General features: G+C 42.9%; 2 protein-coding genes across 4 annotated transcripts; both read left to right on the forward strand.

Moving 5' to 3' along the window:
* Positions 1–47,713: 47,713 nt before the first annotated feature.
* LOC127340866 (uncharacterized) lies at positions 47,714–50,292 on the forward strand. Of its 2 annotated transcripts, none has more exons than XR_011754705.1 (5): positions 47,714–47,962; positions 48,059–48,387; positions 48,477–48,678; positions 49,276–49,554; positions 49,973–50,292. XR_011754705.1 is itself a non-coding variant. In XM_051366620.2 (5 exons), exons 2-4 carry the CDS (start codon positions 48,175–48,177, stop codon positions 49,390–49,392), a joined length of 537 nt encoding a protein of 178 aa, XP_051222580.1. In that variant the 5' UTR covers positions 47,714–47,962; positions 48,059–48,174; the 3' UTR covers positions 49,393–49,554; positions 49,973–50,292. The 2 variants fall into 2 exon arrangements, 1 of the variants encoding a protein (XP_051222580.1); XM_051366620.2 differs by having other exon boundaries at positions 48,059–48,392.
* A 2,696-nt stretch (positions 50,293–52,988) lies between these two features.
* LOC127340863 (uncharacterized) lies at positions 52,989–55,236 on the forward strand. Of its 2 annotated transcripts, none has more exons than XM_051366614.2 (3): positions 52,989–53,098; positions 53,180–53,430; positions 54,092–55,236. In XM_051366614.2, exon 3 carries the CDS (start codon positions 54,139–54,141, stop codon positions 54,970–54,972), a length of 834 nt encoding a protein of 277 aa, XP_051222574.1. In that variant the 5' UTR covers positions 52,989–53,098; positions 53,180–53,430; positions 54,092–54,138; the 3' UTR covers positions 54,973–55,236. The 2 variants fall into 2 exon arrangements, with proteins under 2 accessions (XP_051222574.1, XP_071683024.1); XM_071826923.1 differs by having other exon boundaries at positions 53,007–53,098; positions 53,169–53,430.
* The last annotated feature ends 16,853 nt before the right edge of the window (positions 55,237–72,089 follow it).

Below are 72,089 nucleotides of genomic sequence, written 5' to 3' on the forward strand. Positions count from 1 at the left end.
TACTAGATTTGGATTTCTGCGCAGAAACAGATTTCTATCTGTCACGAATCTGGGCTGTTTTCTCTGTAGAAAAATCAGAAAAATATGCCAATTTACGTGCGTGTTCCTCAGATATGTACGCAACTTTCATTAGTTTTGAGTTTTCTGATCTGAGCAACGGAAGTATTTATTAAAAATTCGTCTTTACGGACTGTTCTATTTTGACAGATTCTGCCTTTTATTTCGCATTGCTTCTTTCGCTGTGTTGGGTGGATTTCTTTGTTCCATTACCTTCCAGTAGCTTTGAGCAATGTCCAGAAGTGTTAAGAATGATTGTGTCACCTCTGAACATGGGAGTTTTTGATTATGTACTAACCCCTCTAATGAAGTTTATGAGAAGTTTGGTGTGAAGGAAGTTTTCAAGGGTCAAGAGAGGAGGATGATATACTATGATCAAAAAGAGTGAAAGCTCTAAGCTTGGGGATGCCCCGGTGGTTCACCCCTGCATATTTCAAGAAGACTCAAGCATCTAAGCTTGGGGATGCCCAAGGCATCCCCTTCTTCATCGACAAATTATCAAGTTCCTTCTCTTGAAACTATATTTTTATTCGGTCACATCTTATGTGCTTTACTTGGAGCGTCTGTGTGCTTTTGTTTTTGTTTGTGTTTGAATAAATTGGATTACATCATGCTTGTGTGGGAGAGAGACATGCTCCGCTGGTTCGTATGAACACATGTGTTCTTAGCTTTTAGTATTCATGGCGAAGTTTCTTCTTCGTTAAATTGTTATATGGTTGGAATTGGAAAATGATACATGTAGTAATTGCTATAAATGTCTTGGGTAATGTGATACTTGGCAATTGTTGTGCTCATGTTTAAGCTCTTGCATCATATACTTTGCACCCATTAATGAAGAAATACATAGAGCATGCTAAAATTTGGTTTGCATATTTGGTTTCTCTAAGGTCTAGATAATTTCTAGTAGTGAGTTTGAACAACAAGGAAGACGGTGTAGAGTCTTATAATGTTTACAATATGTCTTTTATGTGAGTTTTGCTGCACCGGTTCATCCTTGTGTTTGTTTCAAATAAGCCTTGCTAGCCTAAACCTTGTATCGAGAGGGAATACCTCTCATGCATCCAAAATACTTGAGCCAACCACTATGCCATTTGTGTCCACCATACCTACCTACTACATGGTATTTTCCGCCATTCCAAAGTAAATTGCTTGAGTGCTACCTTTAAAATTCCATCATTCACCTTTGCAATATATAGCTCATGGGACAAATAGCTTAAAAACTATTGTGGTATTGAATATGTACTTATGCACTTTATCTCTTATTAAGTTGCTTGTTGTGCGATAACAATGTTTCTGGGGACGCCATCAACTATTCTTTGTTGAATTTCATGTGAGTTGCTATGCATGTTCGTCTTGTCTGAAGTAAGAGCGATCTACCACCTTATGGTTAAGCATGCATATTGTTAGAGAAGAACATTGGGCCGCTAACTAAATCCATGATCCATGGTGGAAGTTTCAGTTCTGGACATATATCCTCAATCTCATATGAGAAAATTATTAATTGTTGTTACATGCTTATGCATAAAAGAGGAGTCCATTATCTGTTATCTATGTTGTCCCGGTATGGATGTCTAAGTTGAGAATAATCAATAGCGAGAAATCCAATGCGAGCTTTCTCCTTAGACCTTTGTACATGCGGCATAGAGGTACCCCTTTGTGACACTTGGTTAAAACATGTGCATTGTGATGATCCGGTAGTCCAAGCTAATTAGGACAAGGTGCGGGCACTATTAGTATACTATGCATGAGGCTTGCAACTTGTAAGATATAATTTACATGATACATATGCTTTATTACTACCGTTGACAAAATTGTTTCATGTTTTCAAAATCAAAGCTCTAGCACAAATATAGCAATCGATGCTTTTCCTCTATGGAGGACCATTCTTTTACTTTTATTGTTGAGTCAGTTCACCTATTTCTCTCCACCTCAAGAAGCAAACACTTGTGTGAACTGTGCATTGATTCCTACATACTTGCATATTGCACTTATTATATTACTCTATGATGACAATATCCATGAGATATACATGTTACAAGTTGAAAGCAACCGCTGAAACTTAATCTTCCTTTGTGTTGCTTCAATGCTTTTACTTTGAATTATTGCTTTATGAGTTAACTCTTATGCAAGACTTATTGATGCTTGTCTTGAAGTGCTATTCATGAAAAGTCTTTGCTATATGATTCACTTGTTTACTCATGTCATATACATTGTTTTGATCGCTGCATTCACTACATATGCTTTACAAATAGTATGATCAAGGTTATGATGGCATGTCACTCCAGAAATTATCTTTGTTATCGTTTTACCTGCTCGGGACGAGCAGAACTAAGCTTGGGGATGCTGATACGTCTCCGACGTATCGATAATTTCTTATGTTCCATGCCACATTATTGATGATTTCTACATGTTTTATGCATACTTTATGTCATTATTATGCGTTTTCCGGAACTAACCTATTGACGAGATGCCGAAGGGCCAGTTCTGTTTCGCTGTTTTTGGTTTCGTAAATCCTAGTAACGAAATATTCTCGGAATCGGACGAAATCAACGCCCAGGTTCCTATTTTGCCCGGAAGCATCCAGAACACACGAGAAGGACCAGAGGGGGGGCACTGGGCCCCCAGACCATAGGCCGGCGCGGCCCAGGCCCTGGCCGCGCCGCCCTATAGTGTCGGCGCCCCTTCGACCTTCTGACGCCGCCTCTTCGCCTATATATTCGTCCCTGACCTAAAAACATCGAGACGTTCGACGAAACCCACAGAAACCTTCCAGAGCCGCCGCCATCGCGAAGCCAAGATCTGGGGGACAGGAGTCTCTGTTCCGGCACGCCGCCGGAACGGGGAAGTGCCCCCGGAAGGCTTCTCCATCGACACCGCTGCCATCTCCACCGCCATCTTCATCACCGCTGCTGCTCCCATGAGGAGGGAGTAGTTCTCCATCGAGGCTCGGGGCTGTACCGGTAGCTGTGTGGTTCATCTCTCTCCTATGTACTTCAATACAATAATCTCATGAGCTGCCTTACATGATTGAGATTCATATGATGATGCTTGTAATCTAGATGTCGTTATGCTAGTCAAGTGAATTTTACTTATGTGATCTCCGGAGACTCCTTGTCCCACGTGTGTAAAGGTGACAGTGTGTGCACCGTGTGGGTCTCTTAGGCTATATTTCACAGAATACTTATTCACTGTTATGAATGGCATAGTGAAGTGCTTATTTATATCTCTTTATGATTGCAATGTATTTTGTATCACAATTTATCTATGTGCTACTCTAGTGATGTTATTAAAGTAGTTTTATTCCTCCTGCACGGTGTAATGGTGACAGTGTGTGCATCCGTGTTAGTACTTGGCGTAGACTATGATTATGATCTCTTGTAGATTATGAAGTTAACTATTGCTATGATGGTATTGATGTGATCTATTCCTCCTACATAGTATGAAGGTGACAGTGTGCATGCTATGCTAGTACTTGGTTTAGTCGAATTGATCTTTCATGCACTCTAAGGTTATTTAAATATGAACATTGAATTGTGGAGCTTGTTAACACCGGCATTGAGGGTTCGTGTAATCCTACGCAATGTGTTCATCATCCAACAAGAGTGTAGAGTATGCATTTATCTATTCTGTTATGTGATCAATGTTGAGAGTGTCCACTAGTGAAAGTCTAATCCCTAGGCCTTGTTCCTAAATACTGCTATCGCTGCTTGTTTTACTGTTTCTTGCGTTATCATCGCTGCAATACTACCACCATCAACTACACGCCAGCAAGCTATTTTCTGGCACCGTTGCTACTACTTATTTATACCACCTGTATTTCACTATCTCTTCGCCGAACTAGTGCACCTATTAGGTGTGTTGGGGACACAAGAGACTTCTTGCTTTGTGGTTGCAGGGTTGCATGAGAGGGATATCTTTGACCTCTTCCTCCCTGAGTTCGATAAACCTTGGGTGATCCACTTAAGGGAAACTTGCTGCTGTTCTACAAACCTCTGCTCTTGGAGGCCCAACACTGTCTACAGGAAAAGGAGGAGGCGTAGACATCATTGGGAGGCACTACCGGTTGAGATTGCGGTACTACCGCCATGTATAGAGTCGCCAATGTTGCTTGTTAGTGTCCATTTTGATCTCTAATTTCTCGGCTTGTGCACTTATCCCCTATTCCCTCCCAAACCTCTGTTGTTCACAGGTGCACCAAAGACCCGTGGTGGAAAAGTCAGGCCATCCTATCGTCGTCATCGCGATGATGAGCAAGAGGAGATCATGCCGACAAGGACCACCAAGAGACAGAGAGATGCAGCAGCAGGGGCAAGGGGACCTCAACAGTCAATGCTCGATGTGAAGAAACGCCAATTCTTGGAGGTGCGGGGAGCCAATCCTTATTTGCTCCCAAGAAATGCTCGCCAATGCCCCAATGCCTACTTTCATCATATAAGTCAAGAGAAGATCTACTACGAGGTCTATGGGGCCAAAGAGTTCAAGTGCTGCCCCCAATACTCCATAAGCATGGATAAGATCCGCTCTGACCTCGACTACTTTGGAGAAGCTTTGGAGATTTGTGAAGAACAAGGTCTCATTCCTATCATGACGTTCTCTCATGATTTCTCCCGGGAGGTGATTTGCCAATTCTATGCCACCGTGGTATTTCTTGAGGATGAAGGAGGCTATCGCTCTTTGAAGTGGATGACCAAGGAGCATGTGATGGAGGCCTCATGGCAAGATTTTGCTCGATGCCTTGGTTATGAGATCCCCGAGAACGACTCCAACTACTTCCGCATTCATCTCCAAGCCAAGCCCATGGCCAAGGAGAAGATGGCCGACCTCTACATTCGAGGGAGGATGTTGTGTGGGAGCACCAAGGGGCTCCTGCCGGTCTATGATATCATGAACCGCATCTACCGCAGCACCATCAACCCCAAGCATACCAACCACGACGAGGTGCATGGATTCCTTGTGAATCTCCTTGTGCGCACTCATCAGCTGAGGGGCCGCGGCAAGCAACTGGACATCATGGACTACATGTGGCATGAGATGCGTGACTGTGCCTTCCTCCGCAAGATTCCCCAATACGCTCCCTATATCATGAGGCTCATTTGTCTTAAGTGGGATCAAGAAGGCCGTGGAGATTGATACGCATACAGCACGCGACCGTTGGGAACCCCAAGAGGAAGGTGTGATGCGTACAGCGGCAAGTTTTCCCTCAGTAAGAAACCAAGGTTTATCGAACCAGTAGGAGCCAAGAAGCACGTTGAAGGTTGATGGCGGCGAGATGTAGTGCGGCGTAACACCAGGGATTCCGGCGCCAACGTGGAACCTGCACAACACAACCAAAGTACTTTGCCCCAACGAAACAGTGAGGTTGTCAATCTCACCGGCTTGCTGTAACAAAGGATTAGATGTATAGTGTGGATTATGATTGTTTGCAGAAAACAGTAGAACAAGTATTGCAGTAGATTGTATTCGATGTTAAGAATGGACCGGGGTCCACAGTTCACTAGAGGTGTCTCTCCTATAAGATAAATAGCATGTTGGGTGAACAAATTACAGTTGGGCAATTGACAAATAGAGAGGGCATGACAATGCACATACATGATATGATGAGTATTGTGAGATTTAATTGGGCATTACGACAAAGTACATAGACCGCTATCCAGCATGCATCTATGCCTAAAAAGTCCACCTTCAGGTTATCATCCGAACCCCTTCCAGTATTAAGTTGCAAGCAACAGACAATTGCATTAAGTATGGTGCGTAATGTAATCAATAACTACATCCTCGGACATAGCATCAATGTTTTATCCCTAGTGGCAACAGCACATCCACAACCTTAGAACTTTCTGTCACTGTCCCAGATTTAATGGAGGCATGAACCCACTATCGAGCATAAATACTCCCTCTTGGAGTTAAGAGTAAAACTTGGCCAGAGCCTCTACTAATAACGGAGAGCATGCAAGATCATAAACAACACATAGGTAATAGATTGATAATCAACATAACATAGTATTCTCTATCCATCGGATCCCAACAAACACAACATATAGCATTACAGATAGATGATCTTGATCATGTTAGGCAGCTCACAAGACCCGACAATGAAGCATAATGAGGAGAAGACGACCATCTAGCTACTGCTATGGACCCATAGTCCAGGGGTGAACTACTCACATATCACTCCGGAGGCGACCATGGCGGTGAAGAGTCCTCCGGGAGATGATTTCCCTCTCCGGCAGGGTGCCGGAGGCGATCTCCTGAATCCCCCGAGATGGGATTGGCGGCGGCGGCGTCTCTGGAAGGTTTTCCGTATCGTGGCTCTCGGTACTGGGGGTTTCGCGACGAAGGCTTTAAGTAGGCGGAGGAGATAGGTCAGGGGGCCACACGAGGGCCCCACACAATAGGCCGGCGCGGCCAAGGCCCAGGCCGCGCTGCCCTAGTGTGTCGCCAGCTCGTGGCCCCACTTCGTATCATCTTCGGTCTTCTGGAAGCTTCGTGTGAAAATAGGCCCCTGGGCGTTGATTTCGTCCAATTCCGAGAATATTTCCTTACTAGGATTTCTGAAACCAAAAACAGCAGAAAACAACAACTGGCTCTTCGGCATCTCGTTAATAGGTTAGTGCCGGAAAATGCATAAATATGACATAAAGTATGCATAAAACAGGTAGATATCATCAATAATGTGGCATGGAACATAAGAAATTATCGATACGTCGGAGACGTATCAGCATCCCCAAGCTTAGTTTCTGCTCGTCCCGAGCAGGTAAACGATAACAAAGATAATTTCTGGAGTGACATGCCATCATAACCTTGATCATACTATTGTAAGCATATGTAATGAATGCAGCGATCAAAACAATGGTAAATGACATGAGTAAACAAATGAATCATAAAGCAAAGACTTTTCATGAATAGTACTTCAAGACAAGCAACAATAAGTCTTGCATAAGAGTTAACTCATAAAGCAATAATTCAAAGTAAAGGTATTGAAGCAACACAAATGAAGATTAAGTTTCAGCGGTTGCTTTCAACTTGTAACATGTATATCTCATGGATAGTTGTCAACATAGAGTAATATAACAAGTGCAATATTCAAGTATGTAGGAATCAATGCACAGTTCACACAAGTGTTTGCTTCTTGAGGTGGAGAGAGATAGGTGAACTGACTCAACATAGAAAGTAAAAGAAAGGCCCTTCGCAGAGGGAAGCACTGATTGCCATATTTGTGCTAGAGCTTTGATTTTGAAAACAAGAAACAATTTTGTCAACGGTAGTAATAAAGCATATGTGTCATGTAAATTATATCTTACAAGTTGCAAGCCTCATGCATAGTATACTAATAGTGCCTGCACCTTGTCCTAATTAGCTCGGATTACCTGGATTATCATCGCAATGCATATGTTTTAACCAAGTGTCACAAAGGGGTACCTCTATGTCGCCTGTACAAAGGTCTAAGGAGAAAGCTCGCATCGGATTTCTCGCTATTGATTATTCTCAACTTAGACATCCATACTGGGACAACATAGACAACAGATAATGGACTCCTCTTTTATGCATAAGCATTCAACAACAATTAATTTTCTCATATGAGATTGAGGATATTTGTCCAAAACTGAAACTTCCACCATGGATCATGGCTTTAGTTAGCGGCCCAATGTTCTTCTCTAACATTATGCATGCTCTAACCATTCTAGCGGTAAATCTCCCTTACTTCAGACAAGACGGACATGCATAGCAACTAACATGATATTCAACAAAGAGTAGTTGATGGCGTCCCCAGGAACATGGTTATCGCACAACAAGCAACTTAATAAGAGATAAAGTGCATAAGTACATATTCAATATCACAATAGTTTTTAGGCTATTTGTCCCATGAGCTATATATTGCAAAGGTAGAGGAATAGAAATTTAAAGGTAGCACTCAAGCAATTTACTTTGGAATGGCGGAGAAATACCATGTAGTAGGTAGGTATGGTGGACACAAATGGCATAGTGGTTGGCTCAAGGATTTTGGATGCATGAGAAGTATTCCCTCTCGATACAAGGCGTAGGCTAGCAAGGCTATTTGAAACAAACACAAGGATGAACCGGTGCAGCAAAACTCACATAAAAGACATATTGTAAACATTATAAGACTCTACACCGTCTTCCTTGTTGTTCAAACGCAATACTAGAAATTATCTATACCTTAGAGAGACCAATTATGCAAACCAAATTTTAGCAAGCTCTATGTATTTCTTCATTAATGGGTGCAAAGTATATGATGCAAGAGCTTAAACATGAGCACAACAATTGCCAAGTATCAAATTATCCAAGACATTTTAGCAATTATTACATGTAGCATTTCCCGTTTCCAACCATATAACAATTTAACGAAGAAGATTCAACCTTCGCCATGAACACTATGAGTAAAGCCTAAGGACATATTTGTCCATATGCAACAGCGGAGCGTGTCTCTCTCCCACACAATGAATGCTAGGATCCATTTTATTCAAACAAAACAAAAACAAAAACAAACCGACGCTCCAAGCAAAGTACATAAGATGTGATGGAATAAAAATATAGTTTCACTAGAGGAACCTGATAATGTTGTCGATGAAGAAGGGGATGCCTTGGGCATCCCCAAGCTTAGACGCTTGAGTCTTCTTGAAATATGCAGGGGTGAACCACCAGGGCATCCCCAAGCTTAGAGCTTTCACTCTCCTTGATCATATTGTATCATTCTCCTCTCTTGATCCTTGAAAACTTCCTCCACACCAAACTCAAAACAACTCATTAGAGGGTTAGTGCACAATTAAAATTTACATGTTCAGAGGTGATACAATCATTCTTAACACTTCTGGACATTGCACAAAGCTACTGAAAGTTAATGGAATAGAAAAATCCATCAAGCATAGCAAAACAGGCAATGCGAAATAAAAGGCAGAATCTGTCAAAACAGAACAGTTCGTAAAGACGAATTTTATTGAGGCACCAGACTTGCTCAAATGAAAATGCCCAAATTGGATGAAAGTTGCGTACATATCTGAGGATCACTCACGTAAATTGGCATAATTTTCTGAGTTACCTACAGAGAATTAGTCCCAGATTCGTGACAGCAAATAAATCTGTTTCTGCGCAGTAATCCAAATCTAGTATGAACCTTACTATCAACGACTTTACTTGGCAAAACAATGCAAAAAACTAAGATAAGGAGAGGTTGCTACAGTAGTAACAACTTCCAAGACTCAAATATAAAATAAAGGTACTGTAGTAAAAACATGGGTTGTCTCCCATAAGCGCTTTTCTTTAACGTCTTTCAGCTAGGCGCAGAAAGTGTATATCCAGTATTATCAAGAGACGAAGCATCAACATCATAATTTTCACAATTAGTCCCATTGGGTATCTTAGATGCTTTCTTATCTATAGTGGTTTTAAGAGCTTTATGAATTTTAGGCCTATAATAGCTTTTTGGTTTAGGCACCTTAGAAACATACATGAACTTTTGCTCCTTACCCACATAAGCTTTCTCTCTAAACTTTATAGATGAAAAGGTTGAACCCAATGTTCCCATAGCCTCTTCAAGTTCGCTAATCCTCTGGGTTTGATTATCATGAATAGCACAAGATTCTAAGATGGCGATTCTCTCATTAATTCCACCTAGAGATTTATCATGTTTATCGGTGCTGTCAAGTAATGCTCCCAAAGTAGTATCAATACTTGGAAGGTTTTGCTCTATGGCTTCCAACTTTTTCATGACATCTTCAAGAGAGGTTTCAATTTTAACTTCATTAAAAGATGGTATTCCAAATAGACTCTCAATAATGCAACTAGCTTCTAAGGCAGGAGTACCTAGGAAGTTACCTCCCGCAAGACAATCAAGAACATACCTATTCCAGCTAGAGATACCAACATAAAAATTCCTCAGTAGGATAGTGGTGGAGTGTTTCTTAGTGCACCTATTATGGGCATCACTAATTCTATACCAAGCATCTTTTAAACATTCTCCCCCTTTTTGCTTAAACGAACGAACTTCTACTTCAGGATTACTCATTTTAGCAACGGTAAATAAAGCAAACTAGATAAAGTAAATGCAAGTAACTAATTTTTTTGTGTTTTTAATATAGCAAACAAGATAGTAAATAAAGTAAAACTAGCAACTAATTTTTGTGTGTTTTGTTTTAGTGCAGCAAACAAAGTAGTAAATAAAATAAAGCAAGACAAAAACAAAGTAAAGAGATTGGATGTGGAGACTCCCCTTGCAGCGTGTCTTGATCTCCCCGGCAACGGTGCCAGAAAACAGTCTTGATACGCGTACAGCACGCGACCGTTGGGAACCCCAAGAGGAAGGCGTGATGCGTACAGCGGCAAGTTTTCCCTCAGTAAGAAACCAAGGTTTATCGAACCAGTAGGAGCCAAGAAGCACGTTGAAGGTTGATGGCGGCGAGATGTAGTGCGGCGCAACACCAGGGATTCCAGCGCCAACGTGGAACCTGCACAACACAACCAAAGTACTTTGCCCCAACGAAACAGTGAGGTTGTCAATCTCACCGGCTTGCTGTAACAAAGGATTAGATGTATAGTGTGGATGATGATTGTTTGCAGAAAACAGTAGAACAAGTATTGCAGTAGATTGTATTCGATGTTAAGAATGGACCGGGGTCCACAGTTCACTAGAGGTGTCTCTCCGATAAGATAAATAGCATGTTGGGTGAACAAATTACAGTTGGGCAATTGACAAATAAAGAGGGCATGACCATGCACATGATATGATGAGTATTGTGAGATTTAATTGGGCATTACGACAAAGTACATAGACCGCTATCCAGCATGCATCTATGCCTAAAAAGTCCACCTTCAGGTTATCATCCGAACCCCTTCCAGTATTAAGTTGCAAGCAACAGACAATTGCATTAAGTATGGTGCGTAATGTAATCAATAACTACATCCTCGGACATAGCATCAATGTTTTATCCCTAGTGGCAACAGCACATCCACAACCTTAGAACTTTCTCATCATCGTCCCATTTAATGGAGGCATGAACCCACTATCGAGCATAAATACTCCCTCTTGGAGTTAAGAGTAAAAACTTGGCTAGAGCCTCTACTAATAACGGAGAGCATGCAAGATCATAAACAACACATAGGTAATAGATTGATAATCAACATAACATAGTATTCTCTATCCATCGGATCCCAACAAACACAACATATAGCATTACAGATAGATGATCTTGATCATGTTAGGCAGCTCACAAGACCCGACAATGAAGCATAATGAGGAGAAGACGACCATCTAGCTACTGCTATGGACCCATAGTCCAGGGGTGAACTACTCACACATCACTCCGGAGGCGACCATGGCGGTGAAGAGTCCTCCGGGAGATGATTCCCCTCTCCGGCAGGGTGCCAGAGGCGATCTCCTGAATCCCCCGAGATGGGATTGGCGGCGGCGGTGTCTCTGGAAGGCTTTTCGTATCGTGGCTCTCGGTACTGGGGGTTTCGCGACGAAGGCTTTAAGTAGGCGGAGGAGATAGGTCAGGGGGCATATCGATAATTTCTTATGTTCCATGCCACATTATTGATGATATCTACATGTTTTATGCATACTTTATGTCATATTTATGCATTTTCCGGCACTAACCTATTAACGAGATGCCGAAGAGCCAGTTGCTGTTTTCTGCTGTTTTTGGTTTCAGAAATCCTAGTAAGGAAATATTCTCGGAATTGGACGAAATCAACGCCCATGGGCCTATTTTCACACGAAGCTTCCAGAATACCGAAGGAGTCACGAAGTGGGGCCATGAGGTGGCCAGACGCTAGGGCGGCGCGGCCTGGCCCTTGGCCACGCCGGCCTAGTGTGTGGGCCCCTGTCAGGCCCCCTGACCTATCTCCTCCGCCTACTTAAAGCCTTCGTCGCGAAACCCCCAGTACCGAGAGCCACAATACGGAAAACCTTCCAGAGACGCCGCCGCCGCCAATCCCATCTCGGGGGATTCAGGAGATCGCCTCCGGCACCCTGCCGGAGAGGGGAATCATCTCCCGGAGGACTCTTCACCGCCATGGTCGCCTCCGGAGTGATGAGTGAGTAGTTCACCCCTGGACTATGGGTCCATAGCAGTAGCTAGATGGTCGTCTTCTCCTAATTGTGCTTCATTGTCGGGTCTTGTGAGCTGCCTAACATGATCAAGATCATCTATCTGTAATGCTATATGTTGTATTTGTTGGGATCCGATGGATAGAGAATACTATGTTATGTTGATTATCAATCTATTACCTATGTGTTGTTTATGATCTTGCATGCTCTCCGTTATTATTAGAGGCTCTGGCCAAGTTTTTGCTAGTAACTCCAAGAGGGAGTATTTATGCTCGATAGTGGGTTCATGCCTCCATTAAATGCAGGACGATGTGAGAAAGTTCTAAGGTTGTGGATGTGTTGTTGCCACTAGAGATAAAACATCGATGCTATGTCCGAGGATGTAGTTGTTGATTACATTACGCATCATACTTAATGCAATTGTCTGTTGTTTGCAACTTAATACTGGAAGGGGTTCGGATGATAACCTGAAGGTGGACTTTTTAGGCATAGATGCATGCTGGATAGCGGTCTATGTACTTTGTCGTAATGCCCAATTAAATCTCACAATACTCATCATATCATGTGCATGGTCATGCCCTCTTTATTTGTCAATTGCCCAACTGTAATTTGTTCACCCAACATGCTTATTCTTATGGGAGGGACGCCTCTAGTGAACTGTGGACCCCGGTCCATTCTTTTACATCGAATACAATCTACTGCAATACTTGTTCTACTGTTTTCTGCAAACAACCATCATCCACACTATACATCTAATCCTTTGTTACAGCAAGCCGGTGAGATTGACAACCTCACTGTTTCGTTGGGGCAAAGTACTTTGGTTGTGTTGTGCAGGTTCCACGTTGGCGCCGGAATCCCTGGTGTTGCGCCGCACTACATCTCGCCGCCATCAACCTTCAACGTGCTTCTTGGCTCCTACTGGTTTGATACAACTTGGTTTCTTACTGAGGGAAAACTTGCCGCTGTACGCATCACACCTTCCTCTTGGGGTTCCCAACGGACGCGTGCTGTACGCGTATCAAGCTCTTTTTCTGGCGCCGTTGCTGGGGAGATCAAGACACGCTGTAAGGGGAGTCTCCACCTCCAATCTCTTTACTTTGTTTTTGTCTTGCTTTATTTTATTTAGTACTTTGTTTGCTGCATTATATCAAAACACAAAAAAATTAGTTGCTAGTTTTACTTTACTTGCTATCTTGTTTTGCTATATTAAAAACACAAAAAAACTAGTTACTTGCATTTACTTTATCTAGTTTACTTTATTTACTATTGCTAAAATGAGTAATCCTGAAGTTGAAGTTCGTTCGTTTAAGCAACAAGGGGAGAATGTTTAAAAGATGCTTGGTATAGAATTAGTGATGCCCATAATAGGTGCACTAAGAAACACTCCACCACTATCCTACTCAGGAATTTTTATGTTGGTATCTCTAGCTGGAATAGGTATGTTCTTGATTGTCTCGCGGGTGGTAACTTCCTAGGTACTCCTGCTTTAGAAGCTAGTTGCATTATTGAGAGTCTATTTGGAATACCACCTGTTAATGAAGTTAAAATTGAAACCTATCTTGAAGATGTCATGGAAAAGTTGGAAACCATAGAGCAAAACCTTCCAAGTATTGATACTACTTTGGGAGCATTACTTGATAGCACTCATAAACTTGATAAATCTCTAGGTGGAATTAATGAGAGAATCACCATCTTAGAATCTTGTGCTATTCATGATAATCAAACCCAGAGGATTAGCGAACTTGAAGAGGCTATGGAAACATTGGGTTGATACGTCTCCAATGTATCGATAATTTCTTATGTTCCATGCCACATTATTGATGTTATCTACATGTTTTATGCACACTTTATGTCATATTCGTGCATTTTCTGGAACTAACCTATTAACAAGATGCCGAAGTGTCAGTTCCTGTTTTCTGCTGTTTTTGGTTTCAGAAATCCTAGTAACGAAATATTCTCGGAATCGGACGAAATCAACGCCCAGGTTCCTATTTTGCCCGGAAGCATCCAGAACACCCGAGAGCCGCCAGAGGGAAGCCACAGGGGCCCCACCACACCCTGGCGCGGCCAGAGGGGGGGCCGCGCCGCCCTATAGTGTGGGCCCCCCAGTCCCCCTCCGAGGCTGCCCTTCCGCCTATTTAAAGCCTCCGTCGCGAAAACCCTATTACGTTCGACGAAACCCACAGAAACCTTCCAGAGCCGCCGCCATCGCGACGCCAAGATCTGGGGGACAGGAGTCTCTGTTCCGGCACGCCGCCGGAACGGGGAAGTGCCCCCGGAAGGCTTCTCCATCGACACCGCTGCCATCTCCACCGCCATCTTCATCACCGCTGCTGCTCCCATGAGGAGGGAGTAGTTCTCCATTGAGGCTCGGGGCTGTACCGGTAGCTATGTGGTTCATCTCTCTCCTATGTGCTTCAATACAATAATCTCATGAGCTACCTTACATGATTGAGATTCATATGATGATGCTTGTAATCTAGATGTCGTTATGCTAGTCAAGTGAATTTTACTTATGTGATCTCCGGAGACTCCTTGTCCCACGTGTGTAAAGGTGACAGTGTGTGCACCGTGTTAGTACTTGGTTTATGCTATGATTATGATCTCTTGTAGATTATGAAGTTAACTATTGCTATGATAGTATTGATGTGTATTATTCCTCCTACATAGCATGAAGGTGACAGTGTGCATGCTATGTTAGTACTTGGTTTAGTCGAATTGATCTTTCATGCACTCTAAGGTTATTTAAATATGAACATTGAATTGTGGAGCTTGTTAACTCCGGCATTGAGGGTTCGTGTAATCCTACGCAATGTGTTCATCATCCAACAAGAGTGTAGAGTATGCATTTATCTATTCTGTTATGTGATCAATGTTTAGAGTGTCCACTAGTGAAAGTGTAATCCCTAGGCCTTGTTCCTAAATACTGCTATCGCTGCTTGTTTACTGTTTTACTGCGTTACTACTGCTGCAATACTACCACCATCAACTACACGTCAGCAAGCTATTTTCTGGCACCGTTGCTACTGCTCATAAATATTCATACCACCTGTATTTCACTATCTCTTCGCCGAACTAGTGCACCTATTAGGTGTGTTGGGGACACAAGAGACTTCTTGCTTTGTGGTTGCAGGGTTGCATGAGAGGGATATCTTTGACCTCTTCCTCCCTGAGTTCGATAAACCTTGGGTGATCCACTTAAGGGAAACTTGCTGCTGTTCTACAAACCTCTGCTCTTGGAGGCCCAACACTGTCTACAGGAAAAGGAGGGGGCGTAGACATCAAGCTATTTTCTGGCGCCGTTGCCGGGGAGGAAAGGTAAAAGGTACTCACACTCCGGATCTTGGCTATTAAGCTATTTTCCGACGCCGTAAGTACTCGAAGCTATTTCCTTTAGATCCTGCAATTGCATCTTTTTGTTTCTTGTTTACACTAGTTTGGCATAATGGACAAGAATGAGCTTCTTATGCTATTTCCTGATTTAAAACATGGATTGTTTGATGCGAAAATTAAAAAACCTATGGAATCTTATTTGCATGCTGGTAGTAATATTAGTATGAACGCTTTGAATACCATTGTTGATAATGATATAGAAAGTTCTAAGCTTGGGGAAGCTGGTTTTCATGATCTTTTTAGTCCCCCAAGCATTGAGGAGAAAATTTTATTTGATGATACTTTGCCTCCTATTTATGATGATTATAATGATAGTAGTCTTTTGTTGCCACCTGTTATGGAGGATAAATTTGATTACAATTACAATATGCCTCCTATATTTGATGATGAGAATAATAATGATAGCTACTTTGTTGAATTTGCTCCCACTACAACTAATAAAATTACCTATGCTTATGTTGGGAGTAGTAATAATTTTATGCATGAGACTCATGATAAGAATGCTTTATGTGATAGTTATATTATTGAGTTTGCTCATGTTGCTACTGAAAGTTATTATGAGAGAGGAAAATATGGTTGTAGAAATTTTCATGTTACTAAAACACCTCTCTATGTGCTGAAATTTTTGAAACTACACTTGTTTTATCTTCCTATGCTTGTTACTTTGCTCTTCATGAACTTGTTTATTTACAAGATTCCTATGCATAGGAAGCATGTTAGACTTAAATGTGTTTTGAATTTGCCTCTTGATGCTCTCTTTTGCATCAAATACTATTTCTTGCGAGTGCATCATTAAAACTGCTGAGCCCATCTTAATGGCTATAAAGAAAAGAACTTCTTGGGAGATAACCCATGTGTTATTTTGCTACAGTACTTTGTTTTATATTTGTGTCTTGGAAGTTGTTTACTACTGTAGCAACCTCTCCTTATCTTAGTTTTGTGTTTTGTTGTGCCAAGTGAAGCCTCTAATCGAAGGTTGATACTAGATTTGGATTTCTGCGCAGAAACAGATTTCTATCTGTCACGAATCTGGGCTGTTTTCTCTGTAGAAAAATCAGAAAAATATGCCAATTTACGTGCGTGTTCCTCAGATATGTACGCAACTTTCATTAGTTTTGAGTTTTCTGATCTGAGCAACGGAAGTATTTATTAAAAATTCGTCTTTACGGACTGTTCTGTTTTGACAGATTCTGCCTTTTATTTCGCATTGCTTCTTTCACTGTGTTGGGTGGATTTCTTTGTTCCATTACATTCCAGTAGCTTTGAGCAATGTCCAGAAGTGTTAAGAATGATTGTGTCACCTCTGAACATGTGAGTTTTTGATTATGTACTAACCCCTCTAATGAAGTTTATGAGAAGTTTGGTGTGAAGGAAGTTTTCAAGGGTCAAGAGAGGAGGATGATATACTATGATCAAGAAGAGTGAAAGCTCTAAGCTTGAGGATGCCCCGGTGGTTCACCCCTGCATATTCTAAGAAGACTCAAGCGTCTAAGCTTGGGGATGCCCAAGGCATCCCATTCTTCATCGACAACATTATCAGGTTCCTCCCCTGAAACTATATTTTTATTCCATCACATCTTATGTGCTTTACTTGGAGCGTCTGTGTGCTTTTGTTTTTGTTTTTGTTTGAATAAATGCTTGTGTGGGAGAGAGACACGCTCCGCTGGTTCATATGAACACATGTGTTCTTAGCTTTTAGTATTCATGGCGAAGTTTTTTCTTCGTTAAATTGTTATATGGTTGGAATTGGAAAATGATACATGTAGTAATTTGCTATAATGTCTTGGGTAATGTGATACTTGGCAATTGTTGTGCTCATGTTTAAGCTCTTGCATCATATGCTTTGCACCCATTAATGAAGAAATACATAGAGCATGCTAAAATTTGGTTTGCATATTTGGTCTCTCTAAGGTCTAGATAATTTCTAGTATTGAGTTTGAACAACAAGGAAGACGGTGTAGAGTCTTATAATGTTTACAATATGTCTTTTATGTGAGTTTTGCTGCACCGGTTCATCCTTGTGTTTGTTTCAAATAAGCCTTGCTAGCCTAAACCTTGTATCGAGAGGGAATACCTCTCATGCATCCAAAATACTTGAGCCAACCACTATGCCATTTGTGTCCACCATACCTACCTACTACATGGTATTTCTCCGCCATTCCAAAGTAAATTGCTTGAGTGCTACCTTTAAAATTCCATCATTCACCTTTGCAATATATAGCTCATGGGACAAATAGCTTAAAAACTATTGTGGTATTGAATATGTAATTATGCACTTTATCTCTTATTAAGTTGCTTGTTGTGCGATAACCATGTTCACTGGGGACGCCATCAACTACTCTTTGTTGAATTTCATGTGAGTTGCTATGCATGTTCGTCTTGTCTGAAGTAAGAGAGATCTACCACCTTATGGTTAAGCATGCATATTGTTAGAGAAGAACATTGGGCCGCTAACTAAAGCCATGATCCATGGTGGAAGTTTCAGTTTTGGACATATATCCTCAATCTCATATGAGAAAATTATTAATTGTTGCCACATGCTTATGCATTAAAGAGGAGTCCATTATCTGTTGTCTATGTTGTCCCGGTATGGATGTCTAAGTTGAGAATAATCAATAGCGAGAAATCCAATGCGTGCTTTCTCCTTAGACCTTTGTACAGGCGGCATAGAGGTACCCCTTTGTGACACTTGGTTAAAACATGTGCATTGCGATGATCCCGGTAGTCCAAGCTAATTAGGACAAGGTGCGGGCATTATTAGTATACTATGCATGAGGCTTGCAACTTGTAAGATATAATTTACATGATACATATGCTTTATTGCTACCGTTGACAAAATTGTTTCATGTTTTCAAAATCAAAGCTCTAGCACAAATATAGCAATCGATGCTTTCCTCTTTGAAGGACCATTCTTTTACTTTTATTGTTGAGTCAGTTCACCTATTTCTCTCCACCTCAAGAAGCAAACACTTGTGTGAACTGTGCATTGATTCCTACATACTTGCTTATTGCACTTATTATATTACTCTATGTTGACAATATCCATGAGATATACATGTTACAAGTTGAAAGCAACCGCTGAAACTTAATCTTCCTTTGTGTTGCTTCAATGCTTTTACTTTGAATTATTGCTTTATGAGTTAACTCTTATGCAAGACTTATTGATGCTTGTCTTGAAGTACTATTCATGAAAAGTCTTTGCTTTATGATTCACTTGTTTACTCATGTCATATACATTGTTTTGATCGCTGCATTCACTACATATGCTTTACAAATAGTATGATCAAGGTTATGATGGCATGTCACTCCAGAAATTATCTGTGTTATCGTTTTACCTGCTCGGGACGAGCAGAACTAAGCTTGGGGATGCTGATACGTCTCCAACGTATCGATAATTTCTTATGTTCCATGCCACATTATTGATGTTATCTACATGTTTTATGCACACTTTATGTCATATTCGTGCATTTTCTGGAACTAACCTATTAACAAGATGCCGAAGTGCCAGTTCCTGTTTTCTGCTGTTTTTGGTTTCAGAAATCCTAGTAACGAAATATTGTCGGAATCGGACGAAATCAACGCCCAGGTTCCTATTTTGCCCGGAAGCATCCAGAACACCCGAGAGCCGCCAGAGGGAAGCCCTGGGGGCCCCACACCACACCCTGGCGCGGCCAGAGGGGGGGCCGCGCCGCCCTATAGTGTGGGCCCCCCAGGCCCCCTCCGAGGCTGCCCTTCCGCCTATTTAAAGCCTCCGTCGCGAAAACCCTATTACGTTTGACGAAACCCACAGAAACCTTCCAGAGCCGCCGCCATCGCGACGCCAAGATCTGGGGGACAGGAGTCTCTGTTCCGGCACGCCGCCGGAACGGGGAAGTGCCCCCGGAAGGCTTCTCCATCGACACCGCTGCCATCTCCACCGCCATCTTCATCACCGCTGCTGCTCCCATGAGGAGGGAGTAGTTCTCCATTGAGGCTCGGGGCTGTACCGGTAGCTATGTGGTTCATCTCTCTCCTATGTGCTTCAATACAATAATCTCATGAGCTGCCTTACATGATTGAGATTCATATGATGATGCTTGTAATCTAGATGTCGTTATGCTAGTCAAGTGAATTTTACTTATGTGATCTCCGAAGACTCCTTGTCCCACGTGTGTAAAGGTGACAGTGTGTGCACCGTGTGGGTCTCTTAGGCTATATTTCACAGAATACTTATTCACTGTTATGAATGGCATAGTGAAGTGCTTATTTATATCTCTTTATGATTGCAATGTATTTTGTATCACAATTTATCTATGTGCTACTCTAGTAATGTTATTAAAGTAGTTTTATTCCTCCTGCACGGTGTAATGGTGACACACACAGCATCCGTGTTAGTACTTGGTTTATGCTATGATTATGATCTCTTGTAGATTATGAAGTTAACTATTGCTATGATAGTATTGATGTGTATTATTCCTCCTACATAGCATGAAGGTGACAGTGTGCATGCTATGCTAGTACTTGGTTTAGTCGAATTGATCTTTCATGCACTCTAAGGTTATTTAAATATGAACATTGAATTGTGGAGCTTGTTAACTCCGGCATTGAGGGTTCGTGTAATCCTACGCAATGTGTTCATCATCCAACAAGAGTGTAGAGTATGCATTTATCTATTCTGTTATGTGATCAATGTTGAGAGTGTCCACTAGTGAAAGTGTAATCCCTAGGCCTTGTTCCTAAATACTGCTATCGCTGCTTGTTTCTTGTTTCTTGCGTTACCTCGCTGCAATACTACCACCATCAACTACACGCCAGCAAGCTATTTTCTGGCACCGTTGCTACTGCTCATAAATATTCATACCACCTGTATTTCACTATCTCTTCGCCGAACTAGTGCACCTATTAGGTGTGTTGGGGACACAAGAGACTTCTTGCTTTGTGGTTGCAGGGTTGCATGAGAGGGATATCTTTGACCTCTTCCTCCCTGAGTTCGATAAACCTTGGGTGATCCACTTAAGGGAAACTTGCTGCTGTTCTACAAACCTCTGCTCTTGGAGGCCCAACACTGTCTACAGGAAAAGGAGGGGGCGTAGACATCATGGGTTCAACCTTTTCATCTATAAAGTTTAGAGAGAAAGCTTATGTGGGTAAGGAGCAAAAGTTCATGTATGTCTCTAAGGTGCCTAAACTAAAAAGCTATTATAGGCCTAAAATTGATAAAGCTCTTAAAACCACTATAGATAAGGGAGCATCTAAGATCCCCGATGGGACAAATTGCGAAAATTATGATGTTGATGCTTCGTCTCTTGATAACACTTGATACACACTTTCTGCGCCTAGCTGAAAGGCGTTAAAGAAAAGCGCTTATGGGAGACAACCAATGATTTTACTTCTGCACTTTTATTTTATATTTGAGTCTTGGAAGTTGTTACTACTGTAGCAACCTCTCCTTATCTTAGTTTTGTGCATTGTTGTGCCAAGTAAAGTCTTTGATAGTAAGGTTCATACTAGATTTGGATTACTGCGCAGAAACAGATTTCTTTGCTGTCACGAATCTGGGCCTAATTCTCTGTAGGTAACTCAGAAAATTATGCCAATTTACGTGAGTGAACCTCCGATATGTACGCAACTTTCATTCAATTTTAGCATTTTCATTTGAGCAAGTCTGGTGCCTCTTAGAAATTCGTCTTTACGAACTGTTCTGTTTTGACAGATTCTGCCTTTTATTTCGCATTGCCTGTTTTGCTATGCTTGATGGATTTTTCGATACCATTGACTTTCAGTAGCTTTGTGCAATGTCCAGAAGTATTAAGAATGATTATGTCACCTCTGAACATGTAAATTTTGATTGTGCACTAACCCTCTAATGAGTTGTTTTGAGTTTGGTGTGGAGGAAGTTTTCAAGGATGAAGAGAGGAGGATGATACAATATGATCAAGGAGAGTGAAAGCTCTAAGCTTGGGGATGCCCCGGTGGTTCACCCCTGCATATATCAAGAAGACTCAAGCGTCTAAGCTTGGGGATGCCCAAGGCATCCCCTTCTTCATCGACAACATTATTAGGTTCCTCTAGTGAAACTATATTTTTATTCCATCACATCTTATGTACTTTGCTTGGAGCGTCGGTTTGTTTTTGTTTTTGTTTTGTTTGAATAAAATGGATCCTAGCATTCATTGTGTGGGAGAGAGACACGCTCCGCTGTTGCATATGGACAAATATGTCCTTAGGCTTTACTCATAATATTCATGGCGAAGGTTGAATCTTCTTCGTTAAATTGTTATATGGTTGGAATCGGGAAATGCTACATGTAGTAATTTGAAAAATGTCTTGGATAATTTGATACTTGGCAATTGTTGTGCTCATGTTTAAGCTCTTGCATCATATACTTTGCACCTATTAATGAAGAAATACATAGAGCTTGCTAAAATTTGGTTTGCATAATTGGTCTCTCTAAGGTCTAGATAATTTCTAGTAAAGTGTTTGAACAACAAGGAAGACGGTGTAGAGTCTTATAATGTTTACAATATGTCTTTTATGTGAGCTTTGCTGCACCGGTTCATCCTTGTGTTTGTTTCAAATAACCTTGCTAGCCTAAGCCTTGTATCGAGAGGGAATACTTCTCATGCATCCAAAATCCTTGAGCCAACCACTATGCCATTTGTGTCCAACATACCTACCTACTACATGGTATTTCTCCGCCATTCCAAAGTAAATTGCTTGAGTGCTACCTTTAAAATTTCCATTCTTTATCTTTGCAATATATAGCTCATGGGACAAATAGCCTGAGAAACTATTGTGGTATTGAATATGTACTTATGCACTTTATCTCTTATTAAGTTGCTTGTTGAGCGATAACCATGTTCCTGGGGACGCCATCAACTACTCTTTGTTGAATATCATGTCAGTTGCTATGCATGTCCGTCTTGTCTGAAGTAAGGGAGATTTACCATGAGTTGAATGGTTTGAGCATGCATACTGTTAGAGAAGAACATTGGGCCGCTAACTAAAGCCATGATCCATGGTGGAAGTTTCAGTTTTGGACAAATATCCTCAATCTCATATGAGAAAATTAATAATTGTTGAATGCTTATGCATAAAAGAGGAGTCCATTATCTGTTGTCTATGTTGTCCCGGTATGGATGTCTAAGTTGAGAATAATCAAAAGCGAGAAATCCAATGCGAGCTTTCTCCTTAGACCTTTGTACAGGCGGCATAGAGGTACCCCTTTGTGACACTTGGTTAAAACATATGTATTGCAATGATAATCCAGGTAATCCGAGCTAATTAGGACAAGGTGCGGGCACTATTAGTATACTATGCATGAGGCTTGCAACTTGTAGGACATAATTTACATGATGCATATGCTTTATTACTACCATTGACAAAATTGTTTCTTGTTTTCAAAACCAAAGCTCTAGCACAAATTTAGCAATCAATGCTTCCCTCTGCGAAGGGCCTTTCTTTTACTTTTATGTTGAGTCAGTTCACCTATTTCTCTCCACCTCAAGAAGCAAACACTTGTGTGAACTGTGCATTGATTCCTACATACTTGCATATTGCACTTGTTATATTACTTTACATTGACAATATCCATGAGATATACATGATACAAGTTGAAAGCAACCGCTGAAACTTAATCTTCCTTTGTGTTGCTTCGATACTTCTACTTTGAATTATTGCTTTATGAGTTAACTCTTATGCAAGACTTATTGATGCTTGTCTTGAAAGTACTATTCATGAAAAGTCTTTGCTATATGATTCATTTGTTTACTCATGTCATTTACCATTGTTTTGGATCGCTGCATTCATTACATATGCTTACAATAGTATGATCAAGGTTATGATGGCATGTCACTCCAGAAATTATCTTTGTTATCGTTTACCTGCTCGGGACGAGTAGGAACTAAGCTTGGGGATGCTGATACGTCTCCGACGTATCGATAATTTCTTATGTTCCATGCCACATTATTGATGATATCTACATGTTTTATGCATACTTTATGTCATATTTATGCATTTTCCGGCACTAACCTATTAACGAGATGCCGAAGAGCCAGTTGCTATTTTCTGCTGTTTTTGGTTTCAGAAATCCTAGTAAGGAAATATTCTCAGAATTGGACGAAATCAACGCCCAGGGGCCTATTTTCACACGAAGCTTCCAGAATACCGAAGGAGTCACGAAGTGGGGCCACGAGGTGGCCAGACGCTACGGCGGCGCGGCCTGGCCCTTGGCCACGCCGACCTAGTGTGTGGGCCCCCTGTCAGGCCCCCTGACCTATCTCCTCCGCCTACTTAAAGCCTTCGTCGCGAAACCCCCAGTACCGAGAGCCACGATACGGAAAACCTTCCAGAGATGCCGCCGCCGCCAATCCCATCTCGGGGGATTCAGGAGATCGCCTCCGGCACCCTGCCGGAGAGGGGAATCATCTCCCGGAGGACTCTTCACCGCCATGGTCGCCTCCGGAGTGATGTGTGAGTAGTTCACCCCTGGACTATGGGTCCATAGCAGTAGCTAGATGGTCGTCTTCTCCTAATTGTGCTTCATTGTCGGGTCTTGTGAGCTGCCTAACATGATCAAGATCATCTATCTGTAATGCTATATGTTGTGTTTGTTGGGATCCGATGGATAGAGAATACTATGTTATGTTGATTATCAATCTATTACCTATGTGTTGTTTATGATCTTGCATGCTCTCCATTATTAGTAGAGGCTCTGGCCAAGTTTTTGCTAGTAACTCCAAGAGGGAGTATTTATGCTCGATAGTGGGTTCATGCCTCCATTAAATCTGGGACAGTGATAGAAAGTTCTAAGGTTGTGGATGTGTTGTTGCCACTAGGGATAAAACATCGATGCTATGTCCGAGGATGTAGTTGTTGATTACATTACGCACCATACTTAATGCAATTGTCTGTTGTTTGCAACTTAATACTGGAAGGGGTTCGGATGATAACCTGAAGGTGGACTTTTTAGGCATAGATGCATGCTGGATAGCGGTCTATGTACTTTGTCGTAATGCCCAATTAAATCTCACAATACTCATCATATCATGTGCATGGTCATGCCCTCTTTATTTGTCAATTGCCCAACTGTAATTTGTTCACCCAACATGCTTATTCTTATGGGAGAGACGCCTCTAGTGAACTGTGGACCCCGGTCCATTCTTTTACATCGAATACAATCTACTGCAATACTTGTTCTACTGTTTTCTGCAAACAATCATCATCCACACTATACATCTAATCCTTTGTTACAGCAAGCCGGTGAGATTGACAACCTCACTGTTTCGTTGGGGCAAAGTACTTTGGTTGTGTTGTGCAGGTTCCACGTTGGCGCTGGAATCCCTGGTGTTGCGCCGCACTACATCTCGCCGCCATCAACCTTCAACGTTCTTCTTGGCTCCTACTGGTTCGATAAACCTTGGTTTCTTACTGAGGGAAAACTTGCCGCTGTACGCATCACACCTTCCTCTTGGGGTTCCCAACGGACGCGTGCTGTATGCGTATAACCCCGATCTATCATTCTACCGAGAGAAAGTTCACCAATTCGTGGTAGTCCTTAGTGGATCTTGTTGTTAGGGTTACTTGGTGGAAGAGCTTCTTGGTGGAGCACTGGAAGAGCTTCTTGGTGGAGCATTGGAAGAGCTTCTAGGTGGAGCACTGGAAGAGTTCCTTTGGTGGAGCATTGGAGATGGGTTCCTATGGTGGAGCATTGGAGATGTGCAGCTATGGAGTCTAGCTTGGTGATGTACTAGCTCCATAGGGTGTTGGGAGCATCCTTGTGTGTGTGGAGCTCGCCCAACCTTGTGAAGGAATCACCGCCTCGACCGGTGCCTTAGTGGAAGAGGGAGAGCACCTCCGTGGAGCTCTCTCGAGGAAGAGGGTGAGGCCTTCCTTCGTGGTGTGGCCGCCTAGTCTCTTGTGTGAGACTAGCACCTCCTCAACGCAGACGTACCTCCTTTAGTGGAGGGAACTGCGGGAAACAAACCTCGACTCGCCTCGTGCCCCCCGGTTGTCTCGCTCCTCTCTCTTACTATCTTGTTGATTCCTTTACTTGTTGCACATGCTCTAGCTTCATTGTAGGAACACCGCTATAGCAAAAGTTATCACCTTAACCTTCCGTTGCACTAAAACTTGAAAAAGGTTAAAACTTGCCGTAGCGCCATTCACCCCCCCTCTTGTTCGCTACGATCCGTTCAGCAGGGGAGCTCTCTATTTATAGAGGAGCAAGGGTGCTGCGGGGCAGGGTTAGGGTCGACCATGGCGCGGCGATTCCGGCGAGGTAGGGAGCTAGGCGATGGCGCAGGACTGTGCTGCGGTTCCTGGCGAAGCTATTGCCGGCGACAGCGCGGTCGGGCGGCGTCTAGTTTGCTCGCATTGCTTCCGCGTCTGCCGCGGCGGTTGCGGGATTTGTTCATCGTCTCCGGCGGCGGCGGTCCAGGGTCTGCTTCCTGCGCGTGTCTGGTGGGATCGTGGTGGCGCGGCGATGCTCAAGGCGTTGAGAGAGGGGCCAGGGCGAGCGCGTGCTGGCGAGGCGGCAGGTGGCCAGATGGTGTTCGTGGCGTGCGCGTGCGTGACGCGGGCGGCATGCTGGCGATTTTGGGCGCGCGATCTCCGGCGATGCTACGGCGTCTACCTCGACAATGGCGGTGCTAGGTGGTGCTAGAGAGCGAGGTGGCGTCGTTGGGCAGCAGGGCCAGGGCAGGGGAGGAAGGGGAGAAGAGGTGGTGCGGCATGGCCGGCATGGCTTGCACATGCAAGCTATGCTTGCTCTCTCTAGGTTTCCTATGCTTGCATTATGGAGAGAGGGAACCAGGGGACAGGTTAGAGTGAGAGGGGGCAGTAGGATTAGCTAGATCACTATTTGAAATAGTGTTTCCATTTATTCCATATTTGCAATTTGCAAATTTTGCCCAAATTTGGTTGAGTTCATATTGTTGCAAAATTTGAAAATGGTGTATTTGGTTAAGTTGTAATTGACCAGAGCCAAACATGTGTGGTGGTGGAATTTTTAAAAATCAAAGAATTGCAAAATTGCAAAGTTGGAGATTGTTCCACATAATAAAAAGTCTCAACTTTACATGAGCATAGTTTGTGATCCAAGATGATTTTGGCATGGTGGTCTTTACCAAAGTTGTTCACCTTGATGTGCTCTTGGATGAGGTGCAAAGAATTGGGAAAGTTTAGTTTGAAAAATTTGAATTGCAAGGGCTCAAAGTAGGGATCAGACTATAAATGGCAGATTTGACCATTATCATATGTGATCCCATTTTGAGTTTGAATTTGATTTGTTTTGTGTTTCTTTGATTCCCAAAAGTTGTAATAAGTGTTTAGTAACATAATAAAACTAATGGTGAAGACCAAAATGGTCTAGGGTAAAGATGTGCAAAAATGGCATAACCCATACGTGAGGGTTTTAGGGTTTTGTTCTTATTTGATTTCTTTCTCTTTTTGATTTATTTGGTTTGGGATCTTCACTTGATCACATTAGGGTTTTAGGGTTTAGCACATAAACATAATAACAATCATCATGGCATATCACTCAAATGCACAAGTCCTATGCAGGGCACTATATGCAAATAAAAGTTTTTGTTGGTTTGAAATTTTGATCTCTGGAATTCTTCTAACTTTCTTTTATTGAAATTTGGGATGTTACACTTTGTCATCATATCAGCAGGATTATCATGAGTACTTATCTTGCATACCTTCCGTTTACCTTGAGCAACAATGTCGCGCACATAATGATACTTGATATCAATGTGCTTTGTCCTCTCATGGAACATTTGATCTTTAGTAAGGTATATTGCACTTTGACTGTCAGAAAACAAGTTAATGCAAGAATCATCTCCACAAAGCTCAGCATACAAACCTTTCAACCAAACAGACTCTTTGCAAGCTTCATTAATTGCTATATATTCTGCTTCGGTCGTAGATTGGGCAACAACAAATTGTAATGTTGCCTTCCAACTCACAGCACATCCACCAACAGTGAACACATAACCTGTGAGGGATCTTCTCTTATCCAAATTGGTAGCAAAATCTGAATCTACATAGCCTACGAGTCCCTCACCGGTCTTGCCAAATTTCAAGCAAGATTTGGATGTGCCACGAAGGTACATGAAAATCGACTGAACAACATTCCAATGTTCTTTACTAGGATCAGCCATGTATCGACTGACCAAACTCATAGCATATGATAAATCAGGACAATAATAAACCATGGCATACATCAAGGAACCAACAGCACTAGAATATGGAACTCGTGACATGTACTCAATATCTTCATCAGTACTAGGACATTGCAATGCTGACAATTTGAAGTGAGGAGTAATAGGTGTACTAACAAACTTTGCATCATGCATATAAAAGCGATGAAGAACTTTCTGAATATAATTTTGCTAACTAAGAAATAATACACTAGATTTTCTATCTCTTGTAATTTCCATACCTAGTATTTTCTTAGCAGCACCAAGATCCTTCATCTCAAATTCACTACTTAATTGTGCTTTCAAAGTAGTGATCTCTTTCTTGATATTGGCAGTAATCAACATATCATCAACATATAACAGCAAGTATATAGGTGATCCATTAACAAACTTGATGTAAACACAACTATCATATTGAGATCTCTTAAACTCATGTGCAAGCATAAATGAATCAAACCTTTTGTACCACTGTCTTGGAGACTGTTTTAAACCATAAAGGGACCTCTTCAACTTGCAAACAAGATCCTCCTTACCAGGCACAACAAAACCTTCAGGTTGGTCCATGCATATCTCCTCCTCAAGCTCACCATGCAGAAAAGCAGTCTTTACATCTAGCTGCTCAAGCTCAAGATCATGCATAGCCACAATTCCAACGAATGCACGAATGGAACTATGCTTCACAACCGGAGAGAATACATCATTATAATCAATACATGGAATTTGACTGAAACATTTTGCTACTAACCTTGCGTTAAACCTCGGAGGCTCATTAGGAGACAAACCTTCCTTTCTTTTAAATATCCACTTACAGCGGACAACCTTCTTTTGTTTAGACAAGGGCACAACATCCCATGTGTCATTCTTGTCAAGCGATTGCATCTCCTCTTGCATAGCAGAAATCCACTTCATGCGGTCGACGGATGCAACATCCTCAGCATATGTAGCAGGTTCTGAAGGAGATATGCCCTAGAGGCAATAATAAAGTGGTTATTATTTATATCTTTATGTTTATGATAAATGTTTATATATCATGCTATAATTGTATTAACCGAAACATTAGTACATGTGTGATATGTAGACAAACAAAGAGTCCCTAGTATGCCTCTTAACTAGCTTGTTGATTAATAGATGATTAGTTTCATAATCATGAACATTGGATGTTATTAATAACAAGGTTATGTCATTGTATGAATGATGTAATGGACACACCCAATTAAGCGTAGCATAAGATCTCGTCATTAAGTTATTTGCTATAAGCTTTCGATACATAGTTACCTAGTCCTTATGACCATGAGATCATGTAAATCACTTATACCAGAAAGGTACTTTGATTACACCAAACGCCACTGTGTAAATGGGTGGTTATAAAGGTGGGATTAAGTATCCGGAAAGTATGAGTTGAGGCATATGGATCAACAGTGGGATTTGTCCATCCCGATGACGGATAGATATACTCTGGGCCCTCTCGGTGGAATGTCGTCTAATGTCTTGCAAGCATATGAATAAGTTCATAAGAGACCACATACCACGATGCAGTAAAGAGTACTTGTCAGGAGACGAGGTTGAACAAGGTATAGAGTGATACCGAAGATCAAACCTCGGACAAGTAAAATATCGCGTGACAAAGGGAATTGGTATCGTATGTGAATGGTTCATTCGATCACTAAAGTCATCGTTGAATATGTGGGAGCCATTATGGATCTCCAGATCCCGCTATTGGTTATTGGTCGGAGTGAGTACTCAACCATGTCCGCATAGTTCACGAACCGTATGGTGACACACTTAAAGTTGGATGTTGAAATGGTAGAACTTGAATATGGAATGGAGTTCGAATATTTGTTCGGAGTCCCGGATGAGATCCCGGACATCACGAGGAGTTCCGGAATGGTCCGGAGAATAAGATTAATATATAGGATGTCATTTTATGGAATTAAAATGATGCGGAAGGTTCTATGGAAGGTTCTAGAAGGTTCTAGAAAAGTCCGAAAGAAACCACCAAGGAAGGTGGAGTCCAGGAGGGACTCCACCTCCATGGCCGGCCAACCCTAGTGGGGGAGGAGTCCCAAGTGGACTCCCCCAAGGGGGGCCGGCCACCCCCTCCATGGAAGGTGGAACTCCCACCTCTAGTGGGAGTCCTAGCTTGGGTAGGTTTCCCTATCATATGGAAGGTTTTGGGTTCGGGTCTTATTCGGAGACTTGTAGTCCAACCCTTGGGGCTTCCACCTATATAATGAGGGACAAGGGGAGGGGGCCGGCCACCTCAAGACCACAGCCTGGCCGCCCCCCTCAAGTGGCCGGCCACCCCCTCCCAAACCCTAGCCGCCCCCTCTCCTCCATAAGCTCCCGCACGCTTAGCGAAGCTCCGCCGGAGTTCTCCATCGCCACCGACACCACGCCGTCGTGCTATCGGATTCAAGAGGAGCTACTACTTCCGCTGCCCGCTGGAACGGGAGGTGGACGTCGTCTTCATCAACAATCGAACGTGTGACCGAGTACGGAGGTGCTGCCCGTTCGTGGCGCCGGAGGGATCGTGATCAAGATCTTCTACGCGCTTTTGCAAGCGGCAAGTGAACGTCTACCGCGGCAACAAGAGCCTCTTCTTGTAGGCTTTGGAATCTCTTCAAGGGTGAGACTCGATAAACCCCTCGTTGCTACCGTCTTCTAGATTGGCTTGGGTTGCGTGTTCACGGTAGGAAATTTTTTGTTTTCTATGCAACGTTATCCTACAGTGGTATCAGAGCCGTGTCTATGCATAGATGGTTGCACGAGTAGAACACAATGGTTTTGTGGGCGTTGATGCTCTTGTTATCTTTAGTTTGAGTACTTTGCATCTTTGTGGCATAGTGGGATGAAGCGGCTCGGACTAACTTTACATGACCGCGTTCATGAGACTTGTTCCTCGTTCGACATGCAACTTGTATTGCATAAGAGTTTTTGCGGGTGTCTGTCTCTCCTACTATAGTGAAGATTCAATTTACTCTTCTATTGAAAACATTAGTATCAACGTTGTGGTTCATGTTCGTAGGTAGATTAGATCTCTCTCGAAAACCCTAAACCACGTAAAATATGCAAACCAAATTAGAGACGTCTAACTTGTTTTTGCAGGGTTTGGTGATGTGATATGGCCATAATGTGATGATGAATATGTATGAGATGATCATTATTGTATTGTGGCAACCGGCAGGAGCCTTATGGTTGTCTTTAAATTTCATGTTGAGTAGTATTTCAAAGTAGTTGTAATAGTTGCTACATGGAGGACAATCATGAAGACGGCGCCATTGACCTTGACGCTACGCCAACGATGATGGAGATCATGCCCGAAGATGATGGAGATCATGTCCGTGCTTTGGAGATGAAGATCAAAGGCGCAAAGACAAAAGGGCCATATCATATCACATATGAACTGCATGTGATGTTAATCCTTTTATGCATCTTATTTTGCTTAGATCGCGACGGTAGCATTATAAGATGATCCCTCACTAAAATCTCAAGATAATAAAGTGTTCATCCTTAGTAGCACCGTTACCAAGTCTTGTCGGTTCGAAGCATCTCGTGATGATCGGGTGTGATAGAATCAACAAGTACATACAACGGGTGCAAGACAGTTTTGCACATGCGGATACTAAGGTGGCCTTGACGAGCCTAGCATGTACAGACATGGTCTCGGAACACGTGATACCGAAAGGTAGAGCATGAATCGTATGGTTGATATGATGAACACTTTGAGTGTTCGCCATTGAAATCACACCTTGTCTCGTGATGATCGGACTTAGGTGCGGTGGATTTGGTTCGTGTGATCACTAAGACAATGCGAGGGATATTGTTTTGAGTGGGAGTTCACCTAGATTTTTAATTATGTTGAATTAAAATTTGAACTCAATTTGTCATAAACTTAGTCTAAACTTTTGCAAATATATGTTGTAGAGATGGCGTCCCCAATCAATTTTAACCAGTTCCTAGAGAAAGAAAAACTTAAGAGCAACGGTAGCAACTTCACCGATCGGTTACATCATGTGAGGATCTTCCTCTCGGCGGAAATCTGCAATATGTGCTTGATGCACCGCTAGGTGACCCTCTGCAAAACCGAAACCGATGAAGTAAAAGCTGTTTACGAGACTCGGAAAACTCGGTACTCTCAAGTTCAGTGTGCCATCTGTGCGATCTGGAATCCGATCTTCAAAAACGTTTTGAGCACCACGATCCTCATGAGTTGATGAAAGAGCTGAAAGCTATTTTTGAGACTCATGCGGCCGTGGAATGCTATGAAGCATCGAAACATTTCTTCAGCTGTATGATGGAAGAAGGCAGCTCCGTTAGTGAGCACATGCTAGCCATGACCGGGCATGCGAAGAAACTCAGTGACTTGGGAATAGTGATTCCTAACAGACTGGGGATTAATCGTGTCCTTCAATCAATGCCACCAAGTTATAAGAACTTTGTGATGAACTACAATATGCAGAACATGAACAAGGAGTTACCTGAACTCTTTGGCATGCTAAAAGCTGCTGAGATTGAGATCAAGAAAGAGCACCAAGTGTTGATGGTCAACAAGACCACCAGTTTCAAGAAACAGGCAAGTCTAAGGGAAAATTCAAGAAGGGTGGCAAGAAAGCTGCCACGCCTCCTATGAAACCTAAGAACGGCCCTAAGCACGATGCCGAGTGCTATATCGCAAGGAGAAGGGACACTGGAAGCGTAATTGCTCCAAGTATCCGGCTGATCCGAAGAGCGGCCTTGTCAAGAAGAAGAAAGAAGGAATATCTGATCTACAAGTAATAGATGTTTATCTCAACGGTTCTCGTTCTAGTACACGGGTATTTGATCTTGGTTCGAGTTGCTCATATTTGTAACTCGAAACAGGAACTAAAGAATAAACGAAGACTACGAAAGATGAAGTGACGATGCGCGTTGGAAACGGATCCAAGGTCAATGTGATCGCATGATCGGCACACTTCCTCTACATCTACCTTCGGGATTAGTTTTAAGCCTAAATAATTGTTATTTTGTACCCGCGTTGAGCATGAACATTATATCTGGATCTTGTTTAATGCAAGACGGTTATTCATTCAAGTCTGAGAATAATGGTTGTTCTATTTTTATGAATAATATCTTTTATGGTCGAGCACCACAAAAGAATGGCTTATTTCTGTTAGATCTCGATAGTAGTGATACGCATATACATAACGTAGATGCTAAGCGAATTAAATTGAATGATAATTCTACTTATATGTGGCACTGTCGTCTTGGTCATATTGGAGTGAAACGCATGAAGAAGCTCCATACTGATGGATTACTTGAATCACTTGACTTTGAGTCACTTGATAGATGCGAAGCATGTCTAATGGGAAAAATGACTAAGACTCCATTTTCTGGTATGATGGAGCGAGCTACTGACTTATTGGAAATCATACATACCGATGTGTGCGGACCAATGAGCGTAGCATCGCGCGGTGGTTATCGTTATGTTCTAACCTTCACAGATGATCTGAGTAGATATGGGTATATCTATTTCATGAAACATAAATCCGAAACTTTCGAGAAGTTTAAGGAATTCCAAAGTGAAGTAGAAAATCAACGTAACAAGAAGATTAAATTTCTACGATCTGATCGTGGAGGTGAATATCTGAGTTATGAGTTTGGCATGCATTTAAAGAAATGCGGAATACTTTCACAATTGACACCGCCGGTAACACCACAACGAAACGGTGTGTCCGAACGTCGTAATCGAACTCTCTTAGATATGGTTCGTTCTATGATGTCTCTTACTGATTTGCCATTATCATTTTGGAGTTATGCATTAGAGACAGCCGCATTCACTTTAAATAGAGCATCATCAAAATCCGTAGAAACGACACCGTATGAATTATGGTTTAATAAGAAACCTAAGCTGTCATTCCTTAAAGTTTGGGGTTGCGAAGCCTATGTAAAGAAGTTACAACCGGACAAGCTAGAACCCAAAGCGGAGAAATGCGTCTTCATAGGATACCCTAAGGAAACTATAGGGTACACCTTCTATCACAGATCCGAAGGCAAAATCTTTGTTGCTAAGAACGGAACCTTTCTTGAGAAAGAATTTCTCACTAAAGAAGTGACTGGAAGAAAGGTAGAACTCGATGAGATTGATGAATCTATACTCGTTGATCAGAGTAGCGCGATGACGGAAGTTGTACTGTACCGCCTACACCAAAGAATGAGGAAGCTAATGATAATGATCATGAAACTTCGAACGAGGAAACTACTGAACCTCGTAGATCGACAAGGGAACGTGCCACTCCTGATTGGTATGATCCTTGTCTAAATGTCATGATTGTGGATAACAATGATGAGGACCCTGCGACGTATGAAGAAGCGATGATGAGCCCAGATTCCAACAAATGGCAAGAAGCCATGAAATCCGAAATGGGATCCATGTATGATAACAAAGTATGGACTTTGGTAGACTTACCTGATAGCCGAAAGGCTGTCGAGAATAAATGGATCTTCAAGAGAAAAACAGATGCTGATGGTAATATTACTGTCTATAAAGCTCGACTTGCGCAAAGGGTTTCCGACAAATTCAAGGAGTTGACTACGATGAGACTTTCTCACCTGTAGCGAAGCTAAAATCTATTAGGATTTTGTTAGCAATAGCTGCATTTTTCGATTATGAGATTTGGCAGATGGATGTCAAAACAGCGTTCCTTAATGGAGACATTGAGGAAGAGTTGTATATGGTACAACCCAAAGGTTTTGTCGATCCTAAAAATGCTGATAAAGTATGCAAACTTCAGCGTTCAATCTATGGACTGAAGCAAGCATCAAGAAGTTGGAACCGACGCTTTGATAAGGTGATCAAAGACTTCGGGTTTATACAGTGTCATGGAGAGGCCTGTATTTACAAGAAAGTGAGTGGGAGCTCTGTAGCATTCCTGATATTATATGTAGATGACATATTATTGATCGGAAATGATATAGAACTATTAAGCAGTGTAAAGGGTTATTTGAATAATAGTTTTTCAATGAAAGACCTTGGTGAAGCATCGTATATATTAGGCATCAAGATTTATAGAGATAGATCAAGACGCCTAATAGGGCTATCACAGAGTACATATCTGGACAAGATTCTAAAGAAGTTTAGAATGGACGAAAGTAAGAAAGGGTTCTTACCTATGTTACTGTGCAAGGTCTTGAGTAAGACTCAAGGACCGGCTACACAGAAGAAAGAGAAAGGATGAGTAATATCCCCTATGCCTCGGTAGTAGGATCTATCATGTATGCCATGCTATGTACTAGACCGGATATAGCACATGTCGTTAGTTTGACTAGCGAGATATCAAAGTGATCCAGGGAATGGAACACTGCATCACGGTCAAGAATATCCTGAAGTACTTGAAAAGAACTAAGGATATGTTTCTTTGTTATGGAGGTGACCAAGAGCTCGTTGTAAGTGGTTACACCGATGCAAGTTGGAACACTGATCCTGATGACTCTAAGTCACAGTCTGGGTACGTGTTTATATTGAATGGTGCTGCAGTAAGCTGGGCAAGCTCGAAGCAGTGCACGGTGGTGAAGTCTTCAACAGAATCAGAGTACATAGCGGCTTCAGAGGCTTCATCAGAAGCGGTATGGATGAAGAGGTTCATTGTAGAGCTCGGTGTGGTTCCTAGTGCATTGGACCCATTAATCATTTACTGTGATAACATGGGTGCCATCGCCAATGCACAAGAGCCAAGGTCACACAAGAGGCTGAAGCATATCAAGCTGCGTTACCACTCGATTCGCGAGTACATCGAAGATGGAGAAGTAAAGATTTGCAAAGTACACACTGATCTGAATGTAGCAGATCCGTTGACTAAAGCTCTCCCTAGGGCAAAGCATGACCAACACCAGAATGCCATGGGTGTTAGGTATATTACAATGTAATCTAGATTATTGACTCTAGTGCAAGTGGGAGACTGAAGGAGATATGCCCTAGAGGCAATAATAAAGTGGTTATTATTTATATCTTTATGTTTATGATAAATGTTTATATATCATGCTATAATTGTATTAACCGAAACATTAGTACATGTGTGATATGTAGACAAACAAAGAGTCCCTAGTATGCCTCTTAACTAGCTTGTTGATTAATAGATGATTAGTTTCATAATCATGAACATTGGATGTTATTAATAACAAGGTTATGTCATTGTATGAATGATGTAGTAGACACACCCAATTAAGCGTAGCATAAGATCTCGTCATTAAGTTATTTGCTATAAGCTTTCGATACATAGTTACCTAGTCCTTATGACCATGAGATCATGTAAATCACTTATACCGGAAAGGTACTTTGATTACACCAAACGCCACTGCATAAATGGTGGTTATAAAGGTGGGATTAAGTATCCGGAAAGTATGAGTTGAGGCATATGGATCAGCAGTGGGATTTGTCCATCCCGATGACGGATAGATATACTCTGGGCCCTCTCGGTGGAATGTCGTCTAATGTCTTGCAAGCATATGAATAAGTTCATAAGAGACCACATACCACGGTACGAGTAAAGAGTACTTGTCAGGAGACGAGGTTGAACAAGGTATAGAGTGATACCGAAGATCAAACCTCGGACAAGTAAAATATCGCGTGACAAAGGGAATTGGTATCGTATGTGAATGGTTCATTCGATCACTAAAGTCATCGTTGAATATGTGGGAGCCATTATGGATCTCCAGATCCCGCTATTGGTTATTGGTCGGAGTGAGTACTCAACCATGTCCGCATAGTTCACGAACCGTAGGGTGACACACTTAAAGTTGGATGTTGAAATGGTAGAACTTGAATATGGAATGGAGTTCGAATATTTGTTCGGAGTCCCGGATGAGATCCCGGACATCACGACGAGTTCCGGAATGGTCCGGAGAATAAGATTCATATATAGGATGTCATTTTATGGAATTAAAATGATGCGGAAGGTTCTATGGAAGGTTCTAGAAGGTTCTAGAAAAGTCCGGAAGAAACCACCAAGGAAGGTGGAGTCCTGGAGGGACTCCACCTCCATGGCCGGCCAACCCTAGTGGGGGAGGAGTCCCAAGTGGACTCCCCCAAGGGGGGCCGGCCACCCCCTCCATGGAAGGTGGAACTCCCACCTCTAGTGGGAGTCCTAGCTTGGGTAGGTTTCCCTATCATATGGAAGGTTTTGGGTTCGGGTCTTATTCGGAGACTTGTAGTCCAACCCTTGGGGCTTCCACCTATATAATGAGGGACAAGGGGAGGGGGCCGGCCACCTCAAGACCACAGCCTGGCCGCCCCCCTCAAGTGGCCGGCCACCCCCTCCCAAACCCTAGCCGCCCCCCTCTCCTCCATAAGCTCCCGCACGCTTAGCGAAGCTCCGCCGGAGTTCTCCACCGCCACCGACACCACGCCGTCGTGCTTTCGGATTCAAGAGGAGCTACTACTTCCGCTGCCCGCTGGAACGGGAGGTGGACGTCGTCTTCATCAACAACCGAACGTGTGACCGAGTACGGAGGTGCTGCCCGTTCGTGGCGCCGGAGGGATCGTGATCAAGATCTTCTACGTGCTTTTGCAAGCGGCAAGTGAACGTCTACCGCAGCAAGAAGAGCCTCCTCTTGTAGGCTTTGGAATCTCTTCAAGGGTGAGACTCGATAAACCCCTCGTTGCTACCGTCTTCTAGATTGCATCTTGGTTTGGATTGCGTGTTCACGGTAGGAATTTTTTTGTTTTCTATGCAACGTTATCCTACAGGTTCAGTATCATGCTCCACCTGTTCAGCACAACTCAAAGCATGCTGAACAAGATTACATTCTTCAATCAAACGAGGACGTGGACCTTTATTATGCCTCGGTCTATCAGCAGCAATGGAACTATTTGTTTGCTGCAAAACATGCGGTGAGTGCTGAACAACGCTACGGCCCAAGCCTCCAGCGACGGGCCTCGCTCCGCTCGTCAGAAGTTAGCCTCCCTTTAGTATATGAATTTGGATCACAATATAACAATCTGCAATGCATGATACAATGTTCAGATGGTCACCGAGAATTCCGTTTGAATACAAAACTTGACCACTGCCACACAGAAACATACATGTCAGGCAAGCAAATTGAAATGAGGCACAGACCCGTGTGAGTGTGTGGCTGTTTCCACCGTACCATTAGTTGTGTTCAATGCATTATAAAACTCAATCTGCTTAGCCTTGCCGCTGCAAACACCCAACAAAACTATGAGAACCCTGCACAAGTGATGAACTGTTGGAAACAAACAGCCACAGAAAAGCTTGAGACATTCATGTTGACTTTGGGCCATACCTTCCTGGGCGCGAAGGGGGGCAGATGCAGCAACATCAGGCATCGCTAATGTGGGCGATATGTAGCTGATCTGCTGGTGTCGACTTAGGGTCACCTTCCTCGGATCACCTTCCTCCTCCGCTCACTGTAGCCGACCCCATCTTCCAAGAGACAAATGAGAGAGAGGGGTCTTTTTTTAGCATCGGGAGGGAGAGGTAAACCTGCACGAACCCCAGCTCCGTGCTCCCGTTGCCACTTGAGGCCCAATGAAACCCGCGACTCCCTGGTGAGACTACACCGCTGAGTGGCCCTGCCCGCGCGGTCATTGTTGGCCTCCCGCTGCTTGAGCCCCAGGGCGTCACGCTCCTCACCATCCCCCGCCGCGCTTTCGCCTGGCCGCATGATGACCCACAAGTATAGGGGATCGCAGCAGTCTTCGCGGGTAGTATAACCCAATTTATTGATTCGACACAAGGGGAGACAAAGAATACTTGGAGGCCTTAACAGCGGAGTTGTCAATTCAGCTGCACCTGGAAACAGACTTGCTCGCAAGAGTTTATCAGTAGTAACAGTTTTATAGCAGTAGCAGTAGTGAAATAACAGCAGCAGAGTAACAGAGACAGCAGTAGTGATTATAGTAAACAGCAGGATTAAAATACTGTAGGCACGGGGACGGATGACGGGCGTTGCATGGATGATAGAAACTCATGTAACATTCATAGCAGGGCATTTGCAGATAATAATAAAACGGTGTCCAAGTACAAAGCAATCAATAGGCATGTGTTCCAATTATAGTCGTACGTGCTCGCAATGAGAAACTTGCACAACATCTTTTGTCCTCCCAGCCGGTGGCAGCCGGGCCTCAAGGGAATCTACTGGATATTAAGGTACTCCTTTTAATAGAGTACCGGAGCAAAGCATTAACACTCCGTGAACACATGTGATCCTCACGTCACTACCATCCCCTCCGGTTGTCCCGATTCTTGTCACTTCGGGGCCATTGGTTCCGGACAGCGACATGTGTATACAACTTGCAGGTAAGACCATAAACAATGAATATCATGATGAAACAATAACATGTTCAGATCTGAGATCATGGCACTCGGGCCCTAGTGACAAGCATTAAGCATAGCAAGTTGCAACAATATCATCAAAGTACCAATTAAGGACACTAGGCACTATGCCCTAACAATCTTATGCTATTACATGACCAATCTCATCCAATCCCTACCATCCCCTTCGGCCTACATCGGGGGAATTACTCACACATGGATGGGGGAACCATGGCTGGTTGATGGAGAGGCGTCGGTGGTGATGATGGCGATGATCTCCTCCAATTCCCCGTCCCGGCGGAGTGCCAGAACGGAGACTTCTGGCTCCCGAGACGGAGTTTCGCGATGTGGCGGCGTTCTGGAGGCTTTCTGGCGACTTCGACTTCTCTCCGTGCGTTTTTAGTTCGAAGGCAATATATAGTCCGAAGGAGGGCGTCGGAGGCCGGCCGAGGGGGCCACACCACAGAGCCGCGCGGGCCCCCCCTGGGCCGCGCCGCCTTATGGTGTGGGGCCCTCGGGCCTCCACCTGACTTGTCCTTCTGGCTCCGTCAGTATTCTGGGAAAATAGGGCCTTCTGCATAAATTCCGAGGATTTTCCTGAAAGTTGGATTTCTGCACAAAAACGAGACACTAGAGCAGTTCTGCTGAAAACAACGTTAGTCCGTGTTAGTTGCATCCAAAATACACAAATTAGAGGCAAAACAATAGCAAAAGTGTTCGGGAAAGTAGATACGTTTTGGACGTATCAACTCCCCCCAAGCTTAGCTTATTGCTTGTCCTCAAGCAATTCAGTTAACAACTGAGCGATAAAAGAACTTTCACGAACACATTTGCTCATATGATGTATATATTCTCATGCTATGGCTGACACTTAGGCAGTTCATAATGGGATGCATACAAATAAGATCATCTAACAGCTATGTCAACCATGGAGAGGTACCAACAATTAATAATAAGCATCATGAATCATGTATATAAGCAGGATTGCAATGCTCATAAGAGAGTATGATAAAGTGGTATCTCGCTTGCCCATATTTGATCGGCAAAACATAAATGCCCAGGCACCTCTGAAGTTCATAGAAAGACTAGAAGTAGTGATTGTCAAAGATAAAAGCATCAAAGTTATACCACAATCAATCATATTTTGAGACAAGCATATTATAATAAGAATGACAGTTGTGCTCTCAAGATAGTGCTCAAAGAAAGAATGGAGACACAACACAAAAGTAAAAGATTGACCCTTCGCAGAGGGAAGCAGGGATTAACATGCGCTAGAGCTTTTCATTTTTTTTAAAACAGGAGTAAAATTATTTTGAGAGGTGTTTGTTGTTGTCAACGAATGGTAATGGGTACACCAACTACCTCGCCAACCGGACTCCCAAGAGCGGCTCCCATGAATTATTTTTATGTTTATGCGGCACTCCTTCCAACCTTTCTTTCACAAACCATGGCTAACCGAATCCTTCGAGTGCCGTCCAACAATCACATACCATGGAGGAGTGTCTATTTAGGTTAATTAATTTGGGACTGGGAATCCCATTGCCAGCTCTTTTTGCAAAATTATTGGATAAGCGGATGTGCCACTAGTCCATATGAAAGTCCGTCAAAAGTAAATGACAAGGTTGAAAGTTAAACACCACATACTTCCTCATGAGCTATGAAACATAAACACAAATTGAGAAATATTTTGAAGGTTTTATAGGTAGCGCATGGGAATTTACTTGGAATGGTTTGAAATGCCATGCATAGGTATTTATGGTGGACACTTTGGAACAACTTGGTTTTCAGGTGTTTGGAAGCACGAGCAGCATTCCCGCTCAGTACAAGTGAAGGCTAACAATAGACTGGGGAGCGACAAATCAAGAGAGCAGTAACTGTCATAATCATGCTTGCAGCAAAATAAATTAACGGAAGCATAAAAGTGATACAAGAACTCTGAAGCAATATAAATCATTGAGGCTTAATTGACTTTTATTCAGTCATATGCATGCGTGAGCATGTGCCAAGTCGATATAAATGAATTATTCAGAGGAGGATACCACAATGCCGTACCTACTTATGAATAAAACAATGCAAGCAAACATCCATGACATGCTACTCATATTAATAAATTGGAGCTAAACATGAGAGATCATGAACTACTAGACTTTCTCAAATGACATATATCTCACATGAACCAACTAAGCATGCTCACATGGATGAGTATATGTACAAAAATGAAAACAAATAGAGTTCATACCAGCCTCTCACCACAATTCAATTGTCGTAGATCGTCATTATTGCCTTTCACTTGTGTAGCTTGGATAATATAAAATGAAAACCACGCTCCAGCCACCGAAGACCATTGAACTCATGATGAACTTTACAAACCAAAGAAGAACAGCAAATATTTTTGGTGTTTTCGAATTGGAAACAAGAACAAAAGGAAACAAGCAAACAAAGCAAAATCTTTTTGGGTTTTCTTATAGCAAACTAGCAATAGCAAATAAAGCGAAATAAATGCAAAAAAAAACAAAACAAACAAATGATGAAGAGAAACAACAGAAATATTTTTGGTCTTTTTGTGTTTTGGGAAAGAAACAAAGCAAAAACAAGAAATGGCAAACTAGAAGACTCACATAAACACAAAGCAGCAGAAATTCGTCAAACTTGACAGCAGTACAGTACTCGATTTGTAATAAATTCTTCCACTGCTCAAATCGAAAAGTGTTCAACTAATGAAAGTTAGATAACAACCTGGGGAACATGCACAAAAATTGGCTTCGCAAAATACTGTTCTGGCTATTTTTGGGAATTTTTTCGGTAACAGTCCAGAATCTGTTTTTAGGCAGCACTTCCCCAAATATCATCTCCCTCTCATTAGAAAACCACTCAAACAAACTAAACAAGTATGTACAAGTATCCAGAAACCATAATATGCAAACAATGAGTGATGCCGGTATACCTCCCCCCAAGCTTAGGCTTTTGGCCTAAGTGGAGTTCAACCCCAACGAGGGTCGCTGTTCCTCGCCGGTGGATAATGCATGGCGTAATCATAGTAAGGTTCCTGTGCAGAAGAAAAGCGTGGAGGCTCCACATGCCCAACATGATGATGCGAGGAACTTGCTGCATCGGATGATGAGTCGAGGTGTTCCTCGGCCTCCTCCGTGTTGTCTCTTGCATGATGGCCTCCTCCCTCTATGTGTGCATTCAGTGCACCTTCTGTGACTGACCAATCCTCCCCGGAACCAAGGTTAAATAGAACAGGCGCAGGCAATCTTACTAGTTTTTTAGTTTTCTTAGTTATTCTCCAAACTTTCTTATGAAATGTCATCTTGTAGAACAGGTTACCCAAATTAGATGAATCAGAAACAAATTCATGTTTAATCATAGAGACTATGTCAAGTTTTTCTATGGAAAGTTGAATATCAAGATGATGAGGTTCTACATTATGCAAAGCTAGTAAACGAGAAGCGATGAGACCTCCACAAATTCCGCCTTTCTCACGGTTAGTAGCAAGTCTATAAGCTATCAATGCCCCCAAATTATAAGTCTTACTACCTTGCAGTGCAGCAGCTAGAAAAGCTAAATCTTGGATAGATAGTTTACCACCACTTTTTCTAGCAAGAACGCATTTAGTAATGAAATAAGCAAAGTAGCGGATAGCTAGGAGTTGAATGCTAGTAATTTTACCACCATCCTCTGAGAAACTCCTTCCATAACAAATCATCTCGAAGAGGCTTAAGAGCTCTCGCGGCGATCCCCTTATCTTCTCGCACGATCCCCATTGCGGTACTCTAATTGCTGTACAAAAATCATTGAATGGCAAGTTGATAGTTTTATTATAAATCTTATACTGAACCATGGGGTTAGATCGCGACCAATTGAACTTAAAATCCTGCACAACAGACATAGTCAATTTTGCATATTGGCATGGTTCTCCATCAACAAAATCATTCAACCCTGCACGAGAAATTAGATTCTGAACATCTTCCAATATTCCTGCGCTTCTCATGAAATCTGTGCACGGGTAGTAAGAAGGGTATACTCCCTCTTCACGATTCACTCTCATGACTTGTTGCACCTCCAATTCTTGTTGGTTTAGTTGATATCTATTCCACTCCATTTTCTGAAATTTTTCAACAAACAATATAAAACTTTATTTGGTGACATATAATCAAGGGGAACTACTATAGGAACTTGCTAGAGTACTAATCATGCATCAAAACTAGTTTATACAACTTAGAACAAGCATGCAAGCTCACTAAACATGTTACCTACTGCAGCAAAATATTCAAGATATACTCAAACAAACAAAATTCTACTTGGATAGGCGGAGGAGTCACATACCGGAGAGCAAATGTGCCAAATTTCAGACAGAAATCTGGGCTGAGCAAAGAGATCGAGAAATCCTGAGCTCTTGAGCAAAAACGCGAGTGAGAGAAAGCTGGTTCGAGTTTTTTCGGGAGAGAGAAGAGTCTGGGAGGAAGAGATGAAGTAGTGGGGCAAGGAGGGGCCCACACCACAGGGTGGCGCGCCCCCCTCCTTGGCCGCGCCGGCTGGTGGTGTGGCACCCTGGGGTGCCCCACAGGTCATCCTCTGGTGCTCCCAGGTGCATTTTCGAAAAATAGGACCAACGGTATAATTTTTGTGAATTTTTGAAAACTTTGAAAAATGCACATTTCTGGGTATTAAATTTATTATTACTGGCCAGGAAATTTTTTGAAATCTCTAATTAACTAAGGAACTTTGCAAATCAAAAGTGCTACAACAAGTAAAACAAGTGGAGGAAGAAAGAGATGTTGTTTACCTCCTCTATGCATATAAAAGGTATTTGTTAACAAGGTTGATCAAGTCTTGCCACCAAATAAATTTTACATAGCATATGAAGAAATAAACCTCAAATCAATCATGTTACCTTGAATTGTATTGATATGGATCCAATCATAAGACTTTGATATCCTTCTTTAGGCTCATATATAGGACAATCAATAGTTCCAATTTTGATAGTTCTTACATTAGAAATAGTATTGACTCCACATACTTTATCAATCCTCTTGGGGAAATAGACGGTATGCTCCTTATCATCAACATTGAAAGTAACCTTTCCTTTATTGCAATCAATAACAGCCCCTGCGGTGTTAAGAAAAGGTCTCCCAATAATAATAGACATATTATCATCTTCAGGCATTTCCAACACAACAAAATCAGTTAATATCAAGCAGTTATTAGTAACTTGAACAGGAACATCCTCACATATACCAACAGGAATAGCAGTAGATTTATCATCCATTTGCAAAGATATATCAGTAGGTATCAACTTATCTAAATAAAGTCTCTTATAAAGAGAAAAAGGCATAACACTAACACCGGCTCCCAAGTCACATAGAGCAGTTTTAACATAATTATTCTTAATAGAACAAGAAATAGTAGGTATACCTGGGTCGCCCAACTTCTTCGGAACCTTGCCATTGAAAGAGTAATTAGCAAGCATAGTGGAAATTTCCTCATTGGGGATTTTCCTTTTGTTAGTAACAATATCTTTCATATACTTTGAATAAGGAGGCAATTTAATAGCATCAGTCAAAGGGATTTGCAAGAATAAAGGTTTCATCCAATCACAAAATTTATTATAGTGTTCTTCTTCCTTTGATTTTAATTTCTTAGCAGGAAAAGGCATTTGCTTTTGCACCCAAGGTTCTCTTTCATTACCATGTTTCTTAGCAATAAAATCTTCTTTAGTATACTTTTTATTTTTATCATGCTTTTCAGGTTCATCTTCAACTTCTTCTTTATCAGAAGCATCATTCTTATCATTATCATTATCATTATCATGTTCATTTCCACTTTCAGTTTCAGCATCAAAAATAGAAATACTATTAGGATCATTAACATGTTCAGAGGATTCTACAACATTTTTATGTTTCTTCTTCTTTTTCTTCTTAGAAGGAGCACTAGGTTCAATGCGTTGAGAATCTTGTTCAATTCTTTTGGGATGCCCTTCAGGATATAGAGGATCCTGGGTAGAGACACCACCTCTAGTTGTTACTTCATAAGCATGTTTCTCTTTAGAATTATTTTTTAGCAAGTCGCTTTGCACTTTAGTGAGTTGATCAATTTGAGTTTGAACCATTTGAAAATGTTTAACAAGCATCTTAACATCATTGGAGGTTCTCTCCACAATATCATGCAAATTGCTAATAGCTTGAGAATTTTCCATTAGATGATTCTCTACTCTCATATTAAAATTTTCTTGCTTAACAATATAATTATCAAGCTCATCTAAGCATTGCGCAGGAGGTTTTGAATACGGAATATATTCCCTGGTAAAGCGTTGAAGGGAGTTTACCTCAATCATGGATGAAGGGGGAATTATCTCGCATATATCTTCTATGGGAGGTAGATTCTTCACTTCTTCGGATTTAATACCTTTCTCCTTGAGAGACTTCTTAGCTTCCCTCATATCCTCATCATTCAATTCAATTAAACCCCTCTTCTTCAATATTGGCGTTGGAGTTGGTTCAGGTGTATTCCAATCATCATGATTTCGGCTTATTTTAGCCAATAATTCTTCACTTAAATGCGGAGTTCTTTTCCTGAAAACACAACCAGCACAGCTATCCAAATATGCTCTAGATTCAATGGTTAGTCCACTATAAAATATATCAAGTAGATCATTCTTTTCTAAATCATGTCCAGGTCGAACTCTGATAAGAGAACAAAATCTTGCCCATGCCGCAGGCAATTTCTCTTCATCTCCCTGGTCAAACCTATAAATTCTCTGTAAAGCAGCATGTTGAGCGCTAGCAGGAAAGTATTTTCGAAAGAAAACATCACGCAGAACAGTTGGACTTTTAATAGAACCAGGTGGCAAATTATTATACCAAGTTTTAGCATCATCCTTAAATGAGAAAGGAAATTTTTTAATGACAAAGTAAGTACACATCTTGTCATCATCAGAAAACAAGCTACTCATAGAAGAAAGTTCATTCATGTGTTCTACAGCACTTTCTTTTTCAGTACCACAAAAGGGTGCTTTCTCTACAATAGCTATATAAGATAGATCAAGAGAAAAATCATAATCTTTATCCTTAATCCATATAGGAGATGTGGCAAATTTAGGATCAGGAGATAGCTTATGTCTAACAGTATATTGTGTAAGAAACTTTTTAATGTTTCTTGCATCAGCAGTAGCATTACATCTATTAATAAGATCATCATTAAGCTCCACATAATCTTCATCAGGATCATCACTAGAATAATCAAGTTCAGGTGAACTAACAGGTGTAGTGGCATTTTCATTAGGAGTTTCAGCATTTTCAATTTGTCTAGACCTAGCAATTGTAGCATCTAGAAAGGATCCCAGTGAACCACTATCATCAAGCACAGCAGAAACATTATCAATATTATGAGAGTTTTCAGATTCAGCAGACGTACCAGCTTGTGGTGGTGAAACAAGTTGACTTATCACAGATGGTGAATCAAGTGTAGCGGAGGTACTCAGAGTTGTACCTTTTCTTGTAGTGGATGGTAATATGACGACTTTAGAATCGCGAGCTTTACCCATGATGGAGAATTTGCAGCGAACAATATCAATCCAAGTGAACTTCCAAATAAAGCTATGCTCCCCGGCAACGGTGCCAGAAAACAGTCTTGATGACCCACAAGTATAGGGGATCGCAGCAGTCTTCGCGGGTAGTATAACCCAATTTATTGATTCGACACAAGGGGAGACAAAGAATACTTGGAGGCCTTAACAGCGGAGTTGTCAATTCAGCTGCACCTGGAAACAGACTTGCTCGCAAGAGTTTATCAGTAGTAACAGTTTTATAGCAGTAGCAGTAGTGAAATAACAGCAGCAGAGTAACAGAGACAGCAGTAGTGATTATAGTAAACAGCAGGATTAAAATACTGTAGGCATGGGGACGGATGACGGGCGTTGCATGGATGAGAGAAACTCATGTAACATTCATAGCAGGGCATTTGCAGATAATAATAAAACGGTGTCCAAGTACAAAGCAATCAATAGGCATGTGTTCCAATTATAGTCGTACGTGCTCGCAATGAGAAACTTGCACAACATCTTTTGTCCTACCAGCCGGTGGCAGCCGGGCCTCAAGGGAATCTACTGGATATTAAGGTACTCCTTTTAATAGAGTACCGGAGCAAAGCATTAACACTCCGTGAACACATGTGATCCTCACGTCACTACCATCCCCTCCGGTTGTCCCGATTCTTGTCACTTCGGGGCCATTGGTTCCGGACAGCGACATGTGTATACAACTTGCAGGTAAGACCATAAACAATGAATATCATGACACTACTAGGAAAAGGCTTATAGCCACACTCCTTACCGCCGGCGAGTACGATTCCAAGATGCCGGCGGTAAGGTCTTCCAGGGTCGTCTCACGTTACCGCCGGCAAGTTGGTTTCAGGTCGCCGGGGATAGGGCACTTACCGCCGGCGAATCAGGATTGGAACAGCCAGCGGTAAGGTGGACTAAGAGCATCTGGATGGGCCTCTGCTTACCGCCGGCGAGTTTGTCTCGAAGATGCCAGGGGTAAATTAACTACCGCCGGCGAAATGGACTTGCACGTGACAGTGCTAACGTGGGCTGCTGTGAGCCATTCGGGCCGAAATTACCGCCCGCGTCCGTGTTTCGTTTTCGCCGGGGGTATTTACTCATCTTGGATTTCTCCACCCCACACCCTACACACGCACGACGCACCCTCGTCGCCACACACACAAGTCGCTCCTACATCCCCATTTCCTCCCCACCCAGACGTGGCGGCGACGGCCTCACCGCGGGCGCATCCCCTTGCCCGCACCACCTGATTGAGATGATAGCAGCCAAGTTCGCCGGGCCGCCGAAGCCCCTTCGCCTGCTCACCGGATCTGGTCGCTCCCGTCTCCTCCTCCTGCTGCTTTCCCCACACGCACGGACACGCTCCCTCCTCCTCCGCCCACGCATGCAGGTGAGCCTCCGCCGCCCGAATCCGCCCTGATTCGCCGCCGATTCCGCCGCGCCAAGGCCGGATCTGACCTGTGCGCTCGCTGATTTCCGCTCGCAGGAACCAGCCAGCCAGGTTCAGCACCAGGTTCAGCACCCACCGACAGCCCCCAAATCCCCTCCCTCCGGCCCTTTGATTCCCGCGCGCCCCGGTGCTGATCCTCGCCGTCGCCGGCGATGGAGGTGGAGGACCTTCTCCACGGCGTCCGCATCGCGCCACCGTGGAGCTCGCCGCGGGGAGTCAAGGAGGAGATGGTGGTCTCCGTCCCGGAGCTGCGGCCGTCGGCGACCTCCTGGACAACCTCCCCGATCTGCGGCTGCCGGCGTCCGGCGACGTCCCCGACCTACTGCTCCGTCCCGCTGCCATCCCCCCAACTTAGCACCTGTTCGGTGAGGTCCATCTCTAATCTGCCTGCACTTGCCATTTTACCTTCAGATTTGGGTAGCCTGTGTGACTGCTTGTTCCTGCACATTCGCAGACACACGTTTTCTGGAACACATGTTGGGGGAGAGATTGAGCGGATCGCTGGCGGGTCGGCGATCTTGCCGGCACCAAGATCAGCGGCGCTGTGCCATCCTGCTCAAGCCTGCCCGTCGCCCGCGCCAAGAGCCGAGAGAGCCACGCGAGCCAAGAGACTATTGTTGGTTGTCGTCATCATGCTGTTCCTGACATATATGGAGGTATCAATCTCTCATGTAAAGTGTTGTCTCGTGCGCCTCAAGTGTTTGTTTCCGCAAAGCACCCAATGGATGTTATACTGATGGACTAGTACTGCAGCCACAAAACATGTTTTGTTTGGAGTAGCCGCTCATGTCCTAATTCTACGAAATGTCAATGGTTAAGAAAAGTGGTGATGAATATGCATAGTCCCATGATTGTTGTTCTTTTGTGCTGCTTATGATATCTTTTGTACATGGAAACTCGTTGTCTAATGTCTATTGGTACAGATGTTTCACACTTTACAGTATGTGATTCATTCCTTAATAAGTGGTGCACCTTACTTGTCATGTCTTAGCTAGATCTGTAGTTATTGCTCTGAATATTTGTCGAAAACTCGGGTCAGGAAAACAGTTAATATAGTGCTTGCATTTGATCTTGAGATTTCTTATTAATCCAGTGGCAAACAGCAACGAAATCCCCTCAATTTTGTTTGGGTTTTTTGTAATTATGCATGCTTTTTGATCTAATTTATACGGAGATGTTGTTTTGCTTGTGACGATTCCTCCAGTATGTGATTTGGTGCTGGTTAATTATTCTAATCAAGGTTGCATCAACAGGACTCTTCCTCCTGGTTATTTGGAGGTCGGGGAGTCTGCAGCGGAGGGAGCCTCCAGGGAAACTTTGAAAGAAGCTTGTGCAGATGCGACCCTTGGTCCGGCGATTGCGACCGCTAGCAGTCACCTGCTCACGCGCATCGTAGCTGGGAGCTGGGTCGGTTCATGGGCCGTCGCGGTTCAGTCTAGCCGACGCCTACCGCATCTGCACCAAGATGCTGAAGGCCACCAGGAGGACACCGTCGAGCCCGGCCTGGCTGCTTGCTGCTTCCCCCAACCTAGGTCAGTCCAATCCTCCTCCGCAAGACGTCAGTTAGTTGTTCTTTGACACTCATAATCACAGTGCTCTGCTCATTGCTGCTCTGCCCGTAGCATGAAAAAATCCACTAGCTGGCCTTAATGCAATTAGCTATTTACTCTTTGATTGCTCATTGCAGTATGATGTTTTGTTCATAGATGTCCTATTCTCTGATGTTATTCTAGACATTCTTGATTGCTCTTTTTGGTGAACTCGTTGTTTGAACCGATAAACAGGTTTTGCATAATTTCTTGCTTAAAATTGTTTCCTTTTTCGAGCAGTATGCATATCTGTGTAGACAGTAGGGAAAGCGAACATGCATAGATGGATATTTGCTTTCAGCTCAATGAATGCTTGTGCGCATAGATGGAATAATATGTGCCTGCTGTTTGTTGTTTTTAGCGGCAAGCTGCAGAGGATCATGATGAGCTGCCGAGGACTGGGACATGAGCATGGCGAGGATGCGGAGCTCTTCACGAGTGACGGTGGCGCAGCGATCGACCTAGGAGCGCAAAGAGGGGTTCTGACGATCTACCTGAGTTTTGGGCGTGACTGACGTGGCCAGAATTTTGAATCTTGAAACTAGCTAAATTTGTAACGGATAGAATATATATGAGTTTATTTGTAATTTGTAAAATCTTTTTTTTTTGTTTCTTAAATTCATTACTGCCGGCGCTTTGCCTTGGTTGCCAGCGGTAACTGATTTTTTTTAGTTCTTTAAATATCTACTGTCGGCGCATACAAATATGAATCATGTGCCTGTGGTACTAGATACCCCTGGCGAATATGCGAAGACGCCGGGGATAATTGCATGTTACCACCGGCGAAAATAAAGGTGCCAGCGGTAAGGCATTACCACCGGCGAGGTGATCGCCGGCGAACGTGAAAACGCCGGCGGTAAGCCTTTTCAATGTGCCGGTGGTAAGCCTTTCCTTAGTAGTGTGATGAAACAATAACATGTTCAGATCTGAGATCATGGCACTCGGGCCCTAGTGACAAGCATTAAGCATAGCAAGTTGCAACAATATCATCAAAGTACCAATTACGGACACTAGGCACTATGCCCTAACAATCTTATGCTATTACATAACCAATTTCATCCAATCCCTACCATCCCCTTCGGCCTACAGCGGGGGAATTACTCACACATGGATGGGGGATGCATGGCTGGTTGATGGAGAGGCGTCGGTGGTGATGATGGCGATGATCTCCTCCAATTCCCCGTCCCGGCGGAGTGCCAGAACTGAGACTTCTGGCTCCCGAGACGGAGTTTCGCGATGTGGCGGCGTTCTGGAGGCTTTCTGGCGACTTCGACTTCTCTCCGTGCGTTTTTAGGTCGAAGGCAATATATAGTCCGAAGGAGGGCGTCGGAGGCCGGCCGAGGGGGCCACACCACAGGGCCGCGCGGGCCCCTCCTGGGCCGCGCCGCCTTATGGTGTGGGGCCCTCGGGCCTCCACCTGACTTGTCCTTCTGGCTCCGTCAGTATTCTGGAAAAATAGGGCCTTCTGCATAAATTCCGAGGATTTTCCTGAAAGTTGGATTTCTGCACAAAAACGAGACACTAGAGCAGTTCTGCTGAAAACAGCGTTAGTCCGTGTTAGTTGCATCCAAAATACATAAATTAGAGGCAAAACAATAGCAAAAGTGTTCGGGAAAGTAGATACGTTTTGGACGTATCACCGCACCACCTCCAGCGGCATCTCCTCCGTCGTTGCCATCGACCCCGTCAGCCTTCTCCATCTCCACGCTGAAAATTGAAGCTCCGGATCCGACGTCTGGATGCTCCACTCTCTGGCCATTAGATCGACGGGCAGCAGGCGTGCGTGAGCGAGGCGGCGGAGGAGACCGATGGTGAGGTGCAGCGAAGGCAGGGGAGGGCCGAGGGCGAGAGGCGGTCGACCGCTGGGCTGCTCGCGACTTCTTTTCTCCCCTCCTTGCAATCTTGTTTTTTCTGCCTAAGATAAGCCAATTAGAGATTAACATGTGGGCCAAAGGTGGAGGTAAAAACACGCCATCGTCCAACCCTGCGCGCCAGATGGGTATCGTGGATACAGAGATTTTCAACTGATATTTTCTCCACCTGCAAGCGCGGTTGCTACCGAGATTTTCTATAATTGCAAGTGTAGTTGCAACTCAGACTTTTCAGTTGCAAATGTGGTTGCAATTAGGATTTTCTCCAGTTGCAAATGTAGTTGTAACTAAAACTTTTTTCAGTTACAATAGTGGCTGCAACTGAGATTTTATCCATTTGCAAATATGTTTGTCAGCGATGTAACTAACCGGCAGGAGCTCTGCCTTTTCATAAAGTAGAGGAAAATTGGCCGAAAACCGATACAAACACAACACCATGTCCGGTTTATAAGGAAAACTAGACAAGAGAAAACCAACACGGCACATTTTTTTAGGGAAAACCGGCAAAAACCAAACACCTGGCCACACGACCTAGAGCAACTAGGTCTGGAGCGCTGCCGAGTGGCACCAGCACGGCGGCAACAGCGAGCGCCACGACTGCCCGGTTCACGTCCCCGGAAAGGAAGTCAGAGCCGAAAGAGATGGCTAGGCCTTTCAAGCTTCGAGGGGTGAGGCAGGCCGCAAAGCAAGCCAGCGGCATTCGCGCACCAACGAAACACGAAGGCATCGACCCAAGCAATGGCCAAGGCATTGCCGATGGTGGCTCCCAAACATTCCAAAAACGGATAGTTTTGCTAGTTCTATTTCACTTCTCATTTTCTATACGATTTTAATGTACACACGCGACCTACTAACCGACTTCAAGATGCATAAACGTGTCACTATACTATTTCGTTGGCTAGTTTATGTGTACACGTTGTATGATCTTTGAGTTATAAAACTTTGATACTTGATATTTTGATACTTTGGGTAATAAAGAGAGCTGTGTGCATCGATTAATGCAGAGGCTGAGGATATACCCCATTTCGAAAAAAAAAACTTAGTTTGTTCACATCAATTATTGTTTCAGTGTAGATCTATTTTCTACGTGCAAGTGTCACCACTCATTAGCCACGAGCCCACCACCATGCCAAGTTGCCAAGGATCAGCAGCAGTACGACTAGAGAGAGCGTACGCACAGTGTGCGCGTCAAGCACCATGTCCGTGTGCAAACGGCACAAGCGCGGGCCGTATCGGTATTAGTCAATGGCTTGCATGTACGGGGAGTTCGTCCGTTCACAAACGTCTGCTGACATCAGGTAGCTGAGCATCTCTGCCAGTCTTCTTGTATCACGAGTTGAACTGTCGGAGACTGACGAGGTCCAAGTCGTCGTCTATGAACTCGTCGTCGTCGTCGCAGCCTTGCAGGCCAACATCAATTATTCAGTGCAGATTAATATACATGGATGGTACGAGTACATACGTAGCACTACAGGTAGGTCGGTCACCTATGCAAGCTTGCGTGTGTGTTTATAAATAAATAGCTTGCTTCTGCTTGTGCTTGCAAGAAGCAAAGCGATCCAACCCACCAGGACTGTGAGCGAACTAGATATCTCGATCTCTGAGAAGGTTCATCGGTACGTTTTTTTTTATGGTTCACCGGGAGGAGCACAAAGGCTCCCACCTGAATATTTTGTATTCCTTCAGATCATCAACAGATTAAGCGAAGGCCCCGTAGGTAGCAGCATTACACGGAGGAAGGGGGAGACATCTCCCAACACGGAGGGGAAGAGCTCAAACAGAAACAAGCGAGGGTCACGGCCGTTCGGGGAGGAAGAACGTAAGCCAGAGGTCGAGGTCGCCGCGGCTCGCAAGCGGCAGTCGGGCACGCCAGAGCACGGCGTCATCCCTGCACCTTTTGAGGACAAGACGGAGGGAGGGTGACAGGCCGTTGAAGACGACGTCATCGGTAAGTTAAGTGGTAGATTTTGTTAAAATTCACAGTATAATATTAGTTTATCGGGGGACTGCATTGTTTGAAAGGATCTGCTGAGTACAATATTACTCTACTGAGCTCTAGTAAGGCCTAGTGAATTTTTTTTAAGGCAGCAAACCTTGGTTGACGCAAGTGACATGTCTATGCTATATGTGAATGTTCTTATTAGACCCCTTAGGGAATCGAATTAGACACAATTATATATTCCGTACATTAAATTTTCCCTCTTCAATTCAACACAATACCCTCATCAATATATACTAGTGATGACAAATGGAGGTATAAACAGCCCGTTCGGAAGCCATTTTAAGCGGCTGCTACAGCTGCATCTCACTGTGCTAACAGCTGCAGCAGTAGCACAATGGAACGCACGGTTAGAAAATGGAATGGATCCAATAGCTATTATTGGTGACGATATATATTGGATGTATCTTGTTATTATCTGATTGTTTTTTCAAAAACATAAGGTTTCCTTATTAGCCCATCCTGTGAGTATTGAAGTGGATACTATTGAAGACCTTCAACTAGTAATACTACTCTCTTCGTTCCAAATTATAATTCGCTTTAACTTTTAATGTATTTCCTTATTAATTTTGCATATAAATACTTATACACTTGTTGTCTAATCCTGCAGGTGTACAGACCCGTACATACGTCCCACGCGATCAACATCAAACTGCGATGGTTTTGGTGGGGGAAGTAACTAGTTTGATTTCGTTCAGCATCTTCATCGCGGTGCGGATCATTGTGCTGGCAGAGAGGGCCCAGCGCAATAGGGAGAAATGCAGTCTGCTCAAATATCGCGTGGAAATGATTAGTCTCCTCCTGAAGGAGCTGCAAAACCAGTGGACGCCAGACCCTGTGACGAGCAGGCTACTGCAAGATCTATACGATGCCCTCAACGACGGGAGGACGCTCGTGGAGTCGTGTCAGGAGAGGAGGACTTGGTCTCTCGTCTTCAAAACGCAGAAGAAGGTCAGGAAGTTCGACGCCCTCGACCAGCGGATCTCCAAAATCCTGGAGATGTTCCACATCGCCAACATGATCCTCATCGTCAAGACCAACAGGAACGGCGCCGGCGCTGCTGCAGCGAGTGCCTGCGCGTCGTCGTCGTCAGCCACCGACATCAAGGAGATGGTGAGCCTGGCTGTTTCCATCGTGGAGGAGGCCAAGAAGCAGAGGCAGAACACGGAGGAGATCCAGCAGCTGGTGCAGTTTGTGGAGCAGGTAGCCAACCTGTTGCAGCAGCTTCAGTCCGTCAACCTGTGGTGGGACGCCAAGACGAAGCTGTGGCTGGAAGGTCTAAAAGACCTTCTCCAGCAGGCGCGCAACATATTGTCTCATCACAAGCAGCCGCACAGGAGTAACACCAGGATGCCGCAGGACTTCTTATGCCCTGGCGGCGGCGGCTACTACTCGCAGGACGAACCTGATCAGATACTCCAGGTCGCATACGACATCGGGTACTATGTCCAGGTCCTCCCCGTCATTACCAGGCGTCAGATACATATATGAACAGCAACAATCGATCGAAATGCGTGAGACAAATACAGATCGAGATCAGGTTGCCGGCCACAGGGATGATACCAATACAAACGTTTAATTATAATATAATATATATATATGTATATATGCACATCTGTATACATAAAATCCTTATGAATTACTCAATACTACATTGTATTTATGTTTATGCATGATCGAGTTTACCTATTACTTCTTCAGACATTGTAATAAAGACTCCTTGATGAGAATTTGAACCATATTTTCTTTTGGTAATGACTTCTATCGCCTACTTTAACTATGTCCATGTGGATGCACGCCTCAATCTGCCGTCCATCATCTACGGTGGGCGGCTGGCCCACTAGTCAGAGGAAGCGGGGAGCTTTTGAGAGTGATTTTAATTATTATTAATTCGAAAAGGAATTGTGGGATCAGAGGCCGCTCCATTTTGGCTTTCTCCACTCTCTCGCTCAAGGTTTATTGGCCCGTTTGTAATTGCTTCACCACTGCTACTATTGAGAAGCGGAGGTCCCGACATCCAGAGTTCCTTCATCCATCACAAGTTCAAACCTTCTTTCCAACTTTGACTCCAGAACATCATCAACCTGCAAATATGATATGCTTCATAAAATCTAAAATGGCTCTTTCTTCATCTTTCCATTTTGAGGCACTATGTTCAACATCATAGTACTCACGCACGAGAAGGCAAGTATATGTGGAAACAAATTACAATCATGTAATGTCGACATCTAGTGCTCCACCGACCAACTCACCAAGAAATTAATGTGCTCAAATCCATCACGAATTGCAAGATTTCAAGCAAGATCAATAGCGGCTTCGCTATAGTCTATGCCAGTTAGATCAGAGACGTCAGTACTGACAATAGGTATTACCAATACGTTGACTAAATGATAAAGACTAAATGTGACTAAATGATAAAGACTAAATGTATTAAGAATTTTTATTATATACAAATAACTTCTAACGTCATAGAGATACCTTTGGAAGTGAACATGTGACTCCAGTATGATCTTCCGCAAAGCATAAAGGCATTTTCATATGACTATATCATAGTACACCCTATACTGCTTCCAAGAGATACTTCTTAAGGATAATTCCATTACACTAATTGACAATCATATGATGATCCAATGATCTATATATTAACATGTCATATACCCCGCTCGCGTGCGTGCGGGAATAAGGCACGCACGCAGCGGCACGGCTCGCGCACCCCTGTTGGGCCGGCCCAACAGCATGGGAACAGGTTCTTTCGATTGTTTGTTCTTTTTCATGTTAATTGTTTTTAACAAAATTTTAAGATTGGAAAACTGAGTTAAATTTTGTCAGAAATTCTTTTTGCTCGAATTGAAAAATCGCTCCAATTTAAAAATTGTTTGAATTTAAAATTTGCTCGAATATAAATATTGCTTCAATTTAAAATTTGCTCGGATTTGAAATTTGCTCAAATTTAAAATTTGCTCGAATTTGAAATTTGCCTGAATTTGAAATTTTCTTGACTTAAAAAAAATCAAAACTGAAAATGAAAACCCGAAAAACCAAAATATAAAAACAAAAAAAAGAAAAACCAACAGAAAACCACAAACGAGAAAAAAACCCAAAGAAAAAACGAAAAAAAACTTAAAGCAAGATGGGCCACTCGTTTTCCCATGCTGGCGGGCGTTAATCCGCCCCGCTAATGGGCGGGGAATAGGTTTTCCGTCCCCAAACCGCCAATCCCTGTTCCCCGCTCATGTGTTTATTGTTATATCTTAGTGTTCATGATAAATGTTTACATCTCATGCTATAATTGTATTAACCGAAAACATTAATACTTGTGTGTTTTGTAAACATAAAAGAGTCCCTAGTAAGCCTCTTGTTAAACTACTTTGCTGATTAATAGATGACCATAGTTTCACGATTATAAACATTGGATGTTATTAATAACAAGATCATATCATTAGGTAAATGATGTGATGGACACACACCTATAGTAAACATAGCATATGATCAAGTCATTTAGTTCGTTTTGCTACAGACTTAAAGATACATAGTAACCTAATCCTTCGACCATGAGATCATGTTAATCACCTGTATTGGATGGATACTTTGATGATATCAAACACTACTTCGTAAATGGGTGGTTATAAAGGTGGCATTAAGTATTCGGAAAGTATAGGTTGAAGCGTGTAGATCAATAGTGGGGTTTGTCCATCCAAATGACGGATAGATATACTCTGGGCCCTCTCGGTAGAATGTCATCCAATTAGCTTGCAAGCATGTGATTGGCTCACAAGGGATGTCATATCACAGTACGAGTAAAGAGTACTTATCGGTAACGAGGTTGAACTAGGTATAGAGATACAGACGATCGAACCTCGGATAAGTAAAATATCGCGCAACAAAAGGAATTGGTATTGTATGTTAATGGTTCTTTCGATCATGAAGTCATCGTTGAATATGTGGGAGACATTATGGATCTCCAGGCCCCGTTGTTGGTTATTGATCAGAGAAGTGTCTCGGTCATGCCTGCATAGTTCGCAAACCGCAGGGCGACACACTTAAGGTTTGATGTCGTTTTAAGTAAATATGGATTTTGAAATGGAGACCGAATGTTGTTCGGAGTCTCGGATGGGATCCAGGACATCCCGAGGAGCTCCGGAATGGTCCGTAGAATAAGATTCTTATATGAAAAGTCATATTCCAAGTTTAGAAATGCTCCGGTGAATTTATGGAAGGTTCTAGAAGGTTTTAGAATCATCCGGAACTTTTCACTATGGTAGGTGGCCGACCCACCAGGTAGGAAGGTGGACTCCATGGTGGACTCCACCTCCATGGCCGGCCAACTCAAAAGGAAGGGGGAATCCCACCGTGACTAGGTTTCTCCTTATGGTAAGTTTCCAATAAGACTCCTAGAGGGAGTATGATTGGAGAGCTAGGTTTTCCACCTATATAAAGGGGAGAGGAGGGGAGGGGCTAGCTACACATTGGCCGCACCACCTCAAGGGCACCAAGGTCGGTGCCCTAGCTCCTCTCTCCAAACCCTAGCGCCACCCTTCTCCACCTCTCTCCCGCACGGCTACGGCGAAGCCCTGCAGGAGATCTCCACCACCATCCTCACCACGTCATCGTGCTACCGGTATTCTGAGGAGGATCTACTACTTCTGCTGCCAGCTGGAACGGGGAGAAGGACATCTTCATCAATACCGTATGTGTGACCGAGTGCGGAGGTGCTACTCGATTGCGGCACTGTCGGGATCTTCTACTCGCTCTTGAGAGCGGCTAGTGATCTACATCATCCACGAGATTTATATCGTTAACGCTTAGCGTTCTTCGAGGGTACGTTTGAAAGAACATCTCTCACATTATGTTTTGTGTGTTTGATGTCAATATATGTGATACACTAATGTTTGTTTAAGTGGTACAGGGATTACATAGATACATGTTCTTGTGTGTTGGATATGGTCGGTCTGTCAAAAGAAAACAGCAAAATGTTGGTCAGGCCGGATAATCCGGGCCGGATATTGTGGAAATATCCGGTCCCCAGTTTTTGGCTAAGTCTTTGAGGAAAAGCAGCGCAGTATAGGGGCCGGACATTTGCCCGGATATTGTCCCGGTTTTGTACCAGGGCCGGAATATCCGGGCCGGATATTTTGGAAATATCCGGCCCCCTCGAATTTGGCTAAGGACCTGAAGAAAAACAAGTCTGGCATGGGGCCGGACATTTGGCCGGATTTTGTCACGGTTTTGTCCCAGAGGCCGGATTATCCGGGGGGCGGATTATCCGGCCCTTACTTAGGCCGGAATATCCGGCCCCCTAAGCTGCAACGGCTCATTTTCTGGGGGGGTATAAATACCCCCCTTCTTCTACCTTGGATGCTTGCTCAATCATTGCACAAGAAATCTGCCAAGCCACCTCCATTAGAGCCACCTCAAGAAACACAAGATTTGCAAGATCTCCTTCCTCCCCCAACCAAAGCTCTTGATCTTTGGAGATTCGAAGGAGAAGACACCGATCTACATCCTCACCGAAGCGATTCTCATTTCCCCCTCTCTTGTTTGAGGGATCTCATGCTAGTGTTCCTATTTGGTTCCCTAGTTGATTTGTGTTGATGTATTGTTGTTGATTGTTGTGTTGTAACAGATTTGGGAGCGTGTGCCCCAAGAACCTTGTAAAGGCCCGGTTTCCGCCTCGAGGAAATCCCTTAGTGGAAGTGAGCTAGGCCTTCGTGGCGTTGCTCACCGGAGATCTGAGTGAAGCCTTCGTGGCTGTTGGTTTGGCTTTCGTAGCAACCACACTCCTCCAAATGTAGACGTACCTTCTTGCAAAGGAAGGGAACTACGGGAATCATCTCCGTGTCATCGCGTGCTCCACTCTCGGTTACCTCTATCCTATTCTATCTCCTATATTGCTTAGCTATATCTTGCTTAGTTGTTAGCCTTGTCATATAGGTAAATTCACTTAGTTGCATATCTAGAGAATTTACCTTTTGTGTCAAGCCTAAATTGAAAAAGAACTAAAAATTGGTTAGCACCTATTCACCCACCCCCCCTCTAGGTGCGGCATACGATCCTTTCAATTGGTATCAGAGCCTCGGCTCTTATTTCGGGCTTAACCGCCTAAGAGTATGCCGGACGATGGACCTTCGGAAGGGGAGACTAGGCCGGTCACCATGGAGGATATCAATTCGTTGAAGTCATCCATGGATGCTCAAATGGAAAGCATGAGAAAAATGATTTCCGAGCTTTTGGCTCCTCCCCGTCCCGTGGCTTCCACCATAGAGGTTAATATCACGGATGCGGTTTTAGAGGGTGATACTTCGGTATTACCTTCCGCTACCACACCCATGGATGGTGATAGCTTAAACACTATCAAACCCCCCATTGCATCTCCCAAGGGAACTAGTGGAAGTGAGAGCTACAATCGAGTACCTCCACCTTTCCAATCACCCGATATACCGGTTCCCCATCCTCATATAAACATCCGGGGCGACCCACCTAAGTTTTCCGTTAATGATTACGATACTTGGCAATTTGAGTTTAGCTCTCATGTTCGCAGTGCCTCCAATGAACTTTGGAGAATCATCGAGGAAGGCTTCAATCCTTACAACCCCAAGAAGTTGACTAGAAGAGAAGCGGTTGATAGTCAACTCAACAACACCGCCTTGCACATGATTCAAACTGCCGTGGGGACAAAGGAGTTGTCTCGTGTTCGGCATTTCACCACCGCCAAGGATGCTTGGGATGCTTTGGCCACGAGTTGCATTGGAAGTGAGAGCACAAGAAGGAACAAGTATAATGCCCTTCAGAATAAAGCCGAAGGATTCATGAGGCTTCCGGATGAAGATCATGAAGACATGTATGGAAGACTCCTCACCGTTGCCGACGCCTTCCGGATTATTGGAGCCAGTCACATTAATGACTCTTGGATCAAGGAGAAGTACATTGAGTGCATGATGTCGTTCGAGCCTATTGATGTCAAGACTCTTGTCGGAATAGAATGCTATGCCTCTCTCACCTCTCAACAAGCCGTGCACGAGATGCAAGCTCTCAAGGTGCTTGAGCAAAACTCTCATGATTCCCGCAATCGTGCCATTGGGATGACAAAAGGGTCCAACCTTGCCTTGGTGGTTGACCCCGTGCAAGAAGTGATTCCTCAAGAATCTTATAGGGCATCTTGGAGCATGACCTATCCGGAAGACTTGGAACACCACTACCATGACCACATGGCATTCCATGCAAACACCTTTTGGATTGATCCTTCCAAGGCCAAGGAGGACAACATCAAGAGAAACAACTCAAGGGGTCCCTCAAGCTCGGGCCCAAGAACAAGATCTTGCTACAATTGCAATGACAAGCGCCATTTCATTGCCGAATGTCCCTATGAGAATAGGGAGACTCATGGTGGAAGGCTCATCCCCAAGGACAAGAGCAAAGACTCAAAGGGCAAATATTCAAAGCCCCCCAACAAGAAATTTTATAACAAGAACAAGAAGGGCAAGAGGCCCTCAAGGATTGTGCTAGTTGCTAATGAAGAATACTCTTCCGATGAGATTGCAAGTGCTAGTGATGATGAAGAGGAAAGCTCAAGAGAAGTGGCCGCCATTGTCACCACCAACATTCCCTCTTCCTCTATCTTTGATTCACCCAATGAGAACCCTCAACGCAAGAATGCACATTGCTTCATGGTGATGTCTACGCCCCCCTCCTTTTCCTGTAGACAGTGTTGGGCCTCCAAGAGCAGAGGTTTGTAGAACAGCAGCAAGTTTTCCCTTAAGTGGATCACCCAAGGTTTATCGAACTCAGGGAGGAAGAGGTCAAAGATATCCCTCTCATGCAACCCTGCAACCACAAAGCAAGAAGTCTCTTGTGTCCCCAACACACCTAATAGGTGCACTAGTTCGGCGAAGAGATAGTGAAATACAGGTGGTATGAATAAGTAGTAGCAACGGCACCAGAAAAGTGCTTTGCCCAGGACAGTAAACAAGCAGTAGTAACGCAATAAAACAGTAAACAAGCAGCGATAGCAGTATTTAGGATCAAGGCCTAGGGATCATACTTTCACTAGTGGACACTCTCAACTTTGATCACATAACAGAATAGATAAATGCATACTCTACACTCTCTTGTTGGATGATGAACACATTGCGTAGGATTACACGAACCCTCAATGCCGGAGTTAACAAGCTCCACAATTCAATGTTCATATTTAAATAACCTTAGAGTGCATGAAAGATCAACACGACTAAACCAAGTACTAACATAGGATGCACACTGTCACCTTCACACTATGTAGGAGGAATAGATCACATCAATACCATCATAGCAATAGTTAACTTCATAATCTACAAGAGATCATAATCATAGCCTATGCCAAGTACTAACACGGATGCACACACTGTCACCATTACACCGTGCAGGAGGAATAGAATACTTTAATAACATCACTAGAGTAGTACATAGATGAATAGTGATACAAAACTCATATGAATCTCAATCATGTAAAGCAGCTCATGAGATTATTGTATTGAGGTACATGGGAGAGAGATGAACCACATAGCTACAGCGGAGCCCTCAGCCTCGGGGGTGGATTACTCCCTCCTCATCATGGAGGCAGCGATGGCGGTGAAGATGGCGGTGAAGACGGCGGTGGAGATGGCTCCGGGGGCAATTCCCCGTCCCGGCAGGGTGCCGGAACAGAGAGTTCTGTCCCCCGAATTGGAGTTTCGCGACGGTGGCGGCACCCCTGGAGTCTTTCTGGAGTTTCGTCAATCGGTACTGCGTTTTTAGGTCGAAAGGGGTTTTATAGGCGAAGAGGCGGCGCAGGAGGGCTGACAGGGTGGCCTCACCCTAGGCCGGCGCGGCCAGGGTCTGACCCGCGCGGCCCTATGGTGTGGGCCCCCCCTGGCTCTCCTCCGACTCTCCTTCGGTGTTCTGGAGCCTTCCGGGAAAAATAGGAGGTTTGGCGTTGATTTCGTCCAATTCCGAGAATATTGCCCGAACAGCCTTTCTGGAACCAAAAACAGCAGAAAACAGCAACTGGCACTTCGGCATCTTGTTAATAGGTTAGTTCCAGAAAATGCACGAATATGACATAAAGTGTGCATAAAACATGTAGATATCATCAATAATGTGGCATGGAACGTAAGAAATTATCGATACGTCGGAGACGTATCAGCATCCCCAAGCTTAGTTTCTGCTCGTCCCGAGCAGGTAAACGATAACAAAGATAATTTCTGGAGTGACATGCCATCATAACCTTGATCATACTATTTGATACGTCCCCGACGTATCCATAATTTCTGTCGTTCCATGCTTGTTTTATGACAATACTTACATGTTTTGCTTGCACTTTATGATGATTTCATGCATTTTCCGGAACTAACCTATTAACAAGATGCCACAAAGGTCTCGATTCCTCGTTTTCTGCTGTTTTTGGTTCCGTAAAGGCTGTTCGGGCAATATTCTTAATTGGACGAAATCAACGCCAAACCTCCTATTTTTCCCTAAGGCTCCTAACACCGAAGAAGAGTTGGAGAGGGGCCGGGGGCCACCACACCACATGGCGACGCGGGCTGCACTCGGCCGCGCCGGCCTAGGGTGTGGCGCCCTGTGTGCCCCCCGCGCCACCTCTTCGCCTATAAAACCCTTTCGACCTAAAAACACCGTACCAATTGACGAAACCTGCAAAGACTCCAGGGGCGCCGCCGCCATCGCGAAACTCCAATTCCCGGGGGACAACTCTGTTCCGGCACCCTGCCGGAACGGGGAAGTGCCCCCGGAAGCCATCTCCATCAACGCCACCGCCTCCGCCATGCTCCGTGAGTAGTTCCCCCATGGACTACGGGTTCTAGCAGTAGCTATGTCGGTATTCTCTCCCCCATGTACTTCAATACAATGGTCTCATGAGCTGCCTTACATGATTGAGATTCATCTGATGTAATCGGTGTTGTGTTTGTTGGGATCCGATGGATGATACATTATGATTAGTCTATCTATAAAGTTTGTGAAGTTATTGTTGCTGCAATCTTGTTATTCTTAATGCTTGTCACTAGGGCCCGAGTGGCATGATCTTAGATTTGAGCTCTATACTTATTGCTTAGATTGTATCTACAAGTTGTATGCACATGTCACTGTCCGGAACCAATGGCCCCGAAGTGACAGAAATCGGGACAACCGGAGGGGATGGTAGTGATGTGAGGATCACATGTTTTCACGGAGTGTTAATGCTTTGCTCCGGTACTCTATTAAAAGGAGTACCTTAATATCCAGTAGTTTCCCTTGAGGCCCGGCTGCCACCGGCTGGTAGGACAAAAGATGTTGTGCAAGTTTCTCATTGCGAGCACGTACGACTATATACGGAAAACATGCCTACATAATTAATAAGCCTGATGTTCTTTCTTAATGCCTTTGATTCCTATCAATTGCCCAACTGTAATTTGTTTACCCAACACTTGTCACTTATTGGAGAGTTACCACTAGTGAAGATCGCTGGGAACCCCGGTCCATCTCTCATCATAATATACTTGTTCTACATGTCATTGGAAGTAGTATCAACTATTCTCTGGTGCCATTGCTCTCATATTGCTATTACTGCTGCTGTGTTACTGTTACTATTGCTCTCATATTACTGTTACTTTCACATCACCCCTGTTGCTAGTGCTTTTCCAGGTGCAGCTGAATTGACAACTCAGTTGTCAAGGCTTATAAGTATTCTTTACCTCCCCTTGTGTCGAATCAATAAATTTGGATTATACTACCCTCGAAGACTATCGCGATCCCCTATACTTGTGGGTTATCAAGACTGTTTTCTGGCGCCGTTGCCGGGGAGGCATAGCTCTACTCATAAGTTCACCTGGGGAGTACACTCTACCTCTCTCTTTGTTTTATTTTATTTTGTTTTGCTTAGTTTACTTTTGTCTAGTTTATTTGTGCTTAGTTTATTTCTGTCTAGTATTATTTTGCGTAGTTTACTTTTGCTTAGTTTATTTTTATCTTGTTTTATTTTCCTCATATACCCAAAAATCCATAAAAATTTGAAAAACCAAAAAATTAAAAACTGCTGTTATGGGAGAACCAACAACCTACTTGGAGCTTATGGAATGTTATAATTGTTATAGAGAATCAAGAACTGGTAGAATAATGAGTGCTATGATAGAAAAATTAAATACAATTGCTAGAATCTTGCTTATACGCCATGATATAAACTGTTGCTCTCAACAGGATAAACATCTTAAATTTCAATGTGGCTTTAGTGAGGAATATTTTATTAAGAGCTATAATCGGAATTGCTATATTCATTATGGGTTCGAAGAGGTAGAACAATTTGTCTTATTTATGGGAGCCTCCGAGATAGAATCCTTCATGGTTGAGAATTATGAAACTTGTGCTATTTGTAAGGACCTTAAAGATTATGTCTCTACTATCCTTAATTCTTGCATAGAATGCTACAGTAGGAATCCTTATATCCTTGATTATAAAGAGAGACACATTAATGCACAAGAATGCACTCACAATTTGCAGGAACCGGTGGAAGAAGAAATTGATGAACCTGAAAGCTCATTGGATGAAAAAGAGGAGGAAATTGATGAACCTGAAAGCTCATTGGATGAAAAAGAAGAGGAGAGCGACGAACAAAAGGAGGAAGAATGGATTAGCTACCCATGCCAACCTTCTAATGAGAGTAACTCTTCATCTCTTACACTATTTGATTGTCCTCCATGCTTACCGAAAGAGGTTGAATGTTATGTTCCTGTGGATTCTCTTGAAATAGTACCTATGAGTAATACTTGTGAGAATAATTATGCTACTGTTATTTATGATAATCCATGCTACTTTGATAAATCTTATGATAATGCTTTGTTTGTGCCTGATGTCGAAATGCATGGTACTAAAGAATTTTGCTTAGCAAATGTTTATGATAAAGCTCTAGATGATGGTCCTATGTTACTTGATACTATTAATTGTACTACTAATGAAAATGGGATTGGAGAGTTATTGACTTCATCTATGTGTCCCATATCTCTTGAGATTGATCAATTACCTTGTTATATTATTAATAAAAGAAAGTTTGAAAGTTTTAATTCTACTATTCTTGAACTTGATAAAAATTATGTGTTTGGAAATCATGAAAAGTATGCTGCATGTGATAGTTATATTGTTGAGTTTGTTCATGAAGCTACTGAAAATTATTATGAGAGAGGAAAATATGGTTGTAGAAATTTGCATGGTACTAAAACACCTCTCTATGTGCTTAAAATTTTGAAGTTACACTTGTTCTATCTTCCTATGCTTGTTACTTTGCTTTTCATGAACTTGTTTATTTACAAGATTCCTATGCATAGGAAGCATGTTAGGCTTAAATGTGTTTTGGATTTGCTTCTTGGTGCTCTCTTTTGCTTCAAATACTATTTCTTGCGAGTGCATCATTAAAACTGCTGAGCCCATCTTAACGGCTATAAAGAAAGCAACTTCTTGGGAGATAACCCATGTGTTATTTTGCTACAGTACTTTATTTTATATTTGTGTCTTGGAAGTTGTTTACTACTGTAGCAACCTCTCCTTATCTTAGTTTTGTGTTTTGTTGTACCAAGTGAAGCCTCTAATCGAAGGTTGATACTAGATTTGGATTTCTGCGCAGAAACAGATTTCTATCTGTCACGAATCTTGGTCCAATTCTCTGTAGGTAACTCAGAAAATTATGCCTATTTACGTGCGTGTTCCTCAGATATGTACGCAACTTTCATTAGTTTTGAGTTTTCTGATTTGAGCAACGGAAGTATTTTATTAAAATTCGTCTTTACTGGCTGTTCTGTTTTGGCAGATTCTGTCTCTGTTTTTTGCATTGTCTCTTGTGGACTTTTTTTGAGTACTAACCCCTCTAATGAAGTTTATGAGAAGTTTGTTGTGAAGGAAGTTTTCAAGGGTCAAGAGAGGAGAATGATATATGATCAAGAAGAGTGAAAAGTCTAAGCTTGGGGATGCCCCCGTGGTTCATCCCTGCATATTTCAAGAAGACTCAAGCGTCTAAGCTTGGGGATGCCCAAGGCATCCCCTTCTTCATCAACTTATCAGGTTCCTCCCCTGAAACTATATTTTTATTCGGTCACATCATATGTGCTTTACTTGGAGCGTCTGTGTGTTTACTTTTTCGTTTGTTTTGTTTGAATAAATTCGGATCCTAGCAATCCTTGTTTGGGAGAGATACACGCTCCGCTTTTTCATATGAACACTTGTTCTTCGTTTTACTTTTAATGTTCAATGATAAAAGTTGGAAGCTACAATACTTATCATTATTTGGTTGGAAAAAGAAAATGCCCCATATGTCTTGGATAATTTGACACTTGGAAATTGTTTTGAGCTCTCAAGTAGATCATGATTATGTTTTTTTTCATGTAGTTTAAACCTATTAGTGGAGAACTACTGTAAAGCTTGTTAAAATTGGTTTGCATAATTGATCTCTCTTAAGGTCTAGATATTTTCTGGTAAAAGTGTTTGAGCAACAAGGAAGACAGTGCAGAGTATTATAATGCTTGCGATATGTTCTTATGTAAGTTTTGCTGTACCGGTTCATACTTGTGTTTGCTTCAAACAACCTTGCTAGCCTAAGCCTTGTATCGAGAGGGAATACTTCTCATGCATCCAAAATCCTTGAGCCAACCACTATGCCAATTGTGTCCACCATACCTACCTACTATGTGGTATTTCCTGCCATTCCAAAGTAAATTGCTTGAGTGCTACCTTTAAACAATTCAAAATGCTTCTCAATTTGTGTTTATGTTTCATAGCTCATGAGGAAGTATGTGGTGTTTAACTTTCAACCTTGTCATTTACTTTTGACGGACTCTCACATGGACTAGTGGCACATCCGCTTACCCAATAATTTTGCAAAAAGAGCTGGCAATGGGATTCCCAGTCCCAAATTAATTAACTTAAATAGACACTCCTCCATGGTTTGTGATTGATGGACGGCACCCGAAGGATTCGGTTAGCCATGGCTTGTGTAAGCAAAGGTTGGGGGGAGTGTCATCATCATAATAAAACTAAAATAAAAAGGCACTCCTTCATGGTATGAGATTGTTGGCAGGCACCCGAGGATTCGGTTAGCCATGGTTTGTGTAAGAAAGGTTGGAAGGAGTGCCACATAAATATGCAAATAATTCATGGGAGCCGCTCTTGAGAATCCGGTTGGCGAGGTAGTTAGTGTACCCATTACCATTCGTTGACAACAACAAACACCTCTCAAAATTTTACCTTTTATGCTCTCTATATGTTTTCAAAACCAAAGCTCTAGCACAAATATAGCAATCGATGCTTCCTCTCGCGAAAGGCCATTCTTTTACTTTTATGTTGAGTCAGTTACCTAATTCCTCCCACCTTAGAAGCAAACACTTGTGTTAACTGTGCATTGATTCTTACATACTTGCATATTTGCATTCATCATATTACTTTATGTTGACAATTATCCATGAGATATGCATGTTGAAAGTTGAAAGCAACCGCTGAAACTTATATCTTCCTTTGTGTTGCTTCGATGCCTTTACTTTGAATTTATTGCTTTATGAGTTAACTCTTGTGCAAGACTTTTGATGCTTGTCTTGAAAGTACTATTCATGAAAAGTTTTGCTATATGTTATCTACTTGTTAGCAACTATAGATCATTGCCTTGAGTCACTTCATTCATTTCATATGCTTTGTAATAGTATGATCAAGGTTATGTAAGTAGCATGTCACTACAGAAATTATTCTTTTTATCGTTTACCTGCTCGGGACGAGCAGGAACTAAGCTTGGGGATGCTGATACGTCCCCGACGTATCCATAATTTGGCTGCTCCATGCTTGTTTTATGACAATACTTACATGTTTTGCTTGCACTTTATGATGATTTCATGCATTTTTTGGAACTAACCTATTAACAAGATGCCACAGTGCCGCTCTCGTTTTCTCGCTGTTTTTGGTTCCGTAAAGGCTGTTCGGGCAATATTCTCGGAATTGGACGAAATCAACGCCAAACCTCCTATTTTTCCCGGAAGGCTCCAGTAACACCGAAGAAGAGTTGGAGAGGGGCCAGGGGGCACCACACCACATGGCGGCGCGGGCCAGACTCGGCCGCGCCGGCCTAGGGTGTGGCGCCCCCAGGTGCCCCCCTGCGCCGCCTCTTCGCCTATAAAACCCCTTTCGACCTAAAAACACCGTACCAATTGACGAAACTCCAGAAAGACTCCAGGGGCGCCGCCGCCATCGCGAAACTCCAATTCGGGGGACAGAACTCTGTTCCGGCACTCGCCGGAACGTGAAGTGCCCCCGGAAGCCATCTCCATCAACGCCACCGCCTCCGCCATGCTCCGTGAGTAGTTCCCCCATGGACTACGGGTTCTAGCAGTAGCTATGTCGGTATTCTCTCCCCCATGTACTTCAATACAATGGTCTCATGAGCTGCCTTACATGATTGAGATTCATCTGATGTAATCGGTGTTGTGTTTGTTGGGATCCGATGGATGATACATTATGATTAGTCTATCTATAAAGTTTGTGAAGTTATTGTTGCTGCAATCTTGTTATTCTTAATGCTTGTCACTAGGGCCCGAGTGGCATGATCTTAGATTTGAGCTCTATACTTATTGCTTAGATTGTATCTACAAGTTGTATGCACATGTCACTGTCCGGAACCAATGGCCCCGAAGTGACAGAAATCGGGACAACCGGAGGGGATGGTAGTGATGTGAGGATCACATGTTTTCACGGAGTGTTAATGCTTTGCTCCGGTACTCTATTAAAAGGAGTACCTTAATATCCAGTAGTTTCCCTTGAGGCCCGGCTGCCACCGGCTGGTAGGACAAAAGATGTTGTGCAAGTTTCTCATTGCGAGCACGTACGACTATATACGGAAAACATGCCTACATAATTAATAAGCCTGATGTTCTTTCTTAATGCCTTTGATTCCTATCAATTGCCCAACTGTAATTTGTTTACCCAACACTTGTCACTTATTGGAGAGTTACCACTAGTGAAGATCGCTGGGAACCCCGGTCCATCTCTCATCATAATATACTTGTTCTACATGTCATTGGAAGTAGTATCAACTATTCTCTGGTGCCATTGCTCTCATATTGCTATTACTGCTGCTGTGTTATCGCATTATTGCTCTCATATTACTGTTACTTTCACATCACCCCTGTTGCTAGTGCTTTTCCAGGTGCAGCTGAATTGACAACTCAGTTGTCAAGGCTTATAAGTATTCTTTACCTCCCCTTGTGTCGAATCAATAAATTTGGGTTATACTACCCTCGAAGACTATCGCGATCCCCTATACTTGTGGGTTATCAAGACTATTTTCTCATATGAGATTGAGGATATATGTCCAAAACTGAAACTTCCACCATGGATCATGGCTTTAGTTAGCGGCCCAATGTTCTTCTCTAACAATATGCACACTCTAACCATAAGGTGGTAGATCGCCCTTACTTCAGACAAGACGAACATGCATAGCAACTCACATGATATTCAACAAAGAGTAGTTGATGGCGTCCCCAGGAACATGGTTATCGCACAACGAGCAACTTAATAAGAGATAAAGTGCATAAGTACATATTCAATACCACAATAGTTTTTAAGCTATTTGTCCCATGAGCTATATATTGTAAAGGTGAAGAATGGAAATTTAAAGGTAGCACTCAAGCAATTTACTTTGGAATGGCGGAGAAATACCATGTAGTAGGTAGGTATGGTGGACACAAATGGCATAGTGGTTGGCTCAAGTATTTGGATGCATGAGAAGTATTCCCTCTCGATACAAGGTTTAGGCTAGCAAGGCTATTTGAAACAAACACAAGGATGAACCGGTGCAGCAAAACTCACATAAAAGACATATTGTAAACATTATAAGACTCTACACCGTCTTCCTTGTTGTTCAAACTCAATACTAGAAATTATCTAGACCTTAGAGAGACCAATTATGCAAACCAAATTTTAGCATGCTCTATGTATTTCTTCATTAATAGGTGCAAAGTATATGATGCAAGAGCTTAAACATGAGCACAACAATTGCCAAGTATCACATTATCCAAGACATTTTAGCAATTACTACATGTATCATTTTCCAATTCCAACCATATAACAAATTAACGAAGCAGTTTCAACCTTCGCCATGAAAATTAAAAGCTAAGAACACATGTGTTCATACGAACCAGCGGAGCGTGTCTCTCTCCCACACAAGCATTTATTCAAACAAAAACAAAAAACAAAAACAAACCGACGCTCCAAGTAAAGTACATAAGATGTGATGGAATAAAAATATAGTTTCAAGAGAAGGAACCTGATAATGTTGTCGATGAAGAAGGGGATGCCTTGGGCATCCCCAAGCTTAGACGCTTGAGTCTTCTTGATATATGCAGGGGTGAACCACCGGGGCATCCCCAAGCTTAGATCTTTCACTCTCCTTGATCATAGTATATCATCCTCCTCTCTTGACCCTTGAAAACTTCCTCCACACCAAACTCGAAACAAACTCATTAGAGGGTTAGTGCATAATCAAAAATTCACATGTTCAGAGGTGACACAATCATTCTTAACACTTCTGGACATTGCCCAAAGCTACTGGAAGTCAATGGAACAAAGAAATCCATCCCACATAGCAAAAGAAGCAATGCGAAATAAAAGGCAGAATCTGTCAAAACAGAACAGTCCGTAAAGACGAATTTTATTGAGGTACCAGACTTGCTCAAATGAAAATGCTCAAATTGAATAAAAGTTGCGTACATATCTGAGGATCACTCACGTAAATTGGCATAATTTTCTGAGTTACCTACAGAGAATTTTGCCCAGATTCGTGACAGCAAAGAAATCTGTTTCTGCGCAGTAATCCAAATCTAGTATGAACCTTACTATCAACGACTTTACTTGGCACAACAAAACACAAAACTAAGATAAGGAGAGGTTTCTACAGTAGTAAACAACTTCCAAGACACAAAATAAAACCAAGTACTGTAGCAAAATAACACATGGGTTATCTCCCAAGAAGTTCTTTCTTTATAGCCATTAAGATGGGCTCAGCAGTTTTAATGATGCACTCGCAAGAAATAGTATTTGAAGCAAAAGAGAGCATCAAGAAGCAAATTCAAAACACATTTAAGTCTAACCCACTTCCTATGCAAAGGAATCTTGTACACAAATGAATTCATGAAGAACAAAGTGACAAGCATAAGAGGATAAAACACGAGTAACTTCAAGATTCTCAACATAAAGAGGGGAAACTTAATATTATTAAGATGCATATAACCATGTTTTCCTCTCTCATAATAACTTTCAGTAGCATCATGAGCAAACTCAACAATATAACTATCACATAAATCATTCTTATCATGAGTCTTATGCATAAAATTATTACTCTCCACATAAGCATAATCAATTTTATTTGTTGTAGTGGGAGCAAATTCAACAAAGTAGCTATCATCAAATATAGGAGGCATAGTGTAATCATAATCAAATTTATCCTCCATAACAGGTGGTAACAAAAGACTACTATCATTATAATCATCATAAATAGGAGGCAAAGTATCATCAAAGTAAATTTTCTCCTCAATGCTTGGGGGACTAAAAAGATCATGCTCATCAAAGCCAGCTTCCCCAAG

Source organism: Lolium perenne, chromosome 3 (genome assembly GCF_019359855.2).
Source record: "Lolium perenne isolate Kyuss_39 chromosome 3, Kyuss_2.0, whole genome shotgun sequence".
NCBI classification, from domain to species: domain Eukaryota; kingdom Viridiplantae; phylum Streptophyta; class Magnoliopsida; order Poales; family Poaceae; genus Lolium; species Lolium perenne.

Coding starts and splice junctions, on each gene's coding strand:
- LOC127340866 (XM_051366620.2), top strand. CDS start 48,175: ATGGAGGTGGAGGACCTTCTCCACGGCGTCCGCATCGCGCCACCGTGG. Junction 48,393..48,476: donor CTTAGCACCTGTTCGGTGAG/GTCCATCTCTAA, acceptor GCACATTCGCAG/ACACACGTTTTCTGGAACAC. Junction 48,679..49,275: donor TGTTCCTGACATATATGGAG/GTATCAATCTCT, acceptor TTGCATCAACAG/GACTCTTCCTCCTGGTTATT.
- LOC127340863 (XM_051366614.2), top strand. CDS start 54,139: ATGGTTTTGGTGGGGGAAGTAACTAGTTTGATTTCGTTCAGCATCTTC.